The following is a 72,089-nucleotide window of genomic DNA, read 5'->3' as shown; positions in this document are numbered from 1 at the left end:
TAAATGTAAGAGCACCCAAGACAATCAGAGAGAGAAAACAGTAATCCACTTCCCACCGGACTTTTCATTAAACAATATTCACTTCTTTCACTTTATTTGGTTTGCATAGTGTCTTTGTATTGAATGTTTTCTTTGTGCACAAAGGTATCACCTTACATATGGTAGAAAACTTTGAAATCAGTACATTATTCAAACAGATGTAAAATTGCTAAAAGACTTGGAATAGCCAGAATCAGCATATGCACAGAAATAGGAAATCTAGTATCTGTGGCAGTGGAGCTTCTACCTTTATTATAGGAAGGTAGGTAAATGGGGCTAGCAGTCTGCTGTAGTCACGTGATTGGCATTACTCCATCAAAGTCAATGAAGCAATGGAAATGTACATCAGCTGAGGATCTGTCCCATCTATTTGTAGACAGGCTGTGAGCTCACGTTCTTATCCCCTCCCACATATGCCTTAAGGTAATAGAGGGAAGGGAATTCTTCCCCTGCCCCCCCCCCCACATTGTTGATGTTATAGGCTCCCCAGCAATCTGGTGAACTACAACAAAAGAGCTTTAAATCTCCCATGCTCTCAGGAACTGAAAGAGCCCAGTAGCTCAGGATAGCTTTGACACCATAGACAAATCTCTCTGGAGTGGCAAGCCCCAGGGACTTCTAAATTGCTTGATTTTTTTTTTTGTTTCATTATAAATTGCTCAAAACTTACAAAACCTGACATTCAAGTTGAAAACCTGGCAGATGGCAAACTTAGGCCAAGAGTGCAGGCGCACCAATTTATCAGATCAAACAGGTTCAGACAGTAATTCAGTCATCCTCGCTATCCAGGATAGGGCAGATAAGCAGTTGTATATGTTACAACATGTGTGCAGCTTTGAAGTAGTCTTGACAGTTCTTCCCTGCTTTAGAGCCTTCCCTTGTTAAGTGTCATCCTTGCATTCCAAAGGGATGTTTTTGCTGTAAAATAAGAAGCATATTGTATCCTCCACCAGCTACTGCATTTACACGCAGTCAGTGCTTGTCAGTGTGTAGTTGTTTCTTTGTATTTTTTAAAGTATAAAAAAAATAAAGGGCCCATTCCTCCACTGGAGTAAAAAGGCTCCATTGACTCAATGGTGCTCCTCTGATTTAGACCAGCTGAGGATCTGGCCACTAAAAGCTTATTGGGAGAGGACACAGCACTGCTGTGACAGCATTTTACAAGAGGTAACTCCTACTACTTAGACAGAAAGTCCTGGGAACACACACACCTCTATTTTTCTTTCTCGAAATCACCATGGACTATGGAATAAATTCCACGGATGAGAGAAGAGGTAAGAAATGGAATTGCTGGCATTACAACTAACACAATTCAGTGGTTAGGCTTGTTTGATGATAACACTTTCTGGAGTAACAGGAATGATCTGAAACTATTTTCCCTCAGATAGTGCAGAAGGTGATAGGATTTCTCCTAGAGTGGTCGGAGGTGGCACTGACAGGATGGAGTAATAGTCTGAATTATATTGCACATTCCATGGTTTAAACAGTAATTTATTTTGCAATACATGCATCATAGATTTAGGAGTGTTTGCCTGGAACATTTAATTTGTAAAGAGGTCAATATTTAAAGAGATTTGTGATAGCAAATACATCCTGCAGGGTTACTTGAAAGTTAATATGTCACATTATCCAATAATGATCTACAGCTGAAGTTGTCACTGGGCATACCATCATGTCTGCTAAAACAAGACACTATAGTGGGGTTTAGTGCCCTCAGTGAGAAACTACTTAAAAACTTCTGAGGAAACTACTGTGTATCTTATAATCAAAGTTCAGCAGAGCTTAAAGAAATATCTCTATTTGTGAAATCCCAAATGATCCGCTCTGAGCCATAACAGAGGAACAAAATGGTGCAACTAGGACAAAATCAGGTGGGCTATGTTCACTACCATCAATGTGTAGTGACCAACATTCCCCTCTGTTCAGCTCCATCCTAACAGGCAGTATGGGGGAATTGGTATTCACAGCAGAGGATATGGGGCTATGGAATGTGTAACTGTTCTGTGGCTCCTATAGGACTCAGCATAAAGATCTGCCTGCAGTAATGCTACTTTGAAGCAGCAACATCTTTGATGCCATGTTAACACCACTGAAAGACTCACATGGCAACTGGTGGTGGTGGGACAGTCAACTGCCACACAGCAACTGTGCAAAGCGTGCTGCCTGGACTTGGGAACAGGAAGGAAATGGAACCAGATTATGATCTTATTTACACTGATATAAATCCATTGAAATCAGTGGAGTTACTCTAAATGTACATCAGTATAGTAGATTAGAAAGGATCTACAGAATCCTTTGAGTGTCGATGGCCCAAGAGTTGCAGGTTTGTCCTCTGCTAATCCTGAAGATTCTAGGCAGCCAGTCCTTCCCCAGACCACACTGCTGCCAGATCCTTATTCCTGCAGACTCTGCCTCCCAGAAGGAGTGGTGCTGTAGACCAGAATGTGCCCCACAGCAGCACACCTTTTGAGGTGGGTATTTGCCTTCTGTGCACATTTCTGACTGAAAGGGAAGCTATAACGCTAAATTGTTAGTGGATAGATGAAAGATGTTTGAAGAATTCCCACAATTTTATGAGTCTTGAAGATACTTTGTTTTTATAATCCCCTTTTTATAAAGGGGGTTTATTTGATTAGATAGAGGACTTCTGGTTTTATGTAATATTTGCAGCAGATTTCGGTCACCCCAGTACTGCAAATACAAGGGAGATTAGCCTGGTGAATTAGAAAAGTAATTCTGGAGTCTAAAAATATTTTAGTTGAGGTCCCCAGGGATCCCCACTGCAGTCTCCACTAAAATGACCTCTCAGCAGATCCCAGAATTTTACAGTAGAAATCTTTAAACGATTAAGATAAATTCTTGAAATTAAAGATGGATCAAATTGGTTTTAAACTTCAAATACCTCTGACTGTGAGGAATGGCTGCAGTAAATCTGACATGTTCCTTTTCTATAAAAAAATATCCCACACAAAATATGAAAATATGTCAAAGGTAACAAATTATCCTGGCACTTTAATGAGGCTTTCTGAATTTGCAACCCTTTCAGCCATTTTCAGATGTGGAGGTAGTTTCTGCTGTGATTCTTTTGTAAATGTCATGTTTTTGTGGATGATACATTTGTTGCTAATAATCTACAGATTCCAATGCACAGAGAGAGAGAGGACTTGCTGTGACTTTCTAGAATATCATGATGATGCTATTGGAAACACTCACTGTGCTACTCAAATCTTCTTCTTACTGGATCTTGCTACCACAGGATATTGTGATAGCAATAGGCAGACAAAGATATGGCACCTAATCAACCATCTATAAGCCTGCTAATATCTTAATGCCTTATAGCAACAGGAATTTGAGGATTTCAGTGTCTAAAAGGTCACCTTCCAGGCAAGGTCAGAGAAGGATAAAAAGGCCAAAGGAAGGATCAGATTGAAGAGGGAGGTTTGGAATAAATCAAAGGTCTGACAGTTTTCAAGTTAATGATTTTTTGAAATTCAAGAAGACCAACCATTACATATCAGCATAACTAAACAGCATGAAACATTTAGCTAACTGATGGAATAATGGTGCTTGTATATTGTCAAATGCTGTAGGAAGAAAACAGGAAAGAGAAAATTGAGTATAAGCATTCAGCAGCACCCCATTTTATAGGCTTTTCAGTAGTTTAAAGAAAGGACCAAATCTTATTTTAATGAAACTCCTTAGATTTCAATGAGGTTGGAGGAGTATTATTGAGAACAAAAATTGATCCACTGTATCGAGTCTTACGCCACAAAGACCTACTTATTGTTGAAGCATTTCTTAAAAGTACTTGGAAAAAACGATTTCTGTTCTCTTCTTGCAGCTTCTTTTTTCCTCTTCTCTAAGGATTGCCATTGTCCACCTCATTACAGAGTTCTGTGTGCTGTGTTGCTATACAAATACCTGTTGTTTGTATTGACCTTGCAGAGATTTATATTTCAGTGCAATGGGATAGCTGGGCATCTATAATTATTCTGCTTTATGCTGTTAAGTCTATATAACTTTTGTCCCTCAGTGGGACTACTCATGTGCTTAAGTACATTGTTAGATCAATCCCATAGTGCATATTACAATGGGGCCCCAAGCTGTTTGAAGCCTGTAGTCATTACCTCCATATGTATTATAAATGTTATACTTGATATAAAGGAAACAGTAGAAAATATCAATCCCGTGGATTTTTTAGGCTGTTTTATTCTTTAGAAAGGCTTCCTGTCCCAACATATTTCATCCTCTTCCTTCCTATACCCTCTTACCTTTTTGTCACTTCTGCCCCATATCTGCATTTTCTTTCCCCAATTTCTGCTGACACTTCCTAGACTTGACTTCATTCTGCACAATATTTTGGGCTAAAGTTTCTATTTTATAGTAAAAGTGAGAATTCTAGCTGCTGAAAGTTTTCTTTCTTTCTTTCTTTCTTTCTTTCTTTCTTTCTTTCTTTCTTTGTGTTGGGATGGCTAATAAACAGTGGTAACTAATGTAATAGGAGAGGACCCTCCTGGGACTGACATAAATTTAACTAATGTATCAAGAAGAAACAGCAGCAGCATTAAGGGTAAGTATTTAATCCCTATCTTCCCATGTGAACCTCAAAAACAATAAAGGCACATACACTAAAATCAACTATTTGCAAAAGGCAAGTCTACACTACAAAATTATGTCGACCTAAGTTACATCGACATACAGCCGACACAGTAATTACATCGCTTTTGCATGTCCTCACTATGCTCCTTGTGTCAGCAGTGCATGTCCTCACTAGTAGCGCATATATCAATGCAGAGAGAGCAGTGCACTGTGGGTAGCTATCCTGCTGTGCAACTTGCTACCATTTAGTTCTGGATGTTTTGGGAAGGGTTTGCAAAGCCTCTTGTGGGCAAATGTGTCATGCAGGGGTGACTGAGAACATGGTTTCAATGTCCCATGATGTAGTTTTCTCCATCCCATAATTTTATCTACATCCCATAATGTTTTGTGCCTCTTTTTAAGAGCCCTGCAAACCTTGCACACCTGTCATCTCTGTGAGAAGCATGGATCCTGCACAGCTCTGCACTATTGTGATGAGCATTGCGAATGCAACACGCTTGATCCTGCAGTATTTGCAGAACCACCAGAGGAGCTGTAGGGAACAAGACAATTCCTTAGAGGCTAGCTTGCTGTGGCACATAGAAAGAAACAATTCAAAGTTATTGTTGGCATTCACAGAGCAGCTGCAGATGGTGGAGTACCGGTTCTGAGACCGAGAAACAAGCACTGAGTGGTGGGATCGCACTGCTATGCAGGTCTGGGATGGTGAGCAGGGGCTGCATAACTTTTGGATGTGCAAGGCCACATTCCTGGAAGTGTGTGCAGAGCTTGCCCCAGTCCTTCGGCACAGCAAGACCAAAATGAGAGCTGCACCGACAGTGGAGAAGTGAGTGGAGATCACTCTGTGGAAGCTTGCAACACCAGATTGCTACTGGTCAGTCAGGAATCAATTTTGAGTTGGGAAATCCACTGTGGCAGTTGTTGTTATGCAAGTGTGCATGACCATTAATCACATCCTGCTATGCAGGACTGTGACTCTTGGCAATATGCAGGACATAGTGGATGTTTTTGCAACAATGGGGTTCCTGAATTGCAGGGGAGTGATAGATAACACACATATCCCTCTTTTGGCACCAGACCACCTTGCCACAGAGTACATCAACCGAAAGGGCTACTTTTCTATGGTTCTCCAAGCGCTGGTGGATCACTAGGGATGCTTCATGGACATGAATGTGGACTAGTCAGGAAAGGTGGGTGACGCTCACATCTTTAAGAATACAAGTCTGGTCAGAAAGCTACAAACAGAGACTTTCTTTCCCAACTGGTGAATTGCCATTGGAAATGTTGAAATGCCAACAGTGATCCCGGGGGACCAAGCCTATTTTGCTCTCCTAGCTCTTGAAGCCGTATGCCAGACACCATGGGTTGCGTGTAATGGAGGCTGGGGGAGGTTAAGCCTCCCCAAACCTCTGCTAATGCTCCCCACCCCAGGGCCAGGCCACGGCAGGGCTCAGAGCTCCTCTGGACACAGCCAGGACTCAGGGTGGGCCGGGGCTCAGGGCAGCTCAGGCGGGCCGGGACTCAGGGCAGCTCGGTCAGGTGGGCCAAGGCCAACACAGGGCGGCTTGGGCAGGCCAGAGCATGGGGCAGCTCTGGCAGGTAGGTTGGCACACAGAGCAGCTTGGAGCATGGGGCGGCTCAGGTGGGCAGGCCAGGCTTCAGGGCTGCTCAGCTGGGCTGGCTGGGGATTCTCCGGCCGCGGTGTGAGATGGGGCAGGGAAGGTGGGGCCTCAGGCAGAAGGGGTAGGGCAGGGGTCTAGCCTCCTTGAATGGGGGTTCACACACTGCCCATGCCAGCCACATTGGCAGCATTGAGGAAAGATTCAACTAGTGTCTCAGCAGGTGCAGAATGACAGCTGAATGCACTTTGGGTAGATTGAAGGGATGCTGGCATTGTTTACTCATGAGACTGGATCTCAGTGAAAAAAAATCCCAATTTTATCCTGCATACTAGCTGTGAAGCAGAAGGGGGAAAGTGCAGCTGGGCTGGAGGTAGAATGGCTGTTTGCTGAGTTTGTACATCCAGACACTAGGGCTATTAGAAGAGCTCAGAGCGGAACTATCTAGCTCAGGCAGGCTTTGAAAGAACAATTTAACAGCGTGCCACAGTAATGCATTGTGGTGTACTATGCTCTACTTGGCCCTGATGTTTTGGGGCTGTTAGGAATTGTGTGGTGCTTTTAGGGTGACCAGATGTCCCGATTTTATAGGGACAGTTGCAATATTTGGGGCTTTTTCTTATATAGGTGCCTATTACCCCCACCCTCGTATTGATTTTTTACCCTTGCTGTCCGGTCACTCTAGGTGCTTTGGTGTACATCTATGCATATAACACTTTCAGTGCATCCAGGTCCGCCAACAGCAATTCTGGGCCCCAGGGCAGAACAGTCAATGGGCCCCCGCTTGTGCCCAGCGAGCTGCCAGGTGCGCTGCTGGGCGCGCTCTTCCGGCACAGCCAGGGCTTCCACATGCCCACCCGGCTGCCTTTGCCACCACTGGTACCACCCCGCGCACGCCTAAGAGCATAGGCGCCGACTTCCAGATTTCTCAGGGGATGATTGACCCCCCGCTCTGTCCTAGGCCCCTTTCCCCAATGCCCCACTCCCACCCCACCTCTTCCCACCCTTTCTCTGCCCTCTCCCCTGAGGGCACCCCATATACAACTGGTGCTTTCCTATAGTGGGGGGGCATGATCTAAAGGGCAGGTCATGTGTCCCGTCCCCCCCATGCCCAGCCCAGGGCCACCGTGCTCTCCCTGTCCCATGTTACCTGGGGTGGGGGAAGCTTTGTCCTTCTACTGCGCCTGCCCCCATCCTGGCACGTTCTGCTGCTCTCCCTGGCGGGCAGGAGCCCAGGTGGGGAGCAGGAGAGAGCTGCTTTTAACACCGGCTGCCTGAGAGAGCCTGACTAGGGAGATGACTTCCGCTCCCTGCCCGGGCTCGGCACCAGTTGTATATGGGGTGCCCTTGGGCTGAGCCAGTAGTTGAATCTTTCCTCAATGCTGCCAATGTGGCTGGCATGGCGGCATGTGAACCCCCATTCGAGGAGGTGAACCCTCTGCTCTGCCCTTTCTGCCTGAGACCCCACCCACCTGCTCTCACCCGCCAGGAGTGAGCCAGAGGAGCCCCAAGTCCCATACCACAGCCAGAGAATCCCTAGCCAGCCCGGCTAAGCATCCCCTAGCCCTGGCCTGCCCGCCAGAGCTGCCCTGAGTTGGCCTTGGCCCACCTGCCTGAGCCATCCTGAGCCCTGGCCTGCCCGAGCTCTGGCCCAGACTGCTGCGCAGGGTTGCAGAGCAGCGTCTCAATGGCTGGAAAGGGCTGGTCCCATCTCTTCCACTCCTGGCATCTGGGCCATGCATCACCCAGGCCTGCCTCTTCCCACCCCCACCTCTTCACCCCCCCAGCGCTTCCGTCTCTCTGCCAAACAGATGACGGCGGTGGGCCGGAAGCACTGGGGGGGAAGGGGACAAGCTGATTGGTGGGGTCTGCCGCTGGCAGAAGGTGTGGGGGAGGAGGGGCCTGCCGGTGGATGCTCAGCACCTACTTGGCACCTATGCCTAGGAGCCCTGCGGCCTGCCCAGATGATTTTAAAGGGCCTGGGGCTCCCAGCCTCCACGACTGCTACCACTGCCAATGTGGCTGGCATGGCGGCGTGTGAACCCCCATTTTAAATCACCCTGGCCCCTGGGCAATTGCCCTCTTTCCCTTCCCCTCTCCCCCCCTGTCAGCAGGCCTGAATGTGTAGGGATATTAAAGAAGGTTTATATTAGACATGGTTTATATGAAAAATGACTTATTGGTAATTGATGCCTCATAACTAAAGGTTTATGTTAAAAGTAAATTTGTGATTCTAACCTGCAAGCCACCAGCTGTGTCTGTGTGAAGCCTGCTCAAAGAAATACTTTGTATAAAACTTGTTAAACATTAATTAACTCTAAGTAAGCCAAAACAGTGAAATAGATGTGATTAAGATAGAGAATGTATGTGACTGAATGGTTAGGGAGTTACCAGTCTGAAGAATTCAGTGTTGGCTGAAGAAGGTGTCAAGTGGGATCAACCAGATGACCCACCACACCTCAAAGGAAGGAAAAACAAGCATCTGACAGAATGGAGCCAGCCATCTGCTGATTGATTTAGCAACAGCAGAATGAGGCAACTCCTATGAACTAACATAGGGAAAAATCCCTATAAAACTGGACTCTAAAGACTGAGGACTTTGAGTCTATGGTTCTGATACCAACCTCCAGGAGCATCAGATGCATCTGACACAGACTCGGCTCCATCCTCATGACCAAGGTACCTGGCCAGTAACTTGGCATGAGCAACATCTAGGCTGGTAACTATAACATCTATACAGAACCTGAATGAATGATTGTGTGAATGAATATGTGTGTGTGTGTGTGTGTGTATATGTGTCTGTGTCTGTGTGTGTATAAGGAATAAGTAGTAATGGAAACAAGTAGGAAAACATTGTCTTTTGTTTTGTTATGGTATTTACAATAAATGTGGCATCTTTGCCTTATCCCTCTTAATAAGATCCTGCTGGTTTTTATTATATTGGTACAACATTTTGGTGGAGAATAGCGAAAGGGGGATTATTGGTATTTTTGCCTCACTTATTGTAAACCATTCTGTGTGCACACAACCGGCTCTACAGAGCACGGTTCTATTCTTGGTTAACCAAAACTGCTGGCCCCCGTGTGGGTAGCAGGAAAATAAAGAGCTCATAAAATTATTGACAAAACCTGCTGGCCCCCGGGTGGGTAGTAGGAAAAGATTGTTAACAAAACCTGCTGGCCCCCGGGTGGGTAGTAGGAAAAGAAAATATTGTTAACAAAAACTGCTGGCCCCCGGGTGGGTAGTAGGAAAAGTAAAATTGTTAACAAAAACTGCTGGCCCCCGGGTGGGTAGTAGGAAAATTGTTAACTAAATCTGTTGGCCTCCGTGAAGGTAGCAGAAAAAGAAATATATATATATATATATCAGGAGCAACAAGAGGGTCCCAGGGACCAGACAGTGCTGCTCGCTGAACAAAATTTAAAATGTTTAAGAAAAGGCAAGGGAAAACAGTCCCAGAGGAAGAAATGAAGTCAAAAGTAGCTTCTACCTCACCTTTTATTAAAGAGAGAACGTCTTTTCAGCAAATTCTCCAAAGATATGGGCACAGTCCTTGGACTGAACAAGACCTTGCAGATATCTGCACCATTTTGGACCTAGAGGATAGATTGGCCCAATATATCCTCATATGCAAACCCCCAAATGCAGTAAAAAGAGATGCTGCAGGGATCTGGCTGCTGTGGAAGGCTTGTAATGACAGCTACCTCCACCTAGCAGCCTGTAAAGAGGAGAAAATATCTCTAAAAGAAAAACTATCCCAATTGGAAAAAGGGGTAGAAAATTGGAAAGTAATGGCTCATTGGGAAAAAGAGGCTTGGGACCCCAGAAAAACATGGGAAGAAAATATGTGAAACAACCATTGTAAGCTGCTCTTTTAGGAATTAGGGGCTATAGTGCTTAATATTTATCAGTTTGGTTTTTTTTTTTGTTGGTTGTTGGTTGTTGTTCACAACTGTTGGGAAAATGTACAAAAAAAAAAGCTGCATTAAGATTTACAAGCCTCTGCTGCAAAAGCAGAAAAATAAAAATGTATGTAGTACCCAAACCCAGTTAGATGCCCTTAAGGTTGGGTACAGAGAGTTAAAACAGCACTCTCAAATCCTACAACAGCAGTAACATCAGAAGAAGAAACATTTGAGACCCCAGAAGGGGCAGGTTTTTGGGACCTCTCTGGAGAGTGGGAAGGGGAATATTTGGGTAGATTCCTCCTCCCAGGGCCAGAATGCTATGGCAAAGTGGCTGGGAATTCCTGCATCTGCCTCAGACCTCCAGGCCATGGCAAAGTGGCTGGAAATTTTAAAGTAAAAATTTTTTTGCACCACTTAATTAGCATTTGTGTAGCCCCAAGTACCAAACACACTGTGGCAGAGACTAAACAGGGTCTGCCATGTGGAAGCACTGTGCTAATTTATTTCTAAGTTTCTATTTTTCAGGCTCTAAAACCAAAACATCAGAAGAGCTGGTACCAGCTGAAGAGTTATAAAATACCATGGTTATAGTGTCGCGACAAAGTCTGTGTTCAGTGTTCTGTGTTGCATGTTCTCTGTTGCATGTTCTGTGTCTGTCTCTAGTGGTGTCCTGTGCTAGCATTGGGTCAAAAAAAAAAAATACTACACTAGACAGAGCAAATGTCTTTTCCTCTCTCTACTTCCCCCATGTCCATCCAACTTATCCATCACCACTTGTATCCAAAAGACTTTGGTCCCCAGTGCATCAGGTTTATTTTTTGTTAGGTTTTCCACACTTTTCTCTATACACTCTGGTTCTACTTCCCCAAGTCCTAAAGGGTAGTTCTTGGGGCCCCCCATAACCTGTAAGACCTTGACCCATAATTGCAGGGGCCCATCTTTCAGGTCCCCAAAAACCTCTTAAGTACAACTGTTAAAAATAGGAAATTCTGCAACATTTTAGCAAATAAATGTTAAAGTCCAAATCAGCTTAACCTTGCATGACAACTATGGTCCTCTAACAAAATCTTATTTGTTGTGTGTGCTTAAGGAGGTCCTGACCTCAGTAACTTTTATTGTTTGATGGCTATTGCAGCATCAAACTTGGGCCTCATCTTATGTAACAATGTACCCAATTATTGTAATGGTTATGGTTTTATTGTATTCCCAATTATTATAACTATAATTGTTTGGATTTGTGTTTAGGTTATATCTGGTCTTTAGTCAATTGTAATGGTTTTAGTTATATTCACCTGGTTATAATTGTTTGGTTTGTTTACAACAGATCACCTGTGCCCTACCATGACAACAACTACTGTAATGATCATAGATCAAGGGGCAAAGTGTTAGCAGCCCCCAGTAGATAAATGTAAATGCAATGTCAGTACTGTTTTTACTAAACAAATAACTTATTACTGGTATAATATATTCTTTGGATGGTCCCCAACCACTACTGGCATCCTATCAGTAATGCTACATCCCTTAATAGTTGTCTTAGTATTAAATTGTATTTGTATTATTAAAATGTTTAGCATGTGCTTTTGGATAAAAAGAATGTACAATAGATTGGAATCACAAACCCATGTTGCCTCACAGTACCTTCTTTTAAACAGGTTACATAGAAAGTGACACTAACGAATATATGTATATCGTAGTGTCAAAAGGGGGATTATGTAGGGATATTAAAGAAGGTTTATATTAGACATGGTTTATATGAAAAATGACTTATTGGTAATTGATGCCTCATAACTAAAGGTTTATGTTAAAAGTAAATTTGTGATTCTAACCTGCAAGCCACCAGCTGTGTCTGTGTGAAGCCTGCTCAAAGAAATACTTTGTATAAAACTTGTTAAACATTAATTAACTCTAAGTAAGCCAAAACAGTGAAATAGATGTGATTAAGATAGAGAATGTATGTGACTGAATGGTTAGGGAGTTACCAGTCTGAAGAATTCAGTGTTGGCTGAAGAAGGTGTCAAGTGGGATCAACCAGATGACCCACCACACCTCAAAGGAAGGAAAAACAAGCATCTGACAGAATGGAGCCAGCCATCTGCTGATTGATTTAGCAACAGCAGAATGAGGCAACTCCTATGAACTAACATAGGGAAAAATCCCTATAAAACTGGACTCTAAAGACTGAGGACTTTGAGTCTATGGTTCTGATACCAACCTCCAGGAGCATCAGATGCATCTGACACAGACTCGGCTCCATCCTCATGACCAAGGTACCTGGCCAGTAACTTGGCATGAGCAACATCTAGGCTGGTAACTATAACATCTATACAGAACCTGAATGAATGATTGTGTGAATGAATATGTGTGTGTGTGTGTGTGTGTATATGTGTCTGTGTCTGTGTGTGTATAAGGAATAAGTAGTAATGGAAACAAGTAGGAAAACATTGTCTTTTGTTTTGTTATGGTATTTACAATAAATGTGGCATCTTTGCCTTATCCCTCTTAATAAGATCCTGCTGGTTTTTATTATATTGGTACAACAAATGCACCTATTAATTTTGTGGTGCTTGCTGTATATTTATGATTATAACACTGTGTTTGTCACTGATTCTATTAATTGTGTCACACTGTACAGCCACACGTAAATGGGTGCTTTCAGAACCACTAGGCACTCTGCAGAATATGTTGTGAACTAATAAAAATTAATTATTTTCCAAATAGTAGAATTTTATTCAGTAACAAAATCAGTGCAAAAAAAAATCCGTGAAATTTAAAAGCAAACACCTTGTCTCATTGTTGGACCAAATCTCCTGAAAGGAACTGCATTTATTCTTCACTAATAATATAAAGCGGAGTAAATCATCTAATTGATAAGAACATTTTTAAGGGCTTTTTCTTTGATCTTAAGTATCTGGCACAGATATGGCTGTGTGGCTAACTTTTCACTTGTATACAGAGATAAAGTAAAAGTTTGAGTCAAGGCTCTTAACTAACCTGTGTTTCAATGTCATGCATCAGCCTGTTACTCAAATACTATTAACATAGCTTTGTTATTGCAGTAAATGGCTGAGGTCATTTCTGGAGTATCTGCTGCATATATGGAATGAAATCCTCACTCACACACACCAGCACCCCAGAGTTAATGTCATTGGCTTTAATGAGGCCAGCATTTCTCCCATAGGATACTGAATCAATGTAAGATAAAGAGATTGAGTATGTTTTCAGTGCCAGTGCTTTTCCTTAATCTAAATAAATAACATTTTTACTGTTTTCCTTGAAGAAGCTAAAAAAATAAAAGTAAGGACTTGTTATGTTGGCGGGTGTTGGTGGCTTCCAGCAAGTGTGTCTTTGATTTATGGGCAACCACAGAACTGGCTGAAGCTGATACATATGCTAGCCACCCTTCATTCTGGCTAAATGGAAGTAGCAAATTAAGCTCCTTTATGAAGTAAGAAAACTGAAACAATAGAAGTCACCACCCAAACTACATAGAAAACCTAAACAAGAACTAGCTCAGGGAGACTAAGAGGGGATTCCTGGGAAACTGACTGGTAACACAGGGGCTGGGACATTGTAGTTGTGTGTGTCAGAAGAAGCAAGCAAGCAGAGAATCAAGAGAAAGCAGCCAAAAAAGCCAAGAGAAAGCCAGAGAAGTTCTGGTGGTGTGGCCTTAAGAGGAAGTGAAAAGACAGAGCTTCCTTTGGGCAGAATGCTGGCAGGAAAAGCAGGCTTGGAATTGTGAGAAAGGAAAATTTCCTCCTGTGGTTTGTTCCTACGGTGTTCCAGGAAACAAGACTTTGTGTACATTCATTGTAAATAAATAGATTGCATCAAAGAAATGCCCGACTCATATAATCAATTTTTCCTCCTAACAGAAACAATCCCGAAAGGCCCCGAATATCAACTAACTGCGTAGGCTAAAAAGTGCAACAAAAGAAGAAGAACTGGTTTGTAGATCTGTGGTAGATATGTAAAAATAATTGCAACATACAACTTAATAGGGCAGAAGAGGGTGATTGCACACAGTCACGTGCAGGATTGCAGCCTGAATTATCTATCTTTCCTGATGGGAAACATCTGAAATGTAAATGTTAGCCATATATTCTAAATTTAGAACTAAACCAAAGCCACAATTGTGAGTTAGTGGAACCCTGGCTGGCAGTCTCTTCAGCGAGACCAAAGGCCATCTTACCAGCTTGATCTGGTTCCCCTCCAGGAGAGGATTGAGACCGAGTGGTGTGGAAAAGCTAACAGGCATTGCCCAAATGTAAGCGCTTCTGTAGATAGAAGACCTCAGTTTCTAAAACCCTAAATTAAGCACCTCTTGCAAGCTCTAAAATTTCACTTTTAAAATGCTTTGGAGTGAAAGGCTCCCAAGTGGTAGCAAAATATTTTTCTGATGAATGTTTTACAATGTCAGACCTTGGGCTCATCCTCGGTGATTGGAGACCAATCATATTTTGAAGCTCTAGACCTACACGTGTGTTAACTGTTTTCCATATGTATTAGATCCCCAAAATATATACTTTGTCGTAACACGGCAGCCTAATAGCCTCCTTTTAAACTCAGATCTCAGAGGGGAAAAAATCGCTGGTTTGTTTGCATCATATATTTGAAGAACTGGAACAAATGAACTCCTGCATTTCAGAACCTATTGAAACAGAAAAAGATGGAGATCTCTCTTACTCTCATGCCCCCGCCCCCGAACTGATTTTATATTCTGCAAAATAACTTTTGCCCTTACTGATACCCCACATGGTTAGCTGATTTGCCTATTAAGTTTTACAAAGGAGAAGAGAACTTCATTTCAGAGCCACAAGAAATCATTTCACAATTCTTTGTAAGATGCAGTTTTCAAATGGGTGAGAAGAAGTTATGGTCACCAGACACATTCTGTATCACTGCACCAGACATCTGCTGCAGCACAGGTGGCAAGTATGGTGATGTTGAATGTGTTCATACTGTTTAAAACTTTATTTTTTAGTTAAAATAGTACACAATCATGTAATAATACCGTACTGCGAGGCATACTCACTAGGGAGCAGAATACAGTCAGCCTTAACTTTGGTATTTCCTTACTTTAATGTGCTTTACTTTTCCACCTTAACATTTTAATATGGTTTTCTTGTGTAGAATATATATCTGAGAAATGAGAGAAAATTACCCATGGCCAGCTCTTCAACTAGTGTGTATGAGCATAGTTCCACTGGTTTCCATGGAGTTCCACTTATTTACACCAGCTGAGCTGCTAGCTCATAAAAATTTAGTTTCTGTAATTTCATCAGTGAACTTTACACATAACGAACTTAAATCACAACAAACAAAACTATGAAAAGGGAGAAATGTGGGTGGGGAGAGGAAAAGAACCAACAAGAGAAAGCGGATGATAGCAAATGGCTTTGAATCCTACCCTATGAAGGTCAATTAGCTAGACATATTCAGATTTCATTTAGAGGTAAGTATTAAACATTCTAAGCAAAAAGTTATTTTCAATTACAATAAAATCACAAAGGTGAAAGGTTGTGACTGAAGGCAGAATTTGGCCCTCTTGATGTCTATCTGAAAAAAAAATAGAAGTAAAGAATATGAGGATGTAAGCAGAGTCAGGATGAGCTCTACCCTAACATCTGGTGGTGAATTGTGGTGAGTTGTGGGAAAAAACTTCAGGGGCTGAGCTTGTTTGCATAGGCACACCCACCCCACCTAGCATGAGCCCAAATGGTCACTTTGGCTGCTGTGGGATCCCCAGTTTCTCTGTTATTGGGGCAGGAAGAATAAAGTGTTATTACCCTGATTATGTGAATCAAGGACAATGAAACTGTTTTATGACAGAGGGACTCGCCATCAACTAAGTAACACTCACTAGACATGGGGCATTGGTTCCAAAACCCAGTAAATTGAGAGAGGCTGGGGATGGGTATTTGTACCTGTTGGTATGGACCCATTTTGAGGGCCTGAAATACCAGTTGCACCTCCTCTCCCTCTCCCCCCCGTGGAATATTAAAGCTGATTTTAATTCCATTCGGAGTCTAGTTGCAGGCTGCTGAGCTGAATTAACTTTGGGCTAATGGTGCACCAACACTGAGGCTCCCCTGCTACAAGCTTAAATCACTAAAGAGCTAAAATTACTAAGAGCTGAAATCACTGAGGGTGGGGTGGGGGCTGAAGATATGTTGCTGAGCAGCTGGTGGAGCAGAGCCATTTGCGGGATGACTGGAGCGGGACAGCTGGTGGAGCGGAGTGGCTGGCGGAGCAGAGCAGTTCGCGGAACGGCTGGAGTGGCTCATGGGAAGGCTGGTGGAGCGAAGCGGCTGGTGGAGTGGCTCATGGTGAAGGCTGCAGCAGATCCTCATGGAGAGGCGGGGCAGTCGGCCTCGGACCACGTTAGGTGCCCCTTAACACTGCTGCAGATAAACTTTTGAACTCTGGGGCTGCACTGACCAGGGTCAGAGACTTTTGAGTTGTTGGACTTTGGGGTGATTTGGGGGTTGCTGGACTCAAGACTTTTGGGGTGTTGGACTTTTGGGACTTTGGGTGATTTTTTGGGTTGCTGGACTTAAGACCCTAACGGGAAAAGGATACTGCCAAACTTACTTGGAGGGGTGGGTCTTTTGCTCATGGTTTGTGTTTTGAATCCTGTTTGTGGTGTTTCCCCAACATAATGCCGCTTTGTTTCCTTCCTTTATTAAAAGGATTTTGCTACACTCAGACTCTGTGCTTGTGAGAGGGGAAGTATTGCTTCTTAGAGGCACCCGGGGGTGGTATGTAATTGTCCCAGGTCACTGGGTGGGGGCTCGAGCAGGTTTTGCATTGTGTTATTGAAACAGAACCCCTAGATACTGAACCCGGCCCTTGTTGCTGCCAACTCAGATGGGCAGAAGGGTTACAAGTATATACCATACTTTGAAGAATATATTGATGCATAATAGGGTTTGGATAAACAGAAGTTCAACTGGGTAATGTCTTGTTGTCAAGAGGTCCTGCTCCAAATGTCTACAACAAGGGAATTAATAATTATTTCTAGAAGGTAAAATGGAATGTGTTTATTCTGCTATTAACATCCCTTATATTCTTGGATAAATTGCTGAGGACTAAGGATTATTTCCCCACTCACTGTACACAAACAGTAGAGTATAATTTGAGCACAGTAATATTAGGCTTCTTCGCTCTCCAGTCGACTGTTCCACAGTATTATGAATAGTCACAAGAAAACAAAAATGAAAATACAAATGTATTTTTAAATCTTAAATAAACAAGCTAAGAATGAAGAGCAGCAGGAGATAATAAACAGCAGTGGAATTATATAAATATTTTACATAAGGAAAAATATTTACATACAGGAAGAAACATTTTTCAACTTATTTTATTAAGATGTTTACTCCTCCAGGTATAAACCCACTTTTATAAAAAGTATCATCAGCAGACTCAGAGCATTATCATCATTACTCATACAAAACCTAACGCTGCTTCAAGAATGCTGAATGAAACCATATACGCAATGTCCAATAAAGGTGAAGATTGTTTGTATCTCCTGCAGTATTCCAGCTTTTGGGGACCTCTAGAGTATTCTAAGTACTTGGATCAAGTATCAGTAAATGTGTGAAGTCATTTACTTGGTTTGTCAGCAGAAGTGCTCAGCTTGATGTTCCAGACAGGTTACTCTGCTGAATTATTGATGAATAATGTCATTTTTGGTATTGCGACCCTACAGATATAAATTGCAAGAACATAACAAGCTTTACTGATGACCACATTTAGATAGCGACTCCTACAAAGGATATACAGGATGCTGTGACATTACTGGATTAAAATATGACCATGCAAATCACTGTTGCGACCACTGTTATATAATTGCAATGAATCTTATACAAAGTGTGCCAAGAAGGTGTCAATAGAAAGGGTTAAGTGGCTCACAGGCTAAATGGCCCAGAGTCAACCTTCAGAGACATGTTAGAAAAGTATGTGAATGGTAATTAGGGCCATTCCATATTAGATAGGCTAGAACTTTAAAATGCAAGCCTGTATTGTTAGGAAATTAGAGGTGCTGCTAATTGTATGTGTTTACTTATATCTTGTTAGATGTTAGCCATGTAAACAGGCAGTTCCTGTCTGTCACTATAGCTATTTATTCAGAGATCAAAGGAGAATATTAACATTTAAATGAATTCTTGGGTGAAATAATGTCATTGTCTATATTTCTCCTTAAAGTCTGTGATAAACTGCTTAATGAATAAATTACCTTATGTTAATCCATGTAGCTAATTACCGATGATGCTTAGGAAATAGGTCTACTTCAAAGTCTCCATGATTGCCTATTGTTCACCTAAGGACTCCGAGCTGTCAAAAGAAGGCCTGGAACTGTATAAAAACCCTTGGTCCTGATCCTTTTTATCTCAGATCTGATTGATGCTTCATGCAGGGGAAGCTTAAGTCATAAGACTGAGATCTCCAGTCCTATCTGGATTACCCTGAATATGAACATTGGACTATAACCTATGGACTAATTCTGAAAGAACTCTTTGCAACTACGAAGCTTACCATCTCTACTACGAATCTGATCTCAGAATGATTCTATGATGTCTGTATGTATACTGATCTTTTTAACCAATACTCTCTCTCTTTTCTTTTTAAAAAAAAAGTAGTTTAGTTAATAAGAATTGGCTGTAAGCATATATTTGGGTAAGATCTGAACTATTCATTAGCCTAATCGTGTCTGATCCTTTGGGATTGGTAGAACTTTCTTATATGATTAATAAGATTTTCAGTAATCCTCATCATATTTGACTTTGGTGTCTGGGTGGAGACCTGAGGCTGGGTTGCTTTAAGGGAACTGTGTTGTTGGCTTCTGGGTAATCAGTAAGGTATTATAGAAGCTGTTTTGTGCTGGTTTGGTAAATCTAAGTATTGGAATATCCACCAGCTTTGGGGATTGTCTGCCCCATTCTTTGCAGTTGACCGTAATTGAGTAACCTCAGTGCAGCTCCCCAGGACTCCCAGTCACATCAGTCACCATCACAACATTCATCTTGCACCACTTCAACACACAAGCAGAAGGACCTGTTTGGTTTCATTATTAGGACAGGTGAAGTCCATGGGCTTTCTGAAGACCTAATGACACTTAGCTATTTTAAATATGTTCTTTCACTCTTTTCAGAGTAGCAGTCATGTTAGTCTGTATCAGCAAAAAGAACGGGAGTACTTGTGGCACCTTAGAGACTAACAAATTTATTTGAGCATAAGCTTCGTGGGCTACAGCCCACTTTATCGGATTTCACTTTTGTTCACTGTGACAGGGTCCAAAGGCATTACCGTGTCCCTTACAAATGACAGATTAACAACAATTCAAAATTACATGAGTTTTCCAAAGAGGGACCCATGAAAGTGGATGTTCCAGGAACAGAAGGAGAGACTACCTAGGAAAGGCTGGGCTCTGAACCTGAGACTGTGGGTCTGGATTAGAAATCCTGAGCAAAGGGACATTTAATATGACTGGTTGATCCTGTGGTTTTTTTTGGAGTTGTTGTTCTAGGATTGCTTCACCAGTCTAAAGTAAGCTGTTGGATATCCTTACTCATCCTCATGTGTTTTCTTTAATAAAATAGGGTTTCTAACATGTTCAGCTAGAGGTACTCCACACTCTGCAGAGAATCTAGCAGTTGCTGGCTGCAATACCACAATTTACAGCTGCTGTTTCTGTATCTCTATCAAACTATGAGTATTGCACAGTAGTGATAGTTGAATCACGTTCAAAGAGAATGTTTGCTGTGGGCATAAGTACAAGGGCAACTTTCCTCTTGACCGCCCTCCTCCCTGCTGCCATACCTCACATGGCTAGTACAACTCTGCCAACTGTGGAATAGACTATTGGCCAGAAATACTTCTTAGGCAAACAAGCTTTTGTAGTTTTTAACCCTTGGAGTCCATATAAATGCCATGGGCAATTTGCAGTAAGTGTTCTGTATTGCCGAGACATGGTTACTTCTAGTTAATCCCTCCATTTCCCCTCTGTCTGTAATACCTACCTGTAATAAAGCCACCTGTTTTCCCAGAGTACCCATGTCTTGTCAGAAGATCTTCATCAGCAGCCTCCTAACTAGTAAATTCCCTGAGATGTTTCAGAAAATATTAGTATTTAGATTCTCCTTAAACTTCTCCTTGGATTTGGTAGCATCATCAATTATCCTTCTATCTTCACTTTTGTCCCAGTCATTCTAAAACATTTCTTCCTTCATTTTCCTCTATTCTGAACACACTGATGTGTGCCATCTTAAGAGCTTTCAAGATCACTGGTATCGTAGTAGTCTACTCCCATCTATTATTTACTCTGATTCTGGGTAATAACATAGGCAATCTTATTATTTTACTTAACACATATTGCATTAGTGTCCAAAGACCCAAACAGGGTCAGGGCCCCACTGTACTAAGCACTGTGCAAACACATACCAAGACATAGTCTTATCCCCAAAGAACTTACAGTGTAAAAATTCTCATTTTGTTCTTTTAAATCGAATCCCATTATTGCAAATGGAGATTATTCAGTATATCCACTTCATGTTCCCCTTTACTGTCTTTTCAGCCCAATAATACCCAAACTGAGGGATTCTGCATGCACTAGTTAATCCTGTAGTTGGAATGATTTAAGATGATAGCTCTTGCTTTGGCTGGATGCAGTTACTGTGTACCATAAATTGTTTAACACCTGTGATCTGTCTTCTTCTTCAACGCTTAGCCAGACAGTCAGCCGTAGTGATCGTTCACCATTTGGTCTGTTCCTGCGCAACCGCAAAGGCTTGACAGCCTGAGAGTCCAACATCGGAATAGACTTGATGAACCCATGTAATAGGGGGTCTACCTCTGGGCCATCTCCACCCCTCAGTTGGTGAAATTTTATCCTGGATGTTACAAGCCACCCGGTAACATGTTCATTGTTACCCACAATGAACATGGCTCATTGTCCTCCTCTGACTGGACCTTGCACATAGGTTTAATTAGTTTAAAACTGCTTAGCCTTTGTTGCTAAGGCTAAAAGACATCCTTTAGCTCAAGTAAGGAGTCATAGAATCATAGAATCATAGAATCTCAGGGTTGGAAGGGACCTCAGGAGGTCATCTAGTCCAACCCCCTGCTCAAAGCAGGATCAAACCCAACTAAATCATCCCAGCCAGGGCTTTGTCAAGCCTGACCTTAAAAACCTCTAAGGAAGGAGATTCCACCACCTCCCTAGGTAACCCATTCCAGTGCTTCACCACCCTACTAGTGAAAAAGTTTTTCCTAATGTCCAACCTAAACCTCCCCCTCTGCAACTTGAGACCATTACTCCTTGTTCTGTCATCTTCTACCACTGAGAACAGTCTAGATCCATCCTCTTTGGAACCCCCTTCAGGTAGTTGAAAGCAGCTATCAAATCCCCCCTCATTCTTCTCTTCTGCAGGCTAAACAATCTCAGTTCCCTCAGCCTCTCCTCGTAAGTCATGTGCTCCAGCCCCCTAATCATTTTTGTTGCCCTCCGCTGGACTCTCTCCAATTTATCCACATCCTTCTTGTAGTGTGGGGCCCAAAACTGGACACAGTACTCCAAATGAGGCATCACCAGTGCTGAATAGAGGGGAATGATCACATCCCTCGATCTGCTGGAAATGCCCCTACTTATACAACCCAAAATGCCATTAGCCTTCTTGGCAACAAGGGCACACTGTTGACTCATATTCAGCTTTTCGTCCACTGTAACCCCTAGGTCCCTTTCTGCAGAACTGCTGCCCAGCCATTCGGTCCCTAGTCTATAGCAGTGCATGGGATTCTTCCGTCCTAAATGCAGGACTCTGCACTTGTCCTTGTTGAACCTCATCATATTTCTTTTGGCCCAATCCTCTAATTTGTCTAGATCCCTCTGTATCCTATCCCTACCCTCCAGCGTATCAACCACTCCTCCCAGTTTAGTGTCATCTGCAAACTTGCTAAGGGTGCAGTCCACACCATCCTCCAGATCGTTAATGAAGATATTGAATAAAACCGGCCCCAGCACCGACCCTTGGGGCACTCCACTTGATACCGGCTGCCAACTAGACATGGAACCATTGATCACTACCCATTGAGCCCGACCATCTAGCCAGTTTTCTATCCACCTTACCGTCCATTCATCCAGCCCAGACTTCTTTAACTTGCTGGCAAGAATACTGTGGGAGACTGTATCAAAAGCTTTGCTAAAGTCCAGAAATAGCACATCCACTGCTTTCCCCTCATCCACAGAGCCGGTTATCTCATCATAGAAGGCAATTAGGTTAGTCAGGCATGACTTGCCCTTGATGAATCCATGCTGACTGTTCCTGATCACTTTCCCCTCCTTTAAGTGGTTCAGAATTAAGTGGTCTCCTTATTCCTTTACATGTGGCCTTAGGGGACACATGTAAAAGATGCATTGTGTTAGCACTAGCACCTACTTCCCATTAATGATGCTAACTGACTTAAGAGGTTTCTTTTTCACATATGGGTGATCTCCATATTCATGGCAATAACCCAGTAACTTGCCACAAGTGGTCCTGGTCTCAGGCTTTGCCTTGCTCCTTTGCTTTCTGAATGAGGAAGTTGAATGATCGTATAACCAACCGTTTGGCACAACCACAATTTCTTTAAGATCCCTTTTGATTTTAATGTGGAGTCTGAAATTGGTCAGGGCTCTAACATAGCTAGCATATTTCTCACCTTATTGTACCTGCTCTTATAATTCTGTGGTCTTTCCCACCCCCGTGCTTTTAAGCACCAAAGGATCACGGTCACATATGAGTCTTCCGGGTCAGGAGTTTTGTGGGACTAGGGTTTTCAATCAGCTAACACCACTGTTAAGCTTTTGTGACTCTATTTGAAGTTTTTATATTTTATTTTCTCCATGATACTGGTGTGCACTATCTCCATCCATTTATTAGAATTAGTCACCAGCTATCATCCAAGTTCAGAGTAACTTTCATCAGACCCTACCTTAGCCTGCTAGGAGTGTTTGCTTCAGCAACTGATCTGATTCTTTTTAAAAGCTTGCCTTTCACATCAACATGCCCTTTGAAGTCCTCTTATTCAAGGGTTGGAAGGAAAAAAAGCTTCTACCATTTCGAGAGGAAGGGGACAACTGAAGGGGTCCATACATTGTCCTCTAATTGATACCATACAGTTCCTAAAATGCACATGTGTGAATATATATCACACTCTCCAAAGCAGTAAGATAATTTCACATGACACTGCTCCATACATATCTGTTCCAACTCTCCTCAGTGATTAGTCTCTGTCCACCTGATGATGACTTCACAGCTGGAAGTGAGCGTCCCAGTCCAGGTAGAGAGACTTCTGATTGCAGAGCTCATGCTAGCTAAAAATAGCTGTGTGGATGTTGCAGCATTAATGGAGCACTAACCATCTTAGCTCAAGTCCATCCTACTCCTTGGGTCTGAGTTTAGGTGACTAGCCCAATTCTCTATCGGTACAGCAATGTCCACACAGCTATTGTTAGTGTGCAAACGAAAGCCCTGCTAGCACAAGTTTATCTGCCTGGGCTGGGAAACACTCCCTGCTGCAATGTAGCCATATCCTTAGTGTCCAGATCTAAACTCAGAGAATATACGTGCTTGTTTGAGATCCAGAGCTCAAGTGAAGTCCTGATTTCATGTGTTTACCTCAGAAGGGAGGTGAGTAAGGGGGGGCATGACAAATGAGTACAAAATCATGAGCCACATAGAAGTTCCCAATTTACCTTCTCTATTCACCCTTTTCATAATACAGTAACAAGGAGACATCAAATGGAAATGAAAGATAGCAAATTCAAAGCAATAAATTAAAGTATTCTTTCACAGTGCACAATTAGCATATAGAATTCATAGCCATAGGATAACATTGAGGACAAGAACTAAGCAGAGTTCAAAAAAGATTGGACATTCATAGGGATAGTAAAAAGATCCAGTGTAATCATAGGAAATATTGAAAAAATAAATAAGAGTTCTGTAAGGAAGATAAACCCTCAAGCTTCAGGGAATAACCTAAGCTCACACCACTAGGGGTTAGGAGGAAACATTCTTTGGGTACAGTTTATCATATAACTGCCTAATGCAGAGTACCTTCCACTGCTTTTTGGAGCAGCTGGTGCTGGCCACTATCTGTGACAGGATGCTAGATTAGATAGACTACTGGTCTGATCCAATATGGCATTTCCTATAAACCAGTTACCTGGAAAGGAAACGTGTACTGAAAATCACATTTATCTTCTTAGAAATGTCCTCATTCCAGGTTCTGCACCCATGGGACAGGTAGTCCTGCATCATCTCAACACAATCCCTTAGAAGCCTGAAAGCTAAGGGTCTCATTCTGGGAGCTTTAGGAAGTAGATCTATGTTTCCTAAGATTAGGAATGTGGGTGTTCTCTGTATCGTTTTTAATATTGTAATATTACACTACAGTTCAATGGAAAAAACACATCTGAGCATAAAAAGAGTTTATGTAGTTTGAACATAAAGGGGGAAAGGAACTCGAAAACCGTTCTAATTAAATAGCTCCCCCTAGTGTGTTTAAGAAATTATGGTAGGTAGCAAAAAAAGCAACAACAACAACAACAGTAACAAAACCTAATCAGCAGTGGGTTCCTACATATATGTCTGCACATGTGCTCAGTTGGAGATATGTGAATTTGGCAGGGTTGCAGTGGATTTAATACACCCTGCAATGAACCCTGCAACTTAGTTTGTGCCACGGGGACTGGAAGACAACCAAACTCTGCAGATTCCCTTTGCCTCAACCAATGAGCACTGGAACCTTCACTTCTTATTTTAAATGTTATCAGGAGTGGGAGGCTATCCTGGCCTTTGTTGGGGCCCGGTGGAAGCAGTGCAGTTTGTTGGCTTCCTAGAGGTGAATAACTCATTCCAGGGTCACTGAACTTTAGAAAAGAATGAGACTTGAGGTTAGTAAATGCATTGAACCTTAAACAGAGGTGGTTTTAAAGTTTGGTAGTTTTTCCTCTACACTATGACTTAGCACAAATCACAATGGTAATAAATACAAGAGTGTTTTACAGGTGCCAGGGATGCTCAGGGTCAGTTCGTCAAGTATGAGGGGCAATGTGCTATTGACAGCCCTTTTAATTTTACAAAACCTTACCAAAGTGAAAGAAAGAAAGACATTATTTATATCAAGGTCTGATTATTCATTTCAAATCTGCTAGCCAAGATTTTGACGGGTATTGTGATAGACCCAGGCCAGTTGTGAACAGCAGAGTAGTAGAAGGGAGATATACTGGCCACTGGATAAGCAGTTTTCTGTTTCCTGAGTGACCAGAGCAGGGGCTGCTCCAGGCTAATGAGAACACCTGACTCCAATTAACCTGCTAAGAGTCAGGTGAGGCTGTTAAGCACCTGACTCTAATTAAAGCCTCTCTGATGCTATAAAAGGGCTCACTCCAGTCAGGCCAAAGAGAGCCAGGGAGCCAGAGGAGAGGAAGTGTGTGCGAGGAACTGGGAGCAAGAGGCGTGCAAGAAGCTGAGAGTGAGTAGGCATACTGCTGGAGGACTGAGAAGTACAAGGGCTATCAGACGTCAGGAGGAAGGTCTGGTGGTGAGGACAAGGAAGGTGTTGGGAGGAGGCCATGGGGAAGTAGCCCAGGGAGTTGTAGCTGTTGCGCAACTGTACCAGGAGGCACTCTAGACAGCTGCAGTCCATAGGGCCCTGGGCTGGAACCTGGAGTAGAGGGTGGGCCTGGGTTGCCCCCAAACCTCCCAACTCCTGATCAAACACAGGAGGAATTGACCTGGACTGTGGATTCTACCAGAGGGGAAGGTCTCTGGGCTGTTTCCTGACCCATAGGGTAAATCTGTGAGGCAAGCAAATCCGTCAATAAGCGCAGGACCCACCAAGGTAGAGGAGGAACTTTGTCACAGTATAGAAATGGTAACTGTACTTGGACATGCTTGTCAGAGTGGCAGTAGTCAACTCAAGCATGAAACTGTATATCTTGGTAGATTTCATGTATGCAAAGAATAGGCTTGATCATCTTAGCTGCACTCGTACAACTGCATTGGCAGGGAAACTGAATGATTTATCAGTTTTTTTCTGCCGCCAAGTTCTATAAGCCTATGAAATCTTCAATGGCATATTTGCATGAGTAAGGACTGCAGGATCGAACTTACTGATGTCTTTCCATTTTAACACCCAAACAAAAGGAAACCTTGCTTCAGTCCTAAGCTCTCATTCTGATTTCACTGACTCTGGTTAAACTGGGACCAACTCCACACAAGTCAAAGAAATTGTTATTGGTATAAAACTGTATCTAAAATCAAACCCAAGTCCATAGTCTCTAGGTATCATCAAAGTTTGCCTCTGCTAATTGTTAAGTCAAGATTTGAAGCTTGACTCAGCTATTACATAGACTGAGAGCAAGATAAAAAGGAACATGTACACCTGATTTTCTTCTTCCTTCTAGCTTTCTTCAGTTTTTGTCTCCACTTTCCATTCCTTCAACTTTATATGTCCAACCCCTCAGGGAATGAACTGCCTGTGCTGCCAAAGTTTGTCAGAATTCCTAGACAGAACATGTTCTAATAATAGAATCATAGAATATTAGGGTTGAAAGAGACCTCAGGAGGTCATCTAGTCCAATCCCCTGCTCAAAGCTGGAACAATACCAACTAAATTATCCCAGCCAAGGCTTTGTCAAGCCGGGCCTTAAAAACCTCTAAGGACGGAGATTCCACCACCTCCCTAGGTAACCCATTCCAGTGCTTCACTAACCTTCTAGTGAAATAGTGTTTCCTAATATCCAACCTAGACCTCCCTCACTGCAACTTGAGACCACTGCTTCTTGTTCTGTCATCTAACACCACTGAGAACAGACGAGCTCCATCCTCTTTGGAACCCCCCTTCAGGTAGTTGAAGGCTGCTATCAAATCTCCCCTCACTCTTCTGCAGACTAAATAACCCCAGTTTCCTCAGCCTCTCCTCGTAAGTCATGTGCCCCAGCCCCCTAGTCATTTTTGTTGCCCTCTGCTGGACTCTCTCCAATTTATCCATATCCCTTTTGTAGCGGGGGGTCCAAAACTGGACACAATACTCCAGGTGTGGCCTCACCAGTGCTGAATAAAGGGGATAATCACTTCCCTCAATCTGCTGGCAATGCTTCTACTAATACAGCCCAATATGCCATTGGCCTTCTTGGCAACAAGAGCACACTTCTTACTCATATCCAGCTTCTCATCCACTGTAATCCCCAGGTCCTTTTCTGCAGAACAGCTGCTTAGCCAGTCAGTCCCCAGCCTGTAGTGGTGCATGGGATTCTTCCTTCCTAAGTGCAGGATTCTGCACTTATCCTTGTTGAACTTGTCAGATTTCTTTTGGCCCAATCCTCCAATTTGTCTTGGTTACTCTGGACCCTATCCCTAACCTCCAGTGTATCTACCTCTCCCCCCAGCTTAGTGTCATCTGTGAACTTGCTGAGGGTGCAATCCATCCCATCATCCAGATCATTAATAAATGTTGAACAAAACCGGCCTCAGGACTGACCCCTGGGGCACTCTGCCTGATACCGACTGCCAAATAGACATCGAGCCTTTGATCATTACCCACTGAGCCCAACAATCTAGCCAGCTTTCTATCCACCTTATAGACCATTTATCCAAACCATACTTTTTTTAACTTGCTGGCAAGAATACTGTGGGAGACCATATCAAAAGCTTTGCTAGTCAAGATATATCACATCCACCGCTTTCTCAATATCCACAAAGCCAGTTATCTCATCATAGAAGGCAATCAGGTTGGTCAGGCATGACTTGCCCTTGGTGAATCCATGTTGATTGTTCCTGATCAACTTCCTCTCCTCCAAATGCTTCAGAATTGATTCCTTGAGGACCTGCTCCATGATTTTGCTGGGGACTGAAGTGAGGCTATAGTTCCACGGGTTCTATTTCTTCCCTTTTTAAAATATGGGCACTATATTAGCCTTTTTCCAATTATCCGGGACCTCCCCCAATCACCACGAATTTTCAAAGAGAATGGCCAATGGCTCTGCAATCACATCAGCAACTCCCTCAGCACCCTTGGATGCATTAGATCTGGACCCATGGATTTGTGCACATCCAGCTTTTCTAAATAATCCTTAACCTATTCTTTCACCACTGAGGGCTGCTCACCTCCTCCCCATACTGTGTTGCCCAGTGCAGCAGTCTGGGAGCTGACCTTGTCTGTGAAGACCGAGGCAAAAAAGCATTGAGTACCTCAGTTTTTTTCACATCATCTATCACTATGTTACCTCCGCCATTCAGTAAGGATCCCACACTTTCCCTGGCCTCGTTGTTGCTAACATACCTGTAGAAATCCTTCTTGTTACCCTTCACATCCCTTGCTATCTGCAGCTCCAATTGTGCCTTGGCCTTCCTGATTACACCCCTGCATGCTCGAGCAATATTTTTATACTCCTCCCTAGTCATCTGTCCAAATCCATTTATCACTGTGCAAGAGAGGTTTGCTGTTTTGCGAAGGTAGTTTAATCCTCTTTGCAGCCCCTCACAATGTCACATATACATGTGCAAAAGTTGATGTCAAGCTAATATAATAGTACAATAGAGTCTTTTTCTACTCATTGACAGAGACCCATATTCTTACTTCCAATGCAAGATGCACATCTCTGTTTAACTTGAAAATCAAGCACACTAACATACTTGTTGAAGTATGCAGCTGTGGTTGATGGGGGTTGGAAGTTAGAATCTGCCGTGAGAATGTTTCATGACATGAGAGAGAGAGAGACACACACACACACACACAAACACCAAGCTGAAGAATCGAGCCTGTCATTTTCTGGGGCAGGGGTGGCCAACCTGAGCCTGAGAAGGAGCCAGAATTTACCAATGTACATTGCCAAAGAGCCACAGTAATATGTCAGCAGCCCCTCAGCAGCTCTGTGCCCCCTGCTGCCAGTGCCTCCCGCCCACTGGCAGTCCCACCAAATCAGCGCTTCCCCCTCTTTCCCCGCACTTCCCGATCAGCTGTTTTGTGGCGTACAGGAGGCTGGGGGGGGGGAGAGGGAGGAGCGAGGACATAGCAGGCTCAGAGAGAGGGTGAAGTGGGGGCAGGGCCTGTGACAGAGCCAGAGGTTGAGCAGTGAGCACGCCCCAGCACATTGGGAAGTTGGTGCCTATAGCTCCAGCCCTGGAGTCGGTGCCTATACAAGGAGCTGCATATTAACTTCTGAAGAGCCACATGTGGCTCCGGAGCCACAGGTTGGCCACCCCTATTCTGGGAGATAGGTTGACTGCCTGGTAAAAAATGCAAAGGCCTCACAGTATTCTGCCTCTGCAGCATACTGACCTTGGTTTTGAGAATATCACTCACTATTTGCAAAGTAAGCTACACTACAAGAGAAGCATGTACAATGTTATTTTTTGTTAAATACACAATGGTTACAGATGACATAGAGGTAGAGCAAAAGGAGACAGAAAGAATCTGATAATAGTTGCTGTTGCATTAAACTAGAGAGTATGTGCTCTGTACTTATTTTTCATTATCCTCCTCTGTGAGTACTATCAGTGACTAAGTGGATCATTAAAGGGGAAACTATCACAAGGAAAACGACAGTGAAACAATGCATGGAAAAGCATGTGTAATGTTTTTTTAACAGGAGAAGTGTCAGAACTGTTGAGCTTCCAAGAAAGCTGGGTTATAAAGCCCTGCCTGCTAGGAGCTTGGGAGGATAGGAATAGTTTTTTGAGATGAAACCTGAAGCATTTATTCTTGTCTCCTTTACAGAAGGTGGGACTGCTGTTCTTAAGTCAGGTTGGGATATCGGATATATTTTTCCTTGATTGGAATAAGAAAGGGAGCCTTTCAATCTGGGTGGCATAGGAAGGGAAAAGAAAGAGACAACGGGGAAAGAGAGGACAGAGTAGGATGTATAGGTCACGAGAACAGTATTTTTATTTATTTATCTGTAAGTATGTCTGAGGACAGCAACTGCGCAGCAAGAGAATATACACTGGGGAGAGAACACTACAGATCTTGGAAGCACTTAACAAAAATCAGCAGAGAGACAATAACTTGCAAAATGCTTTATTATATAAAAAAGGAAAACAATATTTTAATATTTCCTGAGTACGAATGACTTCCATCCAGCTCCATTTTCCTGCAGTCCCAGCTCTCTATAATCAGCAAAGGGACAACCCCAGCAATAGTACAGTTTAGCATTTTGAGATATTTATTTACTTTCTTTTCTAGGGAGTCAGTGTTTATATAAGTAACCTATGTCTGGTTTCGTAGCACTGAAGCTAAGCTGGGTAGTATTAGCAGTACATCCCTCCACTGGGTTCTGAGGGGTCTGTAAGCAGTGTCTTTTTTATATTAACAGTAAACATAGCATGTGGTTGCAACAGAACAGTCAGCTTACGAAGGTTTGTGCCTGCAGAATTTGCAATACACTTACTTCAGCCTTAACAGATTGAGTTCCATGGCAGAGAAAAATCTAAATACATTAACATTTACTTTATATGGGATTGAGTGTAAAAATGGAATGGCAAATCTTCAGTGGGAATAAGGAGAGATGAATAAAATTAATAATGTTTTGGGTTTCTATGTCTCTGAATAAAAGGAAAGACTTCAGGATAGGAATTTAGAAAAAACAATGAAGTAGAACATCATCATCATCTCTCTCTCTCTCCATATATAACAAATAGGATCAAGGTAATACCCCTCTAGCGGGACTCAGTGTTCTATTAAGCGACAAAGAGTCCTGTGGCACTTTATAAACTGACAGACGTATTGGAGCATAAGCTTTTGTGGGTGCATGCTGCATCTGACGAAGTGGGTATTCACCCACGAAAGCTCATGCTCCAATACGTCTGTTAGTCTACAAGGTGCCACAGGACTCTTCGTCGCTTTGTACAGATCCAGACTAACACGGCTACCCCTCTGATACTGTTCTATTATTGTAAAGTCTGACAGAACTCAACCAGATCAGCAGTGTGTACATAGCTAGACTAGGCCTTGCATATATGTGTAGATTTTGTAAATTAACCATGATTATTTAGGACTCAAATGTGCCCATGTGGTTTCTTCATATTATTTTTGTTGTGCAAAGAACAGAAGACCCAACTGTGACGGGTTGGATACCTTGGGAAGCCACCTGATGTGCTGAGATACCTGTTCTGCCAGCATGGCCCCCTTTAACTTGTCTTGCTGAGCCAGGCTCTTAAAACCTCCTCTAATATACACACAGGCAGAGCCACACACAGCTAAAGATCAGCTCTGGGAGAACTCAGACTTGCTCCAGCACTCAGATGTCCACCTCTCTTGGAGCGCAGACCCACAAAACATTATGAAACTCACCCCCCTCCCTCAGTGTGGGGAGAGGTGTGCACACTTCTTGCCCCCCCCCTTAAAAATTACAGAAACTGGGTTTAATCATAAACAAAACACATTTTATTAACTATAAAAGGCAGCTTTTAAGTGGTAAAAGGGGCGTCTTCTTTTATCTCTTAGCTTCTCTCACCTTCTGGTCTTATTACCCATCACTGTGTCACCTGACGCTAAAGTGACAGGGGGCCAATTTGAATGACAGACGCTGCCAGCCGCAGAACGAGATAGCTGGACGCGAACGAGCTCATAGTGGAGAATGTAAAGTCCTGATTAGTGAACAGTTGGCATTTACACCGTGCAACTGCAACGCGACCTGCTGTCACTGGGATGAAAGCGAAACAAGCTGCAGGCGGGGTTGGGGCACAGGCTGAATTGCGGGAGGAAGAGGGACCAGCGTTTCAGGCGACAGCTCAGCACATTATCACCAGGGCTGCTGCCAGCAGCACCCCCGCGGGGCCAGACACCTCGCTGCGGCTGCGGGCCGTCCCGCCCCCTCACCTTTCCCCCGCCCCATTGTCCTCTCCTGCCCCATTGTCCTTCGCCGCCCCGCCCACTGTCCTCTCCTGCCCCGCCCCATTGTCCTTCGCCGCCCCGCCCATTGTCCTCCCCCGCCCCATTGTCCTTCGCCGCCCCGCCCATTGTCCTCTCCTGCCCTGCCCCATTGTCCTTCGCCGCCCCGCCCACTGTCCTCTCCTGCCCCGCCCCATTGTCCTTCGCCGCCCCGCCCATTGTCCTCCCCCGCCCCATTGTCCTTCGCCGCCCCGCCCCATTGTCCTCCCCCGCCCCATTGTCCTTCGCCGCCCCGCCCTCTTCTCCCCAAACACCACGTCGACAAAACCGGGGGAAGCACTTCCGGTTCGGAGGCGCGCGACCTGCATAGCTACTTCCGGGTTCCCAGTTCGTTCGCTCCTCTCGCCACGCTGCACAGACACCGGCGGCCGCCGACTACTACATCCGGGCCTCTCGCAGTGAGTCCCCCGCCCCGCGGCGCAGTCTAGCTCGCGGGCCCCTGGTCACGGTGCCGGGCTGGGCGCTAGGCCTGCTCGGTGCGGCCTCCGCTGCTCCCCCTCCTCGCCCAGCGAGAGCCGCTCCCGGACCTGTTCCGACTCATTCTCCCCTTTGCCCCTTAGCTGCTGCTGAGACCGCTCCGCGCTCCACCGGGGAGATGCTGCTGCGGGGCTTGCTGGGCCCTGGTGCCGCGGCCTGGTCCGCGATCTCGGGGTTGCGGGGGCTGGTGCTGCTGCTGTGCCTGGGGGGCGCCGTGCGGACCTCCGAGATCACGTTCGAGCTGCCCGACAACGCCAAGCAGTGCTTCTACGAGGAGATCGCGCAGGGCACCAAGTGCACCCTGGAGTTCCAGGTAATCACCCGCCCGGGCCGCGCCCCGCCCCAGCAGCGCCAAGCGGTGCTTCGGGGGGGGGGGCGATACACAGCTCCCGCCTCATGCACCCCTCCCATCCATCGTCAAGACAGAGCTACCCCCCAGCTTGGGAATAGTGTTTCCCTGAGCAGATTGCACAGGGGATCAGGTGCCCCCTGGAGTTTTGGGAATTTGTTCTGTTTCCTCTAGCCAGTTAGAGATGCTTAAAACAGCCACCCCAATACACTGTAACCTAGCCAACTTTGTTCATAATTCTAGCTCAGCAATAAGTAATGCTCTTATAAAGTGATCTTGTAGGGCACCAAGTACACCTTACTATTCCAGATAACACCGTCCTTAAATCAGCTTAATATATACCCATTTGCCCACACAACCAGCCAACTAGTATCCCATTTCCCTATAAAGACAGCTGTTCTACTGAGTTAACCCATAGCACCCTTCACCACACACCTGTTGGGCTCGTCTTCACTTTCCCTGACTTCCCTTTCACTGTGTGCAGCTGGTTGATATTTCTAACTCATGAAATAAACAAGGCTGTCCCTGAATTTCATTGTGATTCTGAGTTCAAACCCTAAATCTTACTTCAATATTAGGTTTTGAATGATTAAGTATTAATCAGTTGTGATTCTGGAATATTATTGACTAATAACATGTATGCAAGGCTGTGCAATTGTTATGTGGGAGGCAAAGCTGTAGAAGTGCTATGTTCTTGATCTACAGTAAAATCATGAGTTAGTTGTAAGCTTCTTGGAAAACTTCCCAAAATTGATCCATTGTATGTATTTATGTGTACCTCACCTATGTGTGTATCTGAAACTCACATTAGCCTTGTAAAATGGGCATTTTGCCAAAATGTTGTTGCTATAACAGGATATTCCTTGATCTTTTTAGGGATTATACTACTTGGAGCTTTATTCATTTAATTGTTGAGACTGTTTGCCAGCCTAATAAAAGTGAATCACTGATAACTGTACAACATTTCACTTGTGAAAGGCACTTAACTTTCTTGTTTTATCTTGTGTTTTGAGACTTGTTGGGGAAGGTAAATTGTGGAATTAGATTGCTACACTTAATATACTTGACACTGGAAGAATTATGTCTTTATTGGTAACGTGTATTTCACCATACACATACAACCTGACAAAATACTTCTGTTGATAATAGAAATTTACACATAGGCAAAGTAAGAAAAATGCTGCTTGAGAACTTGAGTCCCACCTCAATGTGTATAAAACATGTAATAAGTGCTGTATAAAGCACATATTTACTGCTCTGATAAAGCAGCCAGCTCTGATGTTCACAAAGTTGAAGCTAAACAAAATTATGTATCATTTATAAAGCTTTAACTTTTTTTTAATCTCATGGTCTACTGTCATCCACATAATTTTCCAAAACTCTGAAAGTTTAAATCAATAAAAATAGAAAAAAATGCTTAAAAATAAACATTGATATTATCCATCAAAATTATATATAAAAAGGTGAATTCTGCCAAGCCTAAATAGAATACATCATAAATAATTATGAATTAATGCAGTTGCTTTTCAGTGTTTAACATGTGCCCATGCTGTTTGGAGGAATTGTACATTGGTGAATTCTGCCCCAAATGTCTTTGAGCTTGTTCTGCACCCATAGAAAAGTCACTCTGGTGGTTTTCTATTTCTATCCGTTTTGTCTTTCAAATCTAGCATTAAAACAAGTTCTAATCATCTGATACTTAACCAAATTAGTTGTAGCTCTTTGGTAGTAATTGTAGTTAAAGATTGCTGATCTAACATGCAATTTCTGAGGCTGCTTGTATCTAAAGAAACTAAAAGATTTCTTTGAATACTGACACTGAAATATTTCTGTCATCTGTGTTTTGTTCAGAAGAATTTTCCACAAAAACTGGGCTGCTTCTTTCCGCTATCTGAGCTATTTTAATTTGTATGAGTAGAAGTCTGTCCTTAAACATTTATCTTTAATTTGTTTAAATGTAATATCTTTGGGACAAACCTTTCAAACTTATGCACCCATTAGTATCTGAATTATGAAGTTGGAGGTAAGACCTGTTGGGGCAAATCTATCCTCTGCAGGATTGTTGTTTTCTAGTGCGTTGTTTAATCTGTTTTAACATTTAAGTGTTGTTTCTATCTTCTCTAATCATAGGCTTTTGAACAATCTGTGATAGACATTGCTAGTCAGATGAGTTTGTTTTTATTTAAATTAGTGTCTCTAGATCCACTCAAAATGTTCGTTTTAAAAGGGAGTAAAATGCTTGCTCACATTTAAATTTGTACCTCATTGTTTATCCAGATATAAATCAGTGGTTTCTAAATTCGCCAAAGGTGTTCTTTTACATTGCTTATAGGTTTGTCAATGTGATTTCAGGTGCTGTGAAAATATTTTGTTTTATATATTTTTACTTTGAGTTTCACTCAATCACATGAGGGTTTGAGACACTTATAAGCTTTGGCTAACTTCATTCAATGTTGGGAGAAGACACAAGCTCTGCTTGAGGGAGGCAACAGTATTCCTAAGTCTGCATTAAAATCCCCTAAATGCAACTGCAACAAAGTTTTTTCTATAAAAGGTTTGATTTCAGCACAACATCTGACTTATTTCCACTGAAATTTAGAAACTAGGTTTACTATGAAGACTGTCTATAAAACCTATAAAGAATTCTTAAATGCATAGTGTCTGTATCATAAGGATACAGTTTTTTATTTAAACCTAGTACAGCGGAGTCACATCTTAGGTTAGGTTCTAAAGTCAGCGTGTAAGGCGAAAATAGTGTTTAGTCAAAATTACCCTTGAAAATCCCTTAAATCGCCCATAAAGTACAGTACTGTATACTCAGAGGTGAAAGTAAGTCAGTACGGAGCCCTGGGCCCTTTAAATCGCCACCAGAGCCCCGGGGTAGCAGCGGCAGGGCTCCAGTGGTGATTTAAAGGGCCCGGGGCTGTGGGAGCCCCGGGCCCTTTAAATTTCCACCAGAGCCCTGCATCTGCTACCCCGGTGCTCTGGCAGCGGGACTTGGGAGGCGATTTCAAGGGCCTGGAGCTCCAGCCGCTGCAGGGAGCCCTGGGCCCTTTAAATCACCAGCTCGGGGAAGCCGGTCCAGTGTACCAGCTTACTTTCACCTCTGACAGCATCTTTAAACACTAGAATCTCACTCAGAGTGGCAAGATGCTCACACTATGAGAGGCATGCAGGAACTGAGACGGATTGAGAGAACAGCAGATTCACGTCTCTCATCTCCACGCTCACTGTGGGGCATACACTCATTGACTGGAATGGTAAGCGGAGTTGTTGGGTTTTTTTTTTTTTGCTGAGCCCGTATAGTTGAATTTGCATAAGTTAAGTGCGTGTATGATGCGACTCCACTGTATGCTTTTCTCTCATTTCCAAAACTATGCTGATAAAGGTTTGTGTGTAATAAATTAAAAAAAAAAGGCGGGGGGGGGGGCATATCCAGTCCCCATTCTTGTGCCACTCTGCAGCACAAAGCAGGAAGAAAGCTGGCTTAACATGTCTGTGTGCAACACCCTTCCAGTCACATCAGAAGCAGGTGTAGGCTGGGACATTGTTGCATTCTGGCAATTCCAACCTGCTGGAACAGCTCCAGTCTGTTTAATACTGCATTGGTTTTTCTGGACTTGAAAAGTGGGCCTAAAATACAGTAAATCTTACTGTTCTAACACAGTATTACTTTAATTTTATTGTCGTCTTGTCAGGTTCTTCTACTGTACCTATCACTAAAGTATCTGAGAAACTTAAATAAAATAACTTAATTTAAACAAAACTTTCTTTCATGTATTTGTATACATATGTTTGAAAAAACTTATCAATCTTCTACAACTGAATGGATGTACAGTATTTTATTCTGAGCTATTCTTGTTTTGTTAGTGTGTAAAATCCAAGTTCATTGCTGTAGGCCAAGATAAATTGATACTCTTGAACAACTTCACTGGTGAACTCTGGTTTATTACAGCTCTCTGTATCTTCTCTATTCTTGGTTTAGTGAATTAGTTAAATTAAATAAAATACATCAGATCAAATGACTTGTAGAGGTGCTTAGATAACTGTAATACTAAGACTAACTTTCTACTCTGTTAAAGTGCCAATAATCTTTCACACTCCACAGGTGATCACTGGAGGGCATTATGATGTTGATTGTCGGCTGGAAGATCCTGATGGCATTGTGTTGTACAAAGAGATGAAAAAACAATATGATAGCTTTACCTTCACTGCATCTAGGAATGGAACATACAAATTCTGCTTCAGCAATGAATTTTCTACTTTCACGCACAAAACTGTGTACTTCGACTTCCAGGTTGGAGAAGATCCACCTCTGTTTCCTAGTGAGAACAGAGTCACTGCACTTACCCAGGTAAAGGGCTGATTTAAAGTGACTTGATAGCCAAACAAAAAATGGAGCAGATGAGGCTTGGATTTTCAAAGGAGCCTAAGGGGGTTAGGTACCTACATCGCATTGAAAGTCAATAAAACTGGGCATCTAACTTCCTCACACTTCTTTGAGTTAACTAGGGAGCTCTGTTAAATCAGAGACTTAGTTGTTAACAATGAACTTTTGTCTACTTAAAGTTTGGATGTAAAACAGCTTGTGCAAACTGGAGTAGCAGTCATTAATCATGGAAGTAGAACTAAGATTTAGGGATTTACCTCCCAGTTAGCAAAGAGCAAAGTCATTCACAACAGGACATTGTTTAAGGAAATTATTAGGATGAGAAGATGTTGGAGGAATACTATGTTGCCGGGTCAGGAAGGAATTCAACAGCAGACATAGTTTCTAGACATTGTTCTGGAAGGAAGTGGCAGGTAGGCAAGGAAGCCTCTTCCACTATTTTTGTGCCTCTTTCTTATAGGCTGTGGGTCAAAGTAGAGTTTAATTGGACCTTACTGTCATACTAAATTTTGTACAATCTACTGTTTTGGCAACAGTGGTACGTGCATCTGTCTGTAGCCACAAGAGGTCCCAGTCTTGGCATTTGTGGAGACGAATGGGATTGCTGGAAGAAATGTAGTGTGGATGAATAAAATGCACTTGAAAGGTTACAGAGTAAATATATTTAAATTCCCAGTATTTTAGTAATGGCAACTCATCTTTTTATACCATCATGGTAAAATATTGAGATTTTATATATTAAAAGCTAATCTGCTTTCCCTCGACAATACTAACTGTGTAACTAAAAATAGTTACATACGATAAGACTAATAGTTCTCTGAATTGTTTATATCACAGAGAGGTATATTTTCTTAAGGAAGCTGCATTTCAGTGCTGTGACTTCACTCCTGTCTGAAAGTTGAAGTGTTGGTGCTTTGAACTTTTTGAACAGTTTGTTTCTAAATTCTACCTTTCTGTAGAAACATCAAGTAGTAGTAAAAAAAAATAAAAAAAAAATAGGCTTTTACATTTCATGCCTCTTTTTAAGGAAAGTAAAACTGAATAAGATAATTAGAAATGCTCAATTTAATATTTAGATTAGAAATCTGTCCAGTAAGTCAAAATTATGAGAAGCAAAGAAAACTAGCAAAATAAATTGAAAATAAAACATGTTTCACGTCTAGTTGGTTAATGTTATAGATGTTTAGGTTTTTTTTTATTTATGTACAGTAGGGCAAGAAAACTGCTTTCCCACAAAAAAGGTTTCAGCTATGTGAAGTTTTATTCTTAAACCTTAGGTCTTATTTTTATTTTTTACATGTCTTTCTGTTAGCCTCACTTCGTTTCTCCTAAACACAAACCCATTTAAATGTGTTCAGTACATTACCCACAGATACCTTGTGTGTTGCCAGTCGGCAGCAAACTCACTCCAAAACGGCTATTTAGGTGAGTGTGCTCACCATTTCAGCACTTTGGAACCAAGGATATAAACACCATTCCCTAGCTATCTTTCTGCTGGCCTGAGTGGACCCAAAGATCTCTCTCTTCCAGTGCATTTCACAATCTTTGCTGTTGTCAAATGAATGTAGGAACTTGAAGACTCCTGAGTTCAATTCCAGGTTTTGTAGGGGAGCTTGCTCTAATAATTAGAGCTGTCTGTCTCTCTGTCCCCCTTCTGCTCCTATCTACCCTGCCTCTTTCTGGTTCTTGTCCTTCACCCTATCTCTCTATTTTTCCCTACTCTCTGGATCCTGCAACTCCCTCTCTTCCTGACCCATCTAATGCAGCTATTCTCTCTTTCTCTCCTCATCCCTGTGCATTCCAGTGTGGTTGCTTCCTCAGTGTTGCCTGAGCACCAGCAGTGGGAGTATTGAGAACACTTGGTTCTTGTCCTGCTCCGTAGTGTCCCTTTGCTGCCGGAAGGAGCAACTACAGGGGACGTCCAGTTCAGTGCAGGCAGACTCTTCAGAGAATTTAGGGAACTGAGCATGTATAAATTGTGACTTTTCTAAGTGCACAGCCAACTTAGACAGATTTTCACAGGAATGGTAAAAGACATATCCCTGACACCCAGATGGCCCGTCATATATTAAGTCCCTGCTTCAAAGGCTCGAGGGTTTCTCAACAAATCACTGAAATATATATATTTTTTTAAATATGGGCAAAACAATGTATGTTTCCCTAATCTTGTTCTCTGAAGTGGCTGACCATTTTAGCTGAAACAAAACAAAAAACCTGAGGCAGACACTTGTCATAGAACATTTCAGCCCAAACAGTTAGTTTGGCCAAGTTCTAAGTAACTGAAAATGGGGCCATATAATGGGAAATGTGAGGCAACTTTAATGATATATTATGAGGTTGAGGGGGAAAATATTTAGTATATTGGTTAATGTGGGTTAGATGTGACAGAGCTTAAAAGCATATTAGTTGAGAGAATAAACATACTCGCATCTAAAATTACAGAAGTCCTGGCTATATATGCTCAGATACAGCACAAAGAATTCTTCCAATGCTTTTCTAATTCAGAAATATTTTTTTTTGTCTAGATGGAGTCTGCTTGTGTTTCAATTCATGAAGCTTTGAAGTCTGTTATCGATTATCAGACTCATTTCCGCTTGAGAGAAGCACAAGGTCGCAGCAGAGCAGAAGATCTAAACACCAGAGTAGCCTATTGGTCAATAGGGGAAGCCATCATTCTTCTAGTAGTTAGTATTGGGCAGGTATTTCTCCTCAAAAGCTTCTTCTCTGATAAAAGAACCACCACAACCCGTGTTGGATCATAACCAGTAGTGAAATGATGCTTCAGATCCACTGTACACTGTTCAACTGTAAACTTACTGTTTTCCAATTAATTGTAGATACAAAAGAACTAAAGATGGGCAACAGTTTTAATACCTTTTTACCCCTTCCCATTCATTAAAAATTACAAAAAGTAGTCAAAGTGAACGGGACAGCTTTTTATTTGAAATATTTGGAAAAGTTGAGAACTTACTATTTTTTTATGTTTGTGTTTAGCATCCAGCAGTGATCTGTTTTTCCTTTATTTGTATTCATTGATTAATCTGTGGTATGCTTTGAAAAAAACCCAAATAGTTGATATGGAAGACAGTACATGTGAAAAATTGATATTTTAGCTTTTCAGGCTGAAGGTTTTGGATTAAAACCAAAAGCAAATGTGATGAACTGTAGTCACAAAGCATTGAACTGCATTGTTTTGATTTGCTCTGAAAAATCCAATTCATATATCTTTCTTTGCTGTAAAACTTGCAAGTTAACACTACATCATGGCACAAATACTGTTCTTCTATAGAATGGTAAGTCTCCACTTTTCACACTTGTTAAGTTTTATTTTTAAACAAGTTTGTTTAAAAAAAGACATTCTTCCTATATTAAAATATAATGAATTTGTTTTACAATTTTTTTTATTGAACAAATTGTAAACTGAGACTACTCAGGAAACCAATTTTCTATACTCTATAAAAATCAAAATTTCCAAGGCTTGCTTTTTTTTTTTAATGCAATAAAATAGGGAGAATCCTGTAACTTTGTCACTGAAGTTGTGTAGTCTCTGTAGTCATGTATGCTGCTGTGGCTCTTCAAAATTAGGACAACAGTGGTAAACTGGCTTGTTAGGTAGCCCAGCACTGATACGGGACATGGTTGTATGACATCTGTGTGAGGCACATACAAAGCTTTCTAGTAAATCATTATCAAGTCCAATTTGTTATTTATACTGCATTGTATCTCCAAGGTTGTGATGCATTGGTACATTGTTGCCTTGTGCATCTAACTGCCACTTCTGGTTTGCTAGTGGTCATGCAATGTTTTAAAAGTTTCAGGGTGTCTTTTGGTAGGTTTGCAGTCTACATTGTTATCATTGCTCATGTCTTTAATAGATGCTGTATTGTGTACTCTGAAAAGTCTTGTTTTATTAGAACGTGGAAGTTGGCAAACGTACATAAATTGTTTGAACTAAGGTATTCAAAATAAGGTTAAAAGCTAGTACAGACGAGTTGGGAAGGACTACGGTAATCTTACCAATTCTCAAGTGCACAGGAGAAACAACAACTAACCTAAAGACACAAGAAAATGTAGAGTTTTTCACTGATTTTCCTCTTAATTCAAAAGAGGTTGTTAACTTAAATTGTTAAGCTAGCGTGCAGTAAAAGGACTGTAATTCTGATTTGTTGCCAGTGTTCAGATATTTTCAACTCTGGAGAAACTAAAAAGTTTGTTTATATATATTAAAAAAGAGTCATACTTGGGCACATGGCAAAAAACTCAGGGCCATCAACTTAAAACAATTTAAATTTCAGTGGTTGTAATAAAAGGAGGTTCTAGATTTATTCTTACTGTGAATAAATCAATTACCTGTAGTCTGGGACATCCAAGAAAAAATTGAGAATTCCTATTTTAGCGGTCACTGAGGTTGGTAGGTGAAAAACAGGATCTTAGTTTAAGGAATCTAGTTGATATTCTCAGACCTTGTTTTTAATTTTTTTAAAGCACCTACAACTTCCTTTATTTGAAGGGGTAAAAACAATGCCAGTGCTGGTTACAACTTTGCAAAAATAAACTAGTGCACAGACTCTTTTTTCCAGAATGCCACAAGCCTGTGCCTGCATGTGATACTCTTCCCTGATTGTGCTTGGCTGCTTTATTCTTGTGTGGCAACAAGCTGATCTTCTGCAGGATACTTACAAACTTAATTACATGCCATAATAAAGCAAATGGGTTCAGTTAAAGCAAGTGTTGCATGTTTGCCATTATAACCATTTGATGAAAATGTGATCTAATTTTGGCAGTGTCCCATTGTAATCTTCTGAAGCTTGAACTATCACTTGTAAGTAGATCAGTTAATGAGTAGCTTTAATTGCAATGAAAACATTTGTTTTAAAGATGTGAATTTTTTACTTTACATTAGTTGCTTCATGTTACTGTCAAAATTGCTAAATGGTGTAGGCCAAATATTGGTTTATATCCTCACAGATTCTCTCTCTCCCCCTCTCTCTTTCTTTTGTCTTTTTATTTTTTCCCGTTTGAATGTGTAAAGTGGAACTGTTTAGCTCAGTATACCTTCCACTGCAGAGGTCTTGTGGAATTGACTGTTAAATTGAAGTTGGGTATTCAAACCAATCCTCCTGTATCTTAAAAAAAGCCTTTATTTTTCTGTTCTAAAAACATGGCACAAAACCACACATTTAAACATAGCTGTATATATTTTTTAGAATAAGTGACTGAATAAAATTAATAGAATATAATAGACACATGCTAACAAATCAACAGTGGGTGAAAAAACATTTTAAGGTGTGTGACAATTAAAGCTTCATCCTTTTTATATTAAGGACATGGTTCAAATAAGAGGTGTATGGTACACAGCTAAATCACCCAGTGTTTGATAAAATACAATTTTATTATGTACTGCAAAAGACACCAGTTTTTTTACTATTCTTTGGATGTTTATGTTTACGGAACCTCTTCTTTTTTTTTTGTGGCCTGAAATGTCAATTCCTGTTTTAGTTTGAAAACATTTGTTAGTTTGAATAAGACAAAAGGCAGACCCTGTGAATATTGTATGGGAAAATAAAAATTAATATATGAACATGGTCTGAATGGATTTTTATTTTGAGACTGGATGGGAAAGAAAGAAAGAAAAAAGTGAGATTGAGCCAGCTAACCTATATTTTAGAATAAGTATTTTTTAAAGTATTTATCCATTCATTAATTTATTAGATGCCACTTGATTGCTCATTATCCACATTTTTTTAAATTTGAGATTGGATTACTGCAAGGCACTCCATATGAGGCTATACTTTAAGGCCATTTAGAGACTTGAGTTAGTGCAATACGGTTGCTTGCTTGTTAAGCAATGCATCATGAGTGCACTGCACCAGGGCTTTGTAACCTGCACCTATTGGATTGAGTGGAGTTTTAAGGTGTAGTTTTGGTTTACGAAGAGACTGCCCTTTTTGTGATACTGCCACAAGTATGAGGTTTAGAGAATAGTATAGTTATCTAAATGTAATTATCTAGTTATATATTTAATCAGTAGATATCAAATGGAATCTAGGGGTTATAGTGGGTCACAAATTGAATGAGATAACAATGTGATGCTGTTACGAAACGTGTTAAAACTTCCCAGAATGACAGGAGTCTTATAAGGAAATGGGAGGTAATTGTTTAGAAAATGACCCACGAAGAAAGTCTAGAGAAGGGAAGGCTGAGAGGGAACAACAGTCTTTAAAATATATAATAGGTTGTTATAAAGAGGATGGCAATCAGTTATTCATCTTCACCAAGGGTAGGACAAGAAGTAAAGGACTTAGTTTGCAGAAAGGGGGAAATTTAGGTTACATATATATAATATTTTTAAATTCACTATAAGGATAGTTAAGCACTGGAACAGGTTACCTAGGGAGGTTGTGAGTCACCATCATTGGTGGTTTTTAAGAACTAGATAGACAAACATCTGTCAGGGATGGTCTAGGTCAGTGGTTCTCAAACTTTCATACTGGTGACCCCTTTCACATAGCAAGCCCCTGAGTGCGACCCCCCCCTTATAAATTAAAAACACTTTAAAATATATTTAACACTATTATAAATGCAGGAGGCAAAGCAGGGTTTGGGGTGGAGGCTGACAGCTTGTAACCTCCCATGTAATAACCTTGTGACCCCCCCTGAGGGGTCTTGACCCCCAGTTTGAGAACCCCTGGTCTAGGTACACACAATCCTGTCTCAGTGGAGCCATGGGGAAAGAAAGGACTAACTAGGTGACTCTCTAGGTCCCTACCAGCCCTACATATCTGAGTCTAAGGCTTTGTCTACCCTGGAACCTGAATGACATAAGTTTTGTCATTCAGGAGTGTGAAAAAACACCTCTGAATAACACACGTTTTGCTGACAAAGCGCCGGTGTGAACAGAGCTCTTCTGCTGACAAAACTACTGCTGCTCATTGGGAGTGAAAGTTTTTTTTGTTGGCGGGAGAGCTCTCTCCTGCTTACAAACAGCGGCTATACCGTGCGCCTTTTAGTGGCACTGCTGTAGCGGCACAGCTGTGTCGCTAAAAGTTGCGTAGGGTAGACATAGCCTAAAGCTGTAGGGTAAGAATTCTTACAAATTTGCTTTTCTTATACAGTACATGGAGTTCTGGTTATTATACTAGACTGCTGCTGAGAAGAGTAACGGCAAGGATAAATATTTAGTAAATGAAACAAATCAAAAATACTTTGAAAACTATTCTATTCAGCATTTTATGTTACCAGTCCCCTTGGTACGTGGGCACCTTCCAGAATTGTGTTTAAAAATAAATAATTTATGCCCTTCCATTTCTTCCTCTTCCCCATCTATATAGTATTCTTTATTAGTTTTTATACTATGCTCATTACCACCATATCCCTTTAGGAGTTTGTTACATATTTTTGTCCCGCAAGTAATTAGTTGAAATGCTTTTAGGGAAAAGCAAGATTCAAGAGGTGGTTTGTGGTCCTCCTTTGTTCATGGAATGAATTCCACAGACTCAACCCAGCTGTCAAGAAAGTTGTTTCCTGTATACCTAAGTGTTGGCTTTGAGATAGGACCAATGGAATCATCTAAGGAGAAGGGTTGGTGGTAGGGTGAGGTAGCCCTTTGGTCCCTGTCTGTCTGAGGTTGTTGAAGGACCGAGACATTAAACTTAACCTGATGTTGAATAAGGGAGTCATTACAATAGTAGCATATATGAGTAGTATATCTTCGGTGTTGTATGCTGCTGAAAGTGTGAAGCTGCTCTTTTCCTGCACCAGTCTTTTCAGAACCAGTGCTTCAGTCCAAGGCGCTGCAGTAATCCCATCTGGAGGTAACAAATGGTATCTCTGATCAGTCAGGTGGTTGTTGGAAAGGATGGGCTGAAATCTAACAAACTGATGCTATGACTCGGTCAGGAATCTAAGACAGACTGCCTGGATAATTTGGAGAGAGCAGGGTAGTAGCCATCTCTTCACTATTTCATTATGCCTACCAGTTAACTAGCTTTTTTTAACTAGCAGTTTGCTTAGAAATGGGGGATTTGACACTAGGTGATAGCTAGCAAATTCCAGTGTAACCAGTGAAGGGTTGGCTAGGATTGGCCAGTTCAGAGTGCTCAGTAACAAGGAATGCTGAATTCCTTTTCTGAAGGTGGGGTTCACTTAGAGAAGGAGGTCCTATTCATTCTTGACTCTCTGAATTTCGCCTGCCATTTTGGTGCCCATTCCTTGGTAACTCTTTACAGTCAGCTTTGGACTTACAAATTATTCAAGATAGTTATCATCTGCAGACACTACCACCTCACTGTTTATTCCTTTTTCTAGATCATTTATGAAGATGTTGAACAGCACTGATCCCAGTACAGATCCTTGGGGGACAATTTACCTCTCTCCATTCTGAAAACTGACCATTTATTCCTATCCTTTGTTTCTTATCTTTTAACCAGTTACTGATCCAGGAGACCTTCCTTCTTATCCCACAATTTCTTACTTGCTTAAGAGCCTTGGTGAGGGATTTTGTCAAAGGCTTTCTGGAAGTCCAAGTTCACTACCAAAGGTCCATCTAGCCCAGTATCTTGTCTTCCAACAGTGGCCAATGCCAGGTGCCTCAGAAGGAATGAAAAGAACAGGTAATCATCAAGTGATCCATCCCGTGTCTCCCATTCCCAGCTTCTGGCAAACAGAGGCTAGGGATACCATCCCTGCCCATCCTGGCTGATAGCCATTGATGGACCTATTCTCCATGAACTTATCTGGTTCTTTACTGAACCCTGTTATAGTCTTGGCCTTCACATGATCACACTGTATCAATTTGATCACCCTTGTCCATATAGTTATTGACCCCCTCAGAGAATTCTAATAGATTGGTGAGGCATGATTTCCCTTTACAAAACCCATGTTGACTCTTCCCCAACAAATCGTGTTCATCTATGGGTCTGGTAATTCTGTTCTTGATGATAGTTTCAACAAATTTGCCTGATACTAGTTAGGTGACATTGTAAACAAGAAGTGGGCAGCATTATCTCCTGCAAATGTAAACAAACTTGTGTCTGAGCGATTGGCTGAACAAGAAGTAGGACTGAGTGGTCCTGTAGGCTCTAAAGTTTTACACTGTTTGTTTTATTTTTGGATGCAGTTATTTTTTGTAGATAATTCTTCATTTGTAAGTTCAACTTTCATGATAAAGAGATTGCAGTACAGTACTTGTACTAAGTGTATTGAAAATTACTATTTTTACAGTGCAAATATTTATAATAAAAATTGTATTGTGTTGTAATTGAAATCAATCAATTTGAAAATGTGGAATACATCAACAATATTTATATAAATGGTATTCTAGTATTGTTTAACAGCGTGGTTAATCACGATTAATTTTATCGCTTGACAGCCCTAATTTAATTACATTATGGTTGCTATTACTGAGTGGTTCAGCAATAATTCACCTCTTGAACCAGATCCTGTGTTCCACTTTGGACTAAATCAAGAACTGCCTCTCTCCTAAAGGATTCCAGGACTAGCTGCTGTAGCTGAGACTAGGCCATGTAATTCACACTTGGAGGGAGGCCTCATTTCTTGGAGGATAGAATTAGGGAGGTAAACAGATGATTAGGCTGAAAACAGAACATTTGTGCTAAATAAGGAAAGTAAATGTCAGTAGGCTAAAAAGACCAAATGTCTGAGCCAGCTAAGATAAAAGGGAGAGCATCCAGTTTACTATTTACTCACAATGGACAAATTTAAGTTAGGAATGTAGATAAGAGGTAAAGAGTGAATTGAGCATGGAAAGAGCATGCTGCCCAGGGATTAGTTCCTACAAAGTAACCATGCCAATCCAAAAATATGATGCAATATGTAGTAAATGTAATGTGTAAATACATATAATGGAAGAGGTTTGCTGTGTAACTTTGGATGTGTGGTATGTCCCATACCCACCCCCTATGCTTGAGTCTGCTCAAGTGTAGCTTTGCTGTCTGCCAAATAAAAGAACCTGAGTGACTAAATGTGCAGTCTGAGTTTTTTGGATCCCAGAACTGAACAAGGTGTTCTAGATAAGCTGAATGGAAAAGATCTCAGAGGGAATCCCAACAGTTGCTCCAAGAAGCATATTCATGGTGTCTAGAAATTTTCTCTCTGCATCCTGTCCAGAGATGGCTTGTTCCCAGAAAATATGGGAATAGTTGAAACCCCCCATTATTATTATTGGGTTTTCTATTTTTTTGTAGCCTCTAATTTCCCTGAGCATTTCATAGTCTGTTGTCATCCAGGGCAGGTGGTCAGTAGTATGTTCCTACTTTTATTATTATTCAAGCATGGCATTTCTACCCATGGAGATGCCATGGTACTGTTTGATTCATTTAGGATTTTTACTTACTTGTTTTATGCTTTTTTTTCCACATAGAGTGCCACTCCTCCACCAGTATAACACTATGGGACACAGAGCTTGGGTAGAGGAACTGCCTAACAGTGAATATGGAGAGGCAGGCACCCAAGAATACAATCCACAAAACTAACATGCTAAGAGGAGAGCTGCCTACATTTGCCCATGGGAGGTGCTGATGATACAGCTGTGTCCTAAGTCCTGCCACTCTCTGAGATAAGTGCCTTGATCTGCTAGAGATCCATCAACTTGGGGAGAAGGTATTTGGAGAGGCCTGGTACCCCCTGGGTGAGTACTCTAACCACTAGACTCTAGAATAATTCTTTGCTCCATTAATATTTAACTTGATCTGAGAGAGGCTACATCCCCATTCAAATGCCTTTTCATTGGGCAAAGGGGGTCTTGAACTAGGGGGCTCCTATAGTCTGGGCAAGTACTCTATCCACAAGGCTAACTGGGATAGTCATCTCTTCCCATGAGTCCTGGCTGTTCTGTGTAAAATTTAGGTGAAGAGTCCAATCTGGTAGCATGCTCAGAGGTGGCCTACGGAATTGGGCCTTCCCATATGATTTATGAGGCCGAATTCTTCTTTCTCAGTTTGTGAATTGCTCTGGGGTTTAGCTGGAGATAGGCATCTGAACGGCTTAAGTGAGGCAGCAATATGCAGTCCTCAGGCAAGAGACAGGTGCCCAGCCACCTCAGGTGAGGCTGCAAAGTGCATGCTCAGAGGCAAAACCATAGGGGCTGAGTGACTTTAGGAGCCCCCAGGACTGTGCAGCAGCCGAGCAGGAGTTTTGTGGGTCAGTGGTGCCTGAAAATGGAACAACGCCGAAGTAGCTTTTTGGAGCCTACTGTATAACCACTGCCACTCAGCCCAGCGGTTCATTTAGCCCAGTGCGCTCTCATTCGGTGATAGGGGTGGCCAGTGCTGGATGCTACGGAGGAAGGTGAAAGAACCCCTGCACTGGGAATTGATGCAATAACATGCTCTACGACGAAAGCTTCTGAATGCCTCCAAAGGCTGGCTTATGCCTTGAAGCAGGAAGCGCAAAGGGGGGTGAGGCGATATCTGTTACTGGCTCGGGTTGGTGAAAAAGACACGCTTCCAACACACCGAGCTCTTCTGCCGGTTTGTCGCTTTTCCAAACTGGGCGGGGGGGGGGACACTTTTTAATCTCTCGCGTTACCAGGGGCTGTTCTTGTGCGCGCCTATGTTCTAGCCGCTTTTCAATGCGCCGTTTATGAAACACAGAGAAGGGAGGCGGGGGCCTGGCTCCTATGGTGCCCGCCACGTGGCGCCCGCACCGGGTTATGCGGCCCTCGGGGCTCAGCCAGCCCGGGCTGAGGCGGGCGGCTGCTCCCGGCAGCGCTCGGCGTGACGGGGCGGGGTCCTGCCCGTCACACGCGGCTGTTGTTTCCCGGAGCTGATGGGGAAAGCGGTACCCGAGCCCCGCCCCGGCCCCTCGCCAGCCACCGCGTCCGCCTGCGGGGAAGGACGAGCGGCCTCAGCCCGGTAAGTGACTCCGGCGGGGCGGCCCAGACTCTACCCGCGGCGCTTCCTTTCCCGGGGGGAGACCCGCCGAGAGCCTGGGCCCGGCCGCTTCCCCTGAGCTACAGCCCCACGCGCCGCCCCGGCCAGACCCTGCGCGGCTCCCTCCCTGTCCCGGCCCCCGCCGCTTCCCCCTGCCCGTCCCGCACCGGCTGCCCTGCGGCTCCCTCCTCGCCCCGGCTCTCTGCGCTCAGACGCGAGCCGGCCCCAGGGCCTCAGCCCAGCGAGACCGGTCTCAGCCCAGCCTTCTTCCGCGCCGCGGACAGCCCAGCTGCCCCCTCACTACTATGGAGGCAAAGCACAAGAGGCTTCACTAACTTGCTCTGTTTCTTCGCCCAGAAACAGATCTGTCCGGGGGGGAGGAATCCTGGCACAGATCGGCCCCGAGTCTCTGCCAATTCTGCCAGTATAATCCCGGGCGGGGGCTGCTGTTCTGCTGGAAGCAGCGGGCAGTGGCGAGTAAAAGAGAGTGTAGCCGGCTGGCTAAGGGGTGCACTGATGGAAAAACAACGCTCAGCAGCCCTCCCCGGGACGGCAATTTAAAGGTGTTTTCTCCAGCTCAATCGTTGAGGATGGCAGGTGGCAGGAGCACTGCCTGCCCTCACTCTTGGTGACTGCTCCCGCGGGGGGAACAGAGGTGTAAAATACATCTCCCTGTACTAGCTTGGTGGGGGAATCTAGGTCGAAAAGTATTAAAACATTTATTAACACCCGAGATCAAACGCGAGTCCAGGTGTAATGGGCATAAGCAGTGCTGCAAATAAGCCGGTATGGTCAGGAAAATAAGACATCTATACCTGCAGGCCATACCGGAATGACACATTCGGTATCTGCTGAGCACCGCAGGGCCCTCCTGGGAATCTCAGTGGCGAAAGGAGCACAACGTGCTGGGCAGCCCCACGCGGGCAGCGCCTCCGGCGCGGCTGTACCGCCCCCAGCCCTGTCCCCTCCGGCAGGCTGTACAGACCCCAGACAGGAGATGTAGCCGTGTGGAGGGGCTGTGGGGCGGTACAGCTGCACCGGAGGAGCTGCCGGCTTGGGGCCGCTGGCTGGCCCCACCTTCTGTTCCTTTCGCTGATGTGGTTCCCGGGAGATCCCTGCGGCCAGGGCCGGCTCTAGGAAGTGCGGGGCCCAATTCAAACAGTTTCAATGGGGCCCCGGCAGGGATGACTTAAAAAACAAACAAACTACACATGTAAAAAAACACGTGGGGCTTGTGCTCACCGGGTGATGCTCTGAGTCTTCGGCGGCACTTCGGCGGTGGGTCCTTCACTCGCTCCAGGTCTTCGGCGGCACTGAAGAACCCGCCAACGAAGACCTGGAGCGAGCGAAGGACCCGCCGCTGAAGACCTGAAGCACCGCCAGGTGAGTAAAAGTTAAAAAGGCACCTCTAGCCAGGGAAGGGATTCTCACTGGGTGCGGCGCCCTCTTAGGCGCAGGGCCCGATTCGGGGGAATTGGTGGAATTGGCCTAAAGCCAGCCCTGCCTGCGGCTCAGCAGACACAGATTTCTATCTGCGGATATGTGACAGTCAGGAAAGGTGACTGGTGGTAGGGGCACAAAGGGTCATGTGACCCTTCCCAGGTTTAAGTGCCCTCACCAGCCCGGGAGGGAGAGGAAGGGACGGGGCCGTTTCTCTTCCAGCCACGCTGCCTGGGAGAGCCCTGCACTCTTCCAGGCAGCTGCTGTGCTGCACCAGGCAGCATTCGGGAGTGGCTCTGGGGCCTGGCTGCCGGGAAGAGCAGCCAAACGCCTGTGGGAGCTGGCACAGATCCCCTGGGGCGGCTCTAGGCATTTTGCCGCCCCAAGCACAGCAGGCAGGTTGCCTTTGGCGGGTTGCCTGCCCGCCTGCGGGAGGTCCGCTGAAGCCGCGGGACCAGCGGACCCTCCACAGGCAGGCCGCCGAAGGCACCCTGCCTGCCAACCTCGCAGAGACCGGCAGAACGCCCCCAGCGGCTTGCCGCCCCAAGCACCCGCTTGGCGTGCTGGTGCCTGGAGCCGCCCCTGCAGATCCCTCTCCCCAAGTTAACATGGGATGGAGAGAGTGCAGGGGTCCCAGGCTGGGGCGGGGCAGGGAGGAGTCATGTGGGGAGGTCACGTGCCCCCCCTTTAGCTGATGCCCCCCTTTATGTCCCTCCTATGAGTCGCCATACAGGTAAGAGTTAAAATCTGCGTGTACCACTGTGTCTAAGAGGTGTAATGCCCTTGGTCAAAGCTGAAGAATATTGCAAATTTAAATTTATGGCAGCTTGCTGGTGTGGCCATGCAGGTGTCTGCTTAGGTTCTGCAAATTATGCTTAAAATTAAATATTAAGACATTCATATAAAATTTTGTTTAAAAACATGATTGAATCTCCATTTTGACAACATAAGAACTTACTAGTTTTTATTAGTGCTTGTTTGAAAACTTAAAGGGACACTGTCAACTTAAAATGTAGTCAGTTCCAAAAATGAGTTAAAAGTAGTTTCAAGCAGTACAGACATCCCTGAGTCCCTTGCCTGTTTTGGAAGGTTTACAATTAAAATTTTGTATTTAATTTTTTTCCTTTCCTATTTTAATGTGAGAGAGATTCACAGAAACAAAAGACAGAAATTGACTATACAGGGAAAACATTGGGACCCAGGGGTTACTTTAGAAGCAGCAAAGAATCCTGTGGCACCTTATAGACTAACAGACGTTTTGCAGCATGAGCTTTCGTGGGTGAATACCCACTTCTTCAGATGCAAGTGGTGGAAATTTCCTGGGGCAGGTATATATAAGCAAGCAAGAAGCAAGCTAGAGATAACGAGGTTAAATCAATCAGGGTGGATGAGGCCCTGTTCTAGCAGTTGAGGTGTGAAAACCAAGGGAGGAGAAACTGGTTCTGTAATTGGCAAGCCATTCACAGTCTTTGTTTAGTCCTGAGCTGATGGTGTCAAATTTGCAGATGAACTGGAGCTCAGCAGTTTCTCTTTGAAGTCTGGTCCTAAAGTTTTTTTGCTGTAGGATGGCCACCTTAAGATCTGCTATAGTGTGGCCAGGGAGGTTGAAGTGTTCTCCTACAGGTTTTTGTATATTGCCATTCCTAATGTCTGATTTGTGTCCATTTATCCTTTTCCTTAGAGACTGTCCAGTTTGGCCGATGTACATAGCAGAGGGGCATTGCTGGCATATGATGGCATATATTACATTGGTGGAAGTGCAGGTGAATGAACCGGTGATGTTGTGGCTGATCTGGTTTGGTCCTGTGATGGTGTTGCTGGTGTAGATATGTGGGCAGAGTTGGCATCGAGGTTTGTTGCATGGATTGGTTCCTGAGCTAGAGTTACTATGGTGCGGTGTGCAGTTGCTGGTGAGAATATGCTTCAGGTTGGCAGGTTGTCTGTGGGCGAGAACTGGTCTGCCACCCAAGGCCTGTGAAAGTGTGGGATCATTGTCCAGGATGGGTTGTAGATCCCTGATGATGCGTTGTAGGGGTTTTAGCTGGGGACTGTATGTGATGGCCAGTGGAGTCCTGTTGGTTTCTTTCTTGGGTTTGTCTTCCAGTAGGAGGCTTCTGGGTACACGTCTGGCTCTGTTGATCTGTTTCCTTATTTCCTCGTGTGGGTACTGTAGTCTTGAGAATGCTTGGTGGAGATTTTCTAGGTGTTGGTCTCTGTCTGCGGGGTTAGAGCAGATACGGTTGTACCTCAGTGCTTGGCTGTAGACAATGGATCTTGTGGTGTGTCCGGGATGGAAGCTGGAGGCATGAAGGTAGGCATAGCGGTCGGTAGGTTTTCGGTATAGGGTGGTGTTGATGTGACCATCACTTATTTGCACCGTGGTGTCTAGGAAGTGGACCTCCCGTGTAGATTGGTCCAGGCTGAGGTTGATGGAGGGGTGGAAGCTGTTGAAATCGTGGTGGAATTTTTCCAGAGTCTCCTTCCCATGGGTCCAGATGATGAAGACGTCATCGATGTAGCTACATCGATGACGTCTTCATCATCTGGACCCATGGGAAGGAGACTCTGGAAAAATTCCACCACGATTTCAACAGCTTCCACCCCTCCATCAACCTCAGCCTGGACCAATCTACACGGGAGGTCCACTTCCTAGACACCACGGTGCAAATAAGTGATGGTCACATCAACACCACCCTATACCGAAAACCTACCGACCGCTATGCCTACCTTCATGCCTCCAGCTTCCATCCCGGACACACCACAAGATCCATTGTCTACAGCCAAGCACTGAGGTACAACCGTATCTGCTCTAACCCCGCAGACAGAGACCAACACCTAGAAAATCTCCACCAAGCATTCTCAAGACTACAGTACCCACACGAGGAAATAAGGAAACAGATCAACAGAGCCAGACGTGTACCCAGAAGCCTCCTACTGGAAGACAAACCCAAGAAAGAAACCAACAGGACTCCACTGGCCATCACATACAGTCCCCAGCTAAAACCCCTACAACGCATCATCAGGGATCTACAACCCATCCTGGACAATGATCCCACACTTTCACAGGCCTTGGGTGGCAGACCAGTTCTCGCCCACAGACAACCTGCCAACCTGAAGCATATTCTCACCAGCAACTGCACACCGCACCATAGTAACTCTAGCTCAGGAACCAATCCATGCAACAAACCTCGATGCCAACTCTGCCCACATATCTACACCAGCAACACCATCACAGGACCAAACCAGATCAGCCACAACATCACCGGTTCATTCACCTGCACTTCCACCAATGTAATATATGCCATCATATGCCAGCAATGCCCCTCTGCTATGTACATCGGCCAAACTGGACAGTCTCTAAGGAAAAGGATAAATGGACACAAATCAGACATTAGGAATGGCAATATACAAAAACCTGTAGGAGAACACTTCAACCTCCCTGGCCACACTATAGCAGATCTTAAGGTGGCCATCCTACAGCAAAAAAACTTTAGGACCAGACTTCAAAGAGAAACTGCTGAGCTCCAGTTCATCTGCAAATTTGACACCATCAGCTCAGGACTAAACAAAGACTGTGAATGGCTTGCCAATTACAGAACCAGTTTCTCCTCCCTTGGTTTTCACACCTCAACTGCTAGAACAGGGCCTCATCCACCCTGATTGATTTAACCTCGTTATCTCTAGCTTGCTTCTTGCTTGCTTATATATACCTGCCCCAGGAAATTTCCACCACTTGCATCTGAAGAAGTGGGTATTCACCCACGAAAGCTCATGCTGCAAAACGTCTGTTAGTCTATAAGGTGCCACAGGATTCTTTGCTGCTTCTACAGAACCAGACTAACACGGCTACCCCTCTGATACTTGACAGGGGTTACTTTGAGCATTTGACAGTCTTTTGTAATTTAACTAAAGTATTTTTTCTCTCCCAAAAATCTATCAGTTATAGTTCTTTTGGTGTTACTTGTAACAATAGTAGGTACAGTTTTTCAAATCGAAGTGTGATTTTTAAGTTTACTCTGAGGAATGTAACGACCGTGAAAGCAGAGGTAGCACCATTCTGTAGAATCAAGCTAGAAGCTAGAGCATAGTCTCCTTATCTCCAGTCTACAACATTAAAAATCACTCCCAAGTCCCTCCTTTCCCAGAGGAGAGGGAGAGGAATTCTTGGGGAGAAAACACCTAGAAACAGCTTTCTCAGGAAGGAGCTCAGAGTAGAGTAAGGCTTGGAAGGATTAGATTTTTGTTGGTTAAATGTCAGTAAACATTGATATCACCATACACTCAAAAACTGATGAAAATACATTTTTATTGATAACTGAAATTTACAGATAGGCAAAATCAGGAAAATATTCCATGAGAACTTGATTAGATTAAAAAATCCAGTGATTTAGACTTTTAAATTAGGGTTGTCACAAATGGATTAGTGAATGAATTCAAACAGGTTTGACATAAAAATGGGTATGATTTACTTTGTATTATTTGACATGATGCTGACAGTTTGTGTTATAACAGTTTGTAAAGCTTTAACTATTTGAATCTCAATGTCTACTGTCATTAAATAAATATCTGATCCCTGTAATTTCCTTAAACTGTGAAAAGTTAAATAAACATTTAAAAATGCTTAAAAATAAACATTAATATTATCCATTGACATTATGAAAATATTCTGTCAAGTCTAGCTATAGTTAATTTTTATTGAAACAAAAGGAAACCCTGAAAGGGAGTTTGTTCTGGCCACTCAACCCAGTGTGTGAGAGTGGAATGATTCTTTTAATCTATTAAAATAATTAACAAATTATTAATCAGCATTAAAAACTAAATATTGATATCTGGTGAAATTCAGAGAAGATACGCACAAATCCTTCTGAGCCTAGATATATTATGTAATATGTAACTTGGTTTTTTCCGCTTCCAAATAATGACCACAAATAAAACTGTTTAGAAAGTAGTAATGGGATGAATTGTGCTAACCGCTTACTGAAAGAAAATTATAAGCATGCAACACTTTATGTTCGGGGCTTAGATACCACAATAAACATGTTAAAAAGATTTCATATAGCAAAGACAAATTTCATTTTACACTGAGATGGTTGCTCCATGTTGCCTGTTATTAAGACATGTAATGCATAGTGAGCCTAGGAACCTGAGATTTGCAAAATCTTGGTTTACTGTGAGTTTTGTGACCAACCAACAGCACTATTGAGTCAGGCTCAAACCCAGCATTTTCTAAACTCCACTTGCAAACTGGGCTGTGGAAAATTCAGGACTCCATTGTCAATGGAAATAAAACAGTACTCCAGTATATTTAAACCTGATTTTCATTCAGAAGGGCAGATGCAAACACAGTTGATTCACATCCCTTTAAGGACTTTACAATTTCAAATGGTTGAAATAACCTCCAGGCACCAGTTTATCAAGCAGGTGCTTGTGGCGGCCACTCCGGAGAGGGGCGGCAGGTCCAGGTATTCGGCGGCAATTCGGCGGAGGGTCCCTCACTCCCGGTCGGAGCGAAGGACCTCCCGCTGAATTGCCGCAGATCGCGATCGTGGGTTGTTTTTTTTTTTTTTTTTTTGAGCGTGCGCTGCTTGGGGCAGCAAAACCCCTGGAGCCGGCCCTGCTAATAAGATTGTTTGGCTGCTGGATGGTATGGAATGGGTAGTTTTTCTCCATTAATGAGTTTATTAGCTCTAAGAAGTTCACAATAGAGTGCTTTGGGATCCCCATTTGCTGTTGCATTCTGTGGGGGCATTGGTATTCCAAAGACTTATTTTTATCTACATCTGAAAAAGAATTTGTGACTGCAAAATTTCTGATGTAAACTTTGCCTTTGTGACAGAGAATGATGATGTACTCTCATTTCAATCTAGGGCTCCCCCTTAATATGATACAGAAGCTACAACTAGTGCAGATTATGGTTGCTTGCATTCTTGATGGTAGCAGTAGCAAGGAGAACATTACGCTACTCCTCTGAATACTGTATTGGTTTCCTAGTTATTTCTAGACACAATTCAAGGTGTTGGCATTAGTATATCTATTGTTTAGGTAAAGTTTTTATGAAGCATTTAGCACTATCCTGTTTAAGTGATGCACAAAATATAAAGAGTGCAAATCAAATAATGAAAAGGAGTTTTTTCTGCAAGGTCCTTTTTGTTTGTAGGATTTTATGTATTTACTTGTAAGAGCATGAATTATGGGGGAAGACTTTATCAAAGTGGTATATTTTACATCTTCATCTGAACACCATCAGGTTTGGGTTCCAGTAATAGGAATTATTTCTTCCTTCCTCTATGCTCCTTTCCTTGCAACCCTCCTCACGCCCCCAACAAATAACCAAACCAATCACACATCCCATCCCAATGATGCATACATAGCCACTTTTGGGCATGGATATGTGTTACTGAAAAAAGTATGACAGTGTTGTGTAAACCTTCCTAAAATGCTTCTCCATTCTGAGGTTAAAAAGATAAAATGTTATTCTAGCAAAAGTTAAATTACAGAAATTGGGGCCAAACTGGCACTGTGTGCTTACTTTAAAAGTTTTAATTTTATGAAAAAAATCATTTGGGAGAATAAGAAATTACATAGATACATTCTCCCTGTGAAGAAATGCTCATTATTGGGCTCTGCCAACAAAAATATGTATTCACCAAGGAGTGACTACTAATAATTTGATCATGTTATGAGAATCTGGACAAAATCATCCTCTCCTCAAGGGATACTGCTGGCTGAGACTCAGCCCTACCTCTTCCCACTGTTGCTCTCAAAGCTCAGTGGAGCACTGCTCCGTGCAGAATTCCAGGAGAGTAGTTTCCTTCTGGCCAAGGGAAGGAGAAAATACCCAGAGCTGTGGCCTCACATCATCTGGACCTGATTCTGTTAATACCAACGTAAATCAAGAGAAACTCCACTGAGATCAGTGGAATTATACCACTGTAAAAACAGTGTGAAAACAGAATCAGGCCCTCTGTGTCTTAGGAGACGATCTGCTGGAGCTCAGACGCCTCTGCTCATTGAAATGGAATGGATCATTTTGGCCATGTATTCTACAAAACATCTCGACATACATTTAATATAAAGGATGATGTATATGCTGATGCTCTGTTGTAAGTATGTGTCACAAGGTGGTGCTGTTCCAGCTAAAATAAAATCTGTTCCAATATTGCAAAGAAAAGAAACCAAATATAAGCACTCAAAAAAAAAAATACAGCAGGTATGGGCAATGCACGATCAAACTGCTTTTAATTTAGGAACTTCCATGGTGAATCGGCCAAAATACTGGTTTAACTTTTTTTCTTATACTGTATTTGTTTGCAAAATTTGTACAATTTTCATGCAACTTTTCAAAACAACTGCTTTACTCAGCACTGAGCCATGTTAACAAGGCTGTATGTGTGCTGTAGAGGACAAATAAATTGTTAAGGCAACAAAAGCTGGGTTAAAACTTCTAGGGCATGTTAATAAACAGGAATAAATTATCCTTTGAAATGACAGTTTAAGAATATTTTTCATTAATTTGAAGTCAGTGGGGTTATTCACATGGGTAAAAGTTTATAGGATTGGAGCCATATGATCCTTGGTGAAATGATCCATTTCACAATATTATTTTCTAAAAAGCAAACATAAGATGACAATATAGCTAATCTATTTAATTCAAGGTAGTGTTGTATTATTGCAGAAACGTGTGTGCTTTATGATGCTTTTGTCAATACAGGCATTCACTTATCAAAATAAATAGGGAAGTATTTTAATCAATAGATATACAAACTAGTAGTCCACCTTGGATTAATTTAATTTCATTAAAATCCCAGAAAAGGTATCAAGGTTTTTAGACACTAATCTACATGTAAAAAGAAATATTTCAGAACTATTTAATAATTGCCATATACCCTTTAATTTTCATTAGTGCTATACTATTAACAGATAATCACTTTACATGCACAGATTTCTTGATCCCCTTCAGTGTCATTCTGCTAGGGCTCTGTCAAAGCAGTCACTGTATCATTCGTAGAACATCATGACTTGTGTCACTAAAGTAATATGGATGCCCCTTTATTGGAGCACACAGAAATTGAATCACACTTCTATGTTCCAAATGAATAGCTAACGCTTTGTACAACACTTTAACTAAAAATGTTCTGCATAGTAGTATCTGGTTTTTTTTTAATTATTTATTCATATGCATCAATGATGAAAACTTAATCTTTTTTAGAAGTACAAAAAGGTTACCAGTTCCCCTTTGCTTTCATTGTGCCAGTTCATAGATGTTAGAAATGGGGAAGATCTACTAAATTAAATAGTAAAATGCTAGCCAATACAGGATTGATCCCAAACAATTCATAGTGCTTTATCTAATTCAGTTTTAAAGTGAGACTAGCAAAGAGTCCACAACCACTTCCTTGCAGAGACTATTTCATAAATTATTAGTTTTCACAACCTGAAGGGTTTTTTTCCTGATATCCAGGGTAAATTGTTTTGTTCTTAATTTCATTTAATCACCGGGCATCATACCATTTTTACCCATTCTAAACAATTCCACTCCCTCCTTGTTTTTTACACTCATCATCATATGTTTATAAATTGTGTTATGATGTCGTCTCCTTCATTTATTGTCTCACCAGTCTATGCATATTTGCATCTTTCCTCCTAAGTCACTTCTTCTAGTTCTTTAAACATTTTTATAGCTCTTCTACAAGGCCATATGTATAATATAATTATGTGGCTATGTGGGTGTAATTCAACTTCCATTGAAATCTATTGGAAGCTTTTCATTGACTTCTGTGGGAAGGGAATCAGACCCTAAATCTCCATTTGCGTTGCATGAATCTACAGAAATAGAACTTTGTGGGAATATTTTTGGAATTTCAATAAAATTGAAGGTTATCAAATGGCTTTATAATCAACTAACCATTGTCACATATAATTCCTGGTTTTCTGCAGAATTCAGTGCATTTATGGGGGGAGCCTTGTTGCATAATTTAGATCTAATGTACTGTATAATGCATGGGCTCTTGCATGAATTTACTCCAATTTGCTGACATCTTTAAGGTGAACACAGTATTCAAGATGTAATCTTAGCTGAGGTGTATATAGTATAGTTGGACAGTTAACTCCCTGTTCCATGACATGCTCCTACTATAGCCTAAAATCACTTTTTTCTTTGCTGAAATATCGTATGGCTCGCTCATGTAATTTATTGTCCACTTTTGCCACCAGGTCCCTTTCAGCATTTTTGCTGTCTTTCATTAAGATATATAATAGCCCAATTCAGATGGTTTGGGTTATTTCTAGATTGCTATGAATGCCTTTTTTAGGTTGTCATAAGATTCAACAGCTTTTTACTTTTTGTTTTTTAGAATGAAATGAGTAGATGTTAACCACTTGAACACATCTTCTGACGTGTACATTTATCATAATGGGAAACACTAACTCTAAAAGAAATCCTCCCCCTCTACCAAACAACACAGAAAAGGGTACCAATGTGAGTGCAGGCCAGAGAGACTTCAAGCAAAATCATGAATTGTGTGGCCTGTCTCTTGACATAGAAGGGATCTCTACAAAAGTTTCAGAAATTCACAGCAGTGATGAGGATCCTGAGGATGTGTTTTACAAGTTTGTGATTCTGCATGCTCAGAATGATGCAGCTGAAGCCAGCCGACTCCAGCATCTGCTACAAAATAATTTTTGTATTAAACCTGGAATAATTTTTGCTGAAATGCCTTGTGGTAGACATTTCTTACAAAACTTAAATGATGCTGTGAATAGGTCAGCATGGACTATTATTCTCTTGACAGAACATTTCTTGAGTGAGGCTTGGTGTGAGTTCCAGTCTTATGCCTCCCTGATGAACGCTCTTAACAAACAGCATAAATATAACTCTGTTATACCACTGAGGCCACTGAATAATCCACTTCCAAGGGAGAAGACTCCTTGTGTCCTGCAAGCCATTAATGCACTGGAAGAAGATAGTCCTGGCTTTGCTAAACAAGTGGAGAAGATTTTCCAGGAGTCGAAATACAGGCAACAGCAAGAAATATGGAAAAAAGAAAGAACAAATGAGACACACTAGAGCTATTGGAATGATGAAAGACATGCATAAAGACAGTTAAATGGATTAATTAAATTGAAGAAGGTAAATCAGTTGTCCTACTCATTTCAAGTAAGAGAGAGAAACCTTCTTTTGAGAAACTAACCCACAGAAAAGATGGTGGTAAGAGTTTCCCATAAAGGCATTATTGTTATTACTTAACACCTGTATGTTTTCACCAGTGTTATCAAGATATGGCGAATCATCACCTTGACCTCTTTATTTATTATATGGCACTTTCCCCTACTCATTTCAGTTTGTCTGGCTTCTCTTTATATTGTATGTTCTGCTCTACGGGGCAGATACCGTGTCTTCCTTAAAGTTTGTACAGCTCCTCACATGTTGTAACTGCTACTGGAAACAAATAATAAATAGGGTAGTACTAACAGTGGCTGTTACTCTAACAGAAGCTATACAGGATAACATCCTGTAAGGAAGACTATTATATTAATAACAATCTTTATATCAGAAATGTAAATATGTTAGAAATACTTACCAGTGTTACAAAACCAAGGAAATACATTCAGCACCCTACAAAATATATGCTGCTATTTTAGGAAATAAGACTCAAAATATGTGTGCTCTACTTTTGTCATGTTTGCAATTGTTAAAAAGCATATATTTTCTAATGATGCATCTTGACCAAATGGGTAGGTGCATTTTAAAAATTAAAATAAACACGCTCAATTTCTTTTGACTAACCTTGTTTTTTGTTCAAGTCTTAAAGAAAAAACTGGCAAAGTGATGCATAGAGAGATGGAACTTGGGAGACTGTGTGAAGATCTTAGAGATAAGATGTACCTAAAGAATTGCTCTCTGTAGCTCAAAAGCTTTTCTGTTGATGAAAGAGATATTAGCTAAAATATATTACGTCACCCACCTGGTCTCTCTTATAGATAAGAATCATGCATTCATGTTGGAAAAGAAGAAAGGGAGAAATTTTAGAAGTTAAATCATTTTGATTTTTTTAAGTTTAAAACACTTCCAGTATCCCAGTTCTTAGGCATATTTTCCCAGATTTATTAAAATGGATTTACACTAGTATGTGTTTTTCCTTTACATGATAGGATTAATGCCCATGATTCAATTGTTTAAGTCAGATTTAAGTGCACTTGTGTAATGTTGATAGGGAGTGAAGGAAGTGTATTAATCCAGTAGTAAAGTCTTTGCTGTTTCTAATGAAAGGGGAAGGATGACATTTGGGTATTTTAATATTTTTTAATACCCATTTCTGTGTCAGTTTCATTCTCTGAAATCACTTGTTCTGTGCAAGTGGTGACTGTGAACTTCTGATCAAAATCACTTGTCCCTTGCTGAGGAGAAAAAACAGTAGGATTTGATCCTTGGCACAATATCTGTCCAATAGCGGTTGGATGTTAGGAGATCCTGTGTTCTAATCGTGGCTGTGCCATTCGCTGACTTGCTGCGTGACTTCAGAGAAGCAATTTCTCCTGCTGCCTCAGTTTCCTTCTCTGTAAAATGAGACTAATACTTTCTGACAAAGGTGTTATGAGAATTAGTTACGTCTGTACAGTGCTTTGAACATTATATATATAAAAAATATAAAAAAATGCTATGCACCATCAGGCCACATCAGCCTATCGTGTGATAAAACCAAAGAGAGGTGAAATTGGGGAGGAGCTCTCCATATGCACTCCCTCACGTCACTCCCTTGCAACATCATCTTGCTGAGAAGGGGATTTGCCCCTATGGGGAGAAGGAAGTATATGCACTTTAAACTCATCAGATCCCCATAGGGCCCTCTGCCTCTACACCGCCTGTAGCTCTGGTGGCCCCATTAGCTACTTTCATGCTTCCCTGATCTTTGCCACAGACAGACCAAATGCACCTATATTAAGGCAGCCTTTGGGTTGCTCTAAAATACAGCTAATACAGTAGCCTTCAGGGGCTGTTATGGCAGCTACGACTCACCAAGACAATGGGAAGCTCTGGCCATGCATCCTACACCAATCAACTAGCAGGCTGTGATGTAGGAGCTGCTACAGTGGTTTTTTAGCGCACTAGCTTTGTGCTGCTTTGCACCAATAGAGTTATGCAAGGTCCCCCTAGTAAAGCTGAGGATCAGGGCCTATTTATTCATTATGTGATATTTATGATGTCAGGGACTCTGACGAGAGGGTGAAACTTCTTATTGGCTATGAATCTCTCGTCCTTTATATTGTGTACCAAAACAAATACCTGCTGGGAGACCCCCGCTGACTGACCAGGTACTAAAGCTGTATGGAGGCTGATAGTCAGCTTTGCTGAACACTTCGAAATGACTAAATACCAATTGTCTAAGGTTGAAATGTGGTCAGTCAGGCCTCTCTGAGGTCTCCAGAAGAAGTCTTGCTCCAGTCCCCTTGGGATTTTCCTAGCCGCTGAAGAACTCCTGAAATTCCTTAGTGACCTAGGACAGTGTCCAACGCAGACAATGTTGACTATAACTGCTCAGCAACAACTAGAGCAGCTGGCAGCATCAGATAGACAGCTGAGTGGAGAGTGTGTAAAGACTGGGTTTAGGATTATAAAACAAAACTGGGATCAGCATGAACAGAACCCTGTTCTGTTGCTTTACAAGTATCAGAGGGGTAGCCGTGTTAGTCTGGTTCTGTAGAAGCAGCAAAGAATCCTGTGGCACCTTATAGACTAACAGACGTTTTGCAGCATGAGCTTTCGTGGGTGAATACCCACTTCTTCAGATGCAAGTGGTGGAAATTTCCTGGGGCAGGTATATATAAGCAAGCAAGAAGCAAGCTAGAGATAACGAGGTTAGATCAATCAGGGTGGATGAGGCCCTGTTCTAGCAGTTGAGGTGTGAAAACCAAGGGAGGAGAAACTGGTTCTGTAATTGGCAAGCCATTCACAGTCTTTGTTTAGTCCTGAGCTGATGGTGTCAAATTTGCAGATGAACTGGAGCTCAGCAGTTTCTCTTTGAAGTCTGGTCCTAAAGTTTTTTTGCTGTAGGATGGCCACCTTAAGATCTGCTATTGTGTGGCCAGGGAGGTTGAAGTGTTCTCCTACAGGTTTTTGTAGGTTTTACAAAAACCTGTAGGAGAACACTTCAGCCTCCCTGGCCACACAATAGCAGATCTTAAGGTGGCCATCCTACAGCAAAAAAAAAACTTTAGGAGCAGACTTCAAAGAGAAACTGCTGAGCTCCAGTTCATCTGCAAATTTGACACCATCAGCTCAGGACTAAACAAAGACTGTGAATGGCTTGCCAATTACAGAACCAGTTTCTCCTCCCTTGGTTTTCACACCTCAACTGCTAGAACAGGGCCTCATCCACCCTGATTGATCTAACCTCGTTATCTCTAGCTTGCTTCTTGCTTGCTTATATATACCTGCCCCAGGAAATTTCCACCACTTGCATCCGAAGAAGTGGGTATTCACCCACGAAAGCTCATGCTGCAAAACGTCTGTTAGTCTATAAGGTGCCACAGGATTCTTTGCTGCTGTTGCTTTACAGTGCAGGGTACAAGTCTTATCTACTTTCCTTAAACGATTGGATGGATCAAGGGAGGAGGATTTTAATTGTGAAGGGTTGGTAGGGCTCTTCTGTGTACACTGATCCATTTGATTTAATTACTGTCTGGTTTTTATTAAGGTTTTTTAATTTTTTACTTTTCAATAGAAAAATTACAATAGACAAATAATTTTGGGTTTTTTTCTTTTCTAAAATTAAAGTTACCATCTGTAATGTACAGCATACCATTAAAATATATATATGCAACAACCTTAATATTAAACTATGAAATCAAATGATTTAATGCTTTGCAATTTATGGGAGGAAACACACACAAGGCAGGAAGGAAAGTATGAAAGCGGGGAAAAGAAGGTGGAGAAAGAGTTAAGGGGGTGCAGGAAGGGGAAGGAGGTCTGGACTGGCCCCTGCGCCTTGGAGTTCCTTAGTCAAATGTTTCTAAATGGAGCTCAGATTTCTTTAAACTCAGGTAGTTGGTCCCTGTGGAGAAAGTAATCCTTTGGCTGCTAGGTCAAAGAAGTCAGAACATTATTGTGCCATGATTTATTTTCATCTGTAAAATCATTCGCTTTGTGGCTGCTCTCAGAAACCATTAACATTATGCTGGAGAGAGACCCAAATTCAAGGGTAAATATTCTAACGTCGTTCTGGGCTGATGTTTGATTGCTAAAGTCCAAAATTATTTTAATTCTAGTGTCAACTTCTTTCTGCATGTTTAACCAGAAGACATTCCCACAACACGTGGTACTGTCTTGTGTTTTTAAAAGAATGTAAAGAAAACTAGATAGTGACCCTAAATAAAAATGATCCTCTCGCTACCTCTGCAAGCTTCCATGGGACAACTTGTACCCTGCCATTCCATGCCCTACCAAATTTGTGGAGACTCCTAAATCCTGCAGTTCCTCTGTAGCCCAAAGGGAGTGTGTAGCTGATCACAATCTGCCATCTTACCAGGTTCTACTCAGGCCTTGTCTACACTACACAGTTTTGTCGACAAAAGTCAGCTTTCATCGACAAAACAGTGGAGATGTACGCACTGAAATGCTCATCTGACTATGTAACTCCCCACTATGACGACAAAATAAAACCACCTTGACAAGAGGCACAGATCTTTTTGCAACGTAGTTTGAGCGACACAGCAATAGTGTAGACACTGTGCTTGTTTATGTCACCCTAATTGGCCTTCAGAAGGTGTCCCACAATGCCCATCATGACCTCTCTGGTCAGCAGCTTGAACTCTTCTGCCCTGCATGCACCTCTCCCCCATTTAAAGGCCCGTGAATTTTTGAAATTCCTCTTTCCATTTGCTCAACATGGACCGTTCACACAACATCTTCCCAGCTGATCCTGCTGGCTTTCCACAACAGACGCACTCCCTCATGGAGTACACCAGAGCTGTTGGATCTGCTGGGTCTGTGGGAAGAGGAGGCTGTGCAGTTGCAGCTTTGCTCAAGCCATAGGAACTTTGATATCTACGGGCAGATTGCTTGTGGCATGTAGGAGAAGAGACATGAGAGGGACACGCAGCAGTGCCATGCTAAGATCAAGGAGCTGAGGTGGGCGTACCAGAAGGCAAGGGTCATCAACCATTGTTCTGGTGCAGTACTAAAGATATGCTGCTTCTATGAGGAGCTGCACACCATCCTGGGCAGTGACCTCACTGCCACCACCAGAAGCCCCATGGATACTTCATGGGACTGGAGGCAACAACCAGTGGAGTCAACCCTGAGGACAAAATGGTAGACGAAGTGGAGGAGGAAGTGGGACATGCGACAGGGTCGTCTCGTGGCGTGGCAAGCCAGTGCCTATTTTTGACTCTGGAGGGGTCTAGCCAATCCCAGCATTCCAGGCAAGCTCTGGTAAGCATGCATTTTGCTTTGATATTGCACAGTGATACGAGATTGAGGTCTCATTTACTTTGTTATATGGTAGAAGAGGGATAAAGGATAGAAATTAATAGAACCTATGCAGTTACGCAGTGGGGGCTTGGCAGAAAAGTTTGTTAATGTACACAGGGATGTCCTGGGAGTCCTCGCATAGAGATCTCTAGGAAACTTCCATGTAGGTACTCTGTAATCCTCTGCTAAAGGTTGCTTTGCAAAGCTGCCTTGTTTCTCTCCCTGATGTAGGAAACTTTGCCACGCCAACTGGAAATTATTTCTGCAGGGACCAAAGCAACACACAGGTGAGCAGCATACAGACCCTGGTCTGAAGCCACATGCATGCAGGAGATGCACCCTTGCATCCGGGGTTACCCTCAAGAGTGAGATACCTGGTTTGATTACCCCAGCCTGTGGAAAAGGGTGCAGATATTCAGAATACTCTCCCTAGGTGCGTGTAGTGAGCCTCTTTGCCAACCACTCAGACCCTTTGTCCCTTCTTGCCCATTCCTGCTTCCCAATCCTCCCCTCACCCTACTTTATTTGGGACTCTTGCTGATCTGTGTGCTAGCCAAGGGACAATGAGAAAGAGGTATATGTGACTTTGGTGATTCATGGCTTTGAGTGTACTCAATACTGTCTCTGTTCATTCTTTCTTTGGCTTCTGCAAATGTGCCCTCGAGGACCAATTCCTATATACTGGCAGAGTGCCTCCGTCAGACAAGGAGGCAAACCAGGAGGAGTGAGGAGGATATGTTTAGAGAAGTGCTGCAGTCAGCAGATCCAGCACATAGTGAAACAAGAGTGTGGAGGGAGACAGTTAATGAAAAACTCAGGCTGGATAGCCTGGAAAGGAGACTAGGCAGGAGCAGATGGTAAAGCTACTCAGATGCTCAAATCCCTCATAGTGCTGCAGTCTGAGCACATCCGTGCATGACTCCCCTGCAGCCAATACATAACGTTGTTCCATGCCCTCCTCAAACTCACCCAACACCTTCCTCGCATGTTCCCATTCTGTCACTGTATCCCTTGCACTCCACCCCTAGAGACTGGTTTCATGATGAAATCTGGAGTTACACACAGCTGTGAGAGCCTTAACGGAGAGACTGTTCGTCGTTGCCATGTCCCCTGTTTTGGAAAAAAAAAAGTGTTTTATCCTTTAAATAAAAATGTATCTTTATTTGTTTAATGCACACCGTAGTTGCTGATAAAATTCAAGCACAGTGGCTATAGGCAGGAACATTTGCTCACTACAATTAAAGCTCAGGAAGCAAGCAAGCATTACAGGGTTCATTCAAGGTGGCAAGTAAATATTGCCTGGCTGAATGCATCACATAAAGACACCCTACTGGGAATCATTGTCAAAATGCTCCTTCAAAGCCTCCCTGATTCAAATAGCCTAACGCTGAGCCCCTCTAATTGCCCTGGTATCTGGCTGTTCTGAAGCAGCAGCCAGCTGCTCCACCACTGCGGAAACTTTTCCCCTTTGCTTTACAAATGTTATGCAGACGCACTCCACCAACACAAGGAGCGTTGTGTGGACATGCACAACCGATGTAATTAACACCACATATGATCGTTGAAGTAACTTAAGTTGACTTAACTCTGTAGTGTAGACAAGGTCTTAGGCTTTGTCTATACTGCCAACTGAACAACAAAACTTTTGTCATTCAAAGGTGCTTTAAAAAGCCCCCCCGAAAAACACAAGTTTTGCTGCAGCAAGTGGCAATGCAAATGGCTTATTGTCAGCAGGAGCACTCTCCTGTCGACAACTCTAACCCCGCTCGTATGGGGTGGAAGTAACAGCATTTACACTGCCTGACTTTTAGCGACATGGCCATGTCGCTAAAAGCTGTGTAGTGTAGCTAAAGTCTCTGTGTGGTATCCAGCTGATGACTGCCTGACAATTAAGTAATGTAGTTGTAGCCATATCAGTCCCTGGATATTAGACAGACAAGGTGGGTGAAGTAATGCCTTTTATTGGACCAACTTCTGTTGGTGAGAGAATGTCTTTTGATTGCAGAGGTGGTAACGGGCCACTCGACCTTGAATGGTCCCTTAGAATATGTACTAACTACTTATGCAAAACAATCGGTTCCACCTTGCATTTAGCTGTGATGCTGGAGACTTTTTCCAGACCTGAAGAAGAGCTCTGTGTGGCTCAAAACCTTTTCTCTCACTAACAGAAGTTGGTCCAATAGAAGATAATACTTCACCCACCTTGTCCTTGACAATTAAGTGAATGTCTGGCTGGGAGTTAGTGTTACTGACTTCAGCCAAATCAAATTTCTGTTGTCTGTCGTAAGCTGAAATTCTGTCATGATTCCTGTTCAGCGCCACTTTCGGTCAGACACGTTCTAATGCCAGCACAATGCTATAAGATGCTCAGATACCCTAGTGCTGAGTGTGGTATTAAAAAGGTACATAGAGATTTTTATGGCAGGGAGATGAAAGTAGTATCTGTATGAAGACAAGCCCAACAAAGACTCACATTATCCAAGTATAATTATATTGTATGTATAATTATATATTTTGATTGACTATACTACAGATTATAAGTGATGCATTTTAATTTTCCTAAAGGCCAAACAAAGTACTAAGGCTATAATTAACATGACTAAGCTACTTAGTTGGTTGTTTCTTTTCGAAAAGTCTACGCATTACAAAACTTCTGGGAGCATGTAGAAAATACCTATCAACCAAACAAACAAATGGCATAACATGAACTGTCCTCATTACTATCTCACCCCAGCCCCCATCCATCACTAAGACAAAAGGCAGAGTAAATACATACGCCTTCCATTGTTCCTTGAATATCAACAGACTCTAGCTCTGTGAGACCAAGAAAGGAAACAAATTCCAGAGCCAAGGGCCCTCAGAGTGCATTTCAGCACTGCCACTAGTCCCTAAGAACTCAACTCAGCCTGTTAGGAGCACCTCATCTGACATAGATTGTCAGGATGATACATGAGGAAAGAGGCAATCTCTGAATAGCCAACATTCAAAGGATTTATAGACATAAAATGAGAGCCCATGTAATCTATGGCGCTAATAAGCTCCCTACAGGTAGCACTACAAAGCAAGCAAACAGCTGCAGTCTGCTGTAACTAAAGCTTCTGAGGGGTCTTTGTGAGTTCATTTTAGTAATCCAATTTGGAGAGCACAGAGTAGGCATTCACATACTACATCACCTACATAACCTAGATAAAGGGAGAAGTTGACTAAATAACTAGTGCAAGGCCTAAATAAGAGTAAAAGTTGTAACTCCTTAGTCAAATGCAGCGGGCAAAAGGAATTTATGGACACCACTGCCACCCAAGAATGCTAGAGAAGATAGAAATCCAGGAGGATTTCCCAGATTACAACTCTCTTTGACAAAGGATAGGCACAGTTCCTCAATAGGCAGTTAAGTCAGAATGAGAATAACATCAGTGTCTCTGATTGCTACTGCTGGAGAAGAAACTGGGCCAACCTGCCTCAGGCACCCAGATAGGTGAGACAGAGGGGAGGGATAGAAACTGGGAGAGAGAGGAATGGTACAAACAGGATGTTGCAAGTCCTCTCTATATTCATTCCTTCACTCATTCCAGATGGCCTGTTGGGCTTTTTACGAACTGATGCCAGCACAACTTCCTCTTTGGGTAGAAGATCCAACTCTCATTCTCCCTGCTCTATAGCAGTATATTCAGCCTCAGAGGACCAACCAGAACATCAGTATTTGGACCACATGACACCTACAAACACTGGGGTTGCTGATGCTTCTCAAGCCAGAATGCAGCTATGCTTCTGAACATAGCTACTCTATCTACCCCTACTCTGTTTCTCTAGGGCAGGGGTTCTCAAACTTTTTTGCTGGGACCTCCTCTGAAAATATTTCAGGCTGTGATGACCCCCACCCCTCAAAAATTCCATGCCATGCTACCCTTACTTCTATGCAGCTGCTGGTGCTGCTTTCTGAGCTCTCCAGCCTCCCAGCTCTGAAGGCAGCACCACCATCAGCAGCAGTGCAAAAGTAAGGGTGGCAATACCATACCATCTCACCACCCACCCACCACAATAGTCTTGCAACCCCCTTCTGGGTCAGAACCCCCATTTTGAGAAACGCTGCTTTAGAGACAGGTTTAAGTCAACACACAGAGCAGATTAACAGGCAAGTTTTTATAATTTAACAGGAAGCTACTCCCAGACAGGTCCATGGGCTAACTGGTCACATGCTCACCTACAGCTAGCTACTCCCAGATGACTCAAAACAGGAAATATGAGCAGAAAACTAAACAATAAACATAAATGAGCCAAAACAGCCCATTGCATGTGAGCTCTGAACATACTGCATTTCCATATAAAACACTACCCACCTTGGAGCACGCACACAACCGACTGCTGTGAATTTTGATTTTTCACTAGGAATATGAGAGACACTAGTAAGTATGACAGTTTGAGAGGTCATGACTAGTATAAATTACTCAGCACATGTACTTTTGCAAATTTCCAATGACAGTTCCAGCTGCAGATGTCTAATATATAAAGACACTTATAGAAATCTGCATCTGAAGCCAAGGACTGAAATACTATCACAATGTTCTCAGTCAGCTATTAGCGTCTACAGGAACTGCAGTGTTTCAATCCAGATCGTTGCCTAGCAGTTGTATTCTGTTTTCTTTGCTCACTGTGTTCATACTATTTGGTTCTTATGCTAAACGGAACATTTCTTTGATATTGCCCTCCTCCCCCAGCTTTTTTTTTTTTTTCTTCTACTGATGTTTATTTCAGGAAAATTAAACTAAAACAGAATAACTCTGCATGGGTGCTAGCTTTCAACCACAATGTTCCTTATGGAGCCTTTAAAGCTCTTTACCAGTTTACTGTGCTCCCTGAATAATCAGCTATGTAATTACTTTCTGCAATGCCCAGGGGGTTAGGTGTGTATACTCACACGCATCACGACTAGTCTGGTAGATTCTATTGTAAGTGAAATGTCTGTTCTGTATTTAGAAAGCAGGAGGTATTGGGTGTGGTTCTTTACCCACTATGAAAATCTTATATTTAACATGAAGATTTAATGCCTAGAGCTTTGTATATCTATATTTACATTATGGGGTATATCCCTTCACTGTGCTGGAGAGCAAGGAGAGGAGAAGGTATAGGAGGGTGTTGCATATGAAGTAAGGGGTGGGAGACAGAGGGAATCTGACATGATGTACAAGACTGCTCAGACAGCTATACTTCTGTAATGCACCAAGGACCATGCTGCAGTCAGTAGGAGAGTCTTTTGAAGGTAAAAGGGTGTGGCTAGGATGCAAACACAGCAGAAAATTAGTCAAACAACCAGGGGTGCTGGAACAATTTATATAGTGAGGTGCCAAAAGCCATTGAACCAAACTGTATATAATGGAAACCACTTCAAGCCAGGGGGTGCAGCAGCACCCTAGTTCCTGTGCCTATGCAAACAACTTCCGTGGTTCCTCATTAGAGAAGCAGCAACACATGCCGAACAAGCCAGTTTGGTAGTCCATAAACATTCCTGCCTTACTATGGCAAAATACCTCTTGTGCTTGATGTGGCAAGCAACATGAAAATATCATGCTGTGCTGCTGTTTGCCTCCAATAAGGGCACTATTTTATTTTTAAAAATTACTTTTTCAATATTAAAATTTGCTGCATTCAAACTGCAAGTTGAGCTGCTAGACATATACTACAGTTGAGATTTTCATAGCAATCTAGGGCAGCATTTCCCAAAGAATGGGACTGCAAAGGAGTAGTTGAGGAGGCACTGAAAATGTATAAATTAAGATTAATAGGCCTTTTACATCACATGTTTAGGGTTACTAGGTGAGGGGACGTGGAGAATTGCTTTAATTTTATCATAGTGGGGGGCTCAGCTTTCAAAACACTGACAAGTCCTGGTCTAGAGAAGCCATTAATTTTACTGGCAGATATGTGTCTAAATTCCTTGCTTTGAAAATCTCAATTTATGTTAATAAACCTTCCAGGAT

At 42.6% G+C, this 72,089-nt stretch overlaps 2 protein-coding genes across 3 annotated transcripts; both read left to right on the top strand.

The window, feature by feature from the left end:
• Window positions 1-32,342: 32,342 nt before the first annotated feature.
• Window positions 32,343-42,895, top strand: TMED7 (transmembrane p24 trafficking protein 7). Its single transcript, XM_045020752.1, has 4 exons — window positions 32,343-32,496; window positions 32,659-32,888; window positions 37,033-37,278; window positions 39,840-42,895. The coding sequence occupies exons 2-4, from the start codon at window positions 32,694-32,696 to the stop codon at window positions 40,074-40,076; spliced, it is 678 nt and encodes a 225-aa protein (XP_044876687.1). The 5' UTR covers window positions 32,343-32,496; window positions 32,659-32,693; the 3' UTR covers window positions 40,077-42,895.
• A 5,749-nt stretch (window positions 42,896-48,644) lies between these two features.
• On the top strand, window positions 48,645-61,424 carry TICAM2 (toll like receptor adaptor molecule 2). 2 transcript variants are annotated; one of them, XM_045020754.1, is made up of 2 exons: window positions 48,645-48,731; window positions 59,999-61,424. In XM_045020754.1, the coding sequence occupies exon 2, from the start codon at window positions 60,058-60,060 to the stop codon at window positions 60,709-60,711; it is 654 nt and encodes a 217-aa protein (XP_044876689.1). In that variant the 5' UTR covers window positions 48,645-48,731; window positions 59,999-60,057; the 3' UTR covers window positions 60,712-61,424. The 2 variants fall into 2 exon arrangements, with proteins under 2 accessions (XP_044876689.1, XP_044876688.1); XM_045020753.1 differs by lacking the exon at window positions 48,645-48,731 and adding an exon at window positions 48,912-49,187.
• The last annotated feature ends 10,665 nt before the right edge of the window (window positions 61,425-72,089 follow it).

The sequence above is a fragment of the Mauremys mutica genome, chromosome 6, assembly GCF_020497125.1.
Source record: "Mauremys mutica isolate MM-2020 ecotype Southern chromosome 6, ASM2049712v1, whole genome shotgun sequence".
NCBI classification, from domain to species: domain Eukaryota; kingdom Metazoa; phylum Chordata; order Testudines; family Geoemydidae; genus Mauremys; species Mauremys mutica.
The sequence above is the reverse complement of the archived record's forward strand: the minus strand, read 5'-3'. Positions and strand labels throughout refer to the sequence as shown.

Coding starts and splice junctions, on each gene's coding strand:
- TICAM2 (XM_045020754.1), top strand. CDS start 60,058: ATGGGAAACACTAACTCTAAAAGAAATCCTCCCCCTCTACCAAACAAC.
- TMED7 (XM_045020752.1), top strand. CDS start 32,694: ATGCTGCTGCGGGGCTTGCTGGGCCCTGGTGCCGCGGCCTGGTCCGCG. Junction 32,889..37,032: donor AGTGCACCCTGGAGTTCCAG/GTAATCACCCGC, acceptor CACACTCCACAG/GTGATCACTGGAGGGCATTA. Junction 37,279..39,839: donor GAGTCACTGCACTTACCCAG/GTAAAGGGCTGA, acceptor TTTTTTGTCTAG/ATGGAGTCTGCTTGTGTTTC.